The sequence below is a fragment of the Lissotriton vulgaris genome, chromosome 11 (assembly GCF_964263255.1).
Source record: "Lissotriton vulgaris chromosome 11, aLisVul1.2, whole genome shotgun sequence".
In the NCBI taxonomy this organism is placed as follows: domain Eukaryota; kingdom Metazoa; phylum Chordata; class Amphibia; order Caudata; family Salamandridae; genus Lissotriton; species Lissotriton vulgaris.
The window spans coordinates 146509408-146581496 of record NC_141699.1 but is presented as its reverse complement, the minus strand read 5'-3'; the positions used below and the strand labels follow the sequence as shown (position 1 = coordinate 146581496).

Sequence of the window (72089 nt, the reverse complement as noted above, 5' to 3'; positions counted from 1 at the left end):
GAAGACATAATGGAGTATTTGAACAACTATGAAGGGAGGCAGTTGGATGAAACAGAGAAGCAGAGGATCGATAACTTGTTAGATTTAGAGGAGGTAAAAGCAGCTATGAAGAGTTTATCATCAGGAAAGGCGGCTGGTCCAGACAAAATCCCGTTAGAGTTCTACAAGGTGTTTTGGGAGGATCTAGGAGGAGATATGCTTTATATTATGAAACAAGCACAGAAGGGATGCTCAATACCAAACACCTGGTCTGAGGCTGAAATTGTGGTCATCCTTAAGAAAGGAAAAACACCAACAGATCCTGGGTCATACAGACCAATTACTCTCATGAACACAGACACAAAGATATATTCAAAGGCACTGGCAATAAGATTCGCCAGTGTAATAACACCTCTAGTTACCACCACTCAACATGGCTTTATACCGGGACGGGAGACTACGCACCATGTAAGGAAGTTAATTACCCTTATGGACAAAACAGAGGCTAGCGGGGACCCATTTGCGGTATTATTACTGGATGCTGAAAAAGCTTTCGATCGTGTATCATGGGTATATGTGTGGAGAGTTTTGGAAAAAATGGGATTTGGTAATGGCTTTGTGACAGCGATAAAGACACTGTCTAGAGATCCAGCAGCGGCAATTAGAATCAATGCGGGTTTAACGGATAAAGTAAAAATTAATAGGGGCACAAGGCAGGGTTGTCCATGTTCCCCGCTATTGTTTGCAATATATCTAGATCCGCTAATCCGGAGATTGGAGTCAAATATGAATATTCCCCCAATTTCTACACTTAGGGGGGAGTGTAAGATATTGGCTTATGCTGATGACGTGGCGGTTATAACACCATCACCCACAGAGGCTATAAAATATGTGGAACAGGAGGCAAAAGAATTTGGGAAGGTGTCTGGGTATTCTTTGAATACCGGAAAAACACAAATTATAAAAAATAATAAAGCTATATGCCAGGATCCACGGGTGGCGCAGACGGGAACTTATCTGGGCATAACCATAACCTCAGATTTAGAAAAGATAGTAGAACTAAATATTGATCCTATTGTACGAAAAGTAGGGGGAGAATTAGACAGACTGAACAATCTCCATCTTACTTTGGTAGGAAGAGTGAATATTGTAAAAATGTTAATTATGCCGAAATTTTTGTACCTCTTTCGAACAATTCCCCTATGGTTTGATAATGTGTGGTTTAAAAGGATTGAAAATATCACTAACAAATTTATTTGGTCCAAAGGCAAAACTAGGAGAGCGGCGAGATTCATGGCACTCCCACGGGAAAGAGGAGGATGGGCATTACCAGACTTTAAGCTTTATTACTGGGCCGCTGCTCTGCAGTATATGGTAGGATTAATAGGTGGAGCAGAAGTAGAAGGAGAAGACCATCTGGGGTCATTAGCAATATATGGTATATTGATGGGTGAAGAAACAAAAAATATTTTTTTGAAAAACTTTGACACGGCGTACTTTAAAAGAACACGCTTCAAGACTATTTTGGGCGCATACAATATATGGAAGGCTTTCATGAAAAAGTTTGGTTTGGGGAAATTCAATAGATATACGAGGATATATGAGAATAGGTTATTTCCGGGAGATATATTCTCTGACTCAGTATACACAGAGTGGTATCGGAAAGGGGTAATAAAACTGGGGGATGTTATGGGGTCACAAGGGGTGAAACAATTTGCAATAATACAGAAAGAATTTAACTTGTCAACAAGTCACTTCTTCAAATATTTACAAGTAAGAAGCTTCCTACAAAATAAAAGAGGGAGAATAAGAGGATTCAAGAAAAATAACATATTAGAGATAATAGATACTGGAGTAGATTGCACAATTAAAAGGTTCTACGCCGAGCTAAATGATCAAAGACCAGATGACATGGCCAAATGGGGGGAAACCTGGTCAACGAAGTTGGGCATAGAACAAGATTGTTTTAATGTATCACTAGAACTAGGGACGAATATTCTATGCTCTGCGTCTTTACAGGCACAGCATTATAAGACCATGTATTGGCTATATTATACCCCGGCTAAATTAGCACAATGGGGGGCGACAACTGGTACACACTGCCCTAGGTGCACGAGTATAGACGCAGATGCTATCCATATGTTTGCAACATGTCCATGCTTAGTTACAATACTTAAGGAGATAGAAACGTTTTTACAAAGGGCATTAAAACTATCTACTAACTTAACACCTGTGACTATTTTGCTAGGGGTAGATGGAAGCAATGAAGGTGAGGCAGAAAACTACTTTATCTTTGTTGCAATGGCAGTGTATAGACTATGTGTCGCCTCTGCATGGTTAGATCAATTGGCACCATCATTTCAGCAATGGTTAGCTAGGCTGTTGAGTATATATAATTTTGAAAGAGCGATCTACTCAAGAAGAGGGAAAAATGCGAGGAAATTAGGATTGAAAATATGGGAGCTAATAACGAAGTGGAAGGAAGAAGGATGATCTGTATATGAAATGTATATAATCTGTATATAATGTATAATGTATTTAGTGTGTATAACTGATATCAATATGTAAGTATAAGGAGAGTGACTCCACTCTAATAAGAATGGTTGTTGTAAATAGCTTGGTATGAAAAAGAAGTTTTCTGTTTAGGGTATAACGAGCCATATGGCGCAAATTTCTTATGATTATGTATTATTGTTTTTTTTATTTTTATTATTTGTTCCATGCCCCCTCTGGGTTCCAGAGGGTGGAAAATATCTAAAAATCTGTCAATAAAAAGAGTTAAAAAAAAAAAAAAGGATACCCCTAACCGCAGGTTCCTAAACCGGCAATTCCCCCTAGACACCAGACTGTATCCAGAAACGTTTCCTGAGTGTCTCGTCCCACCCGCAGAAGTGATGCAAGGGCCCGTTATCTGCACCACTGATGTGTGCTGACATCAGTTAACTTCTTACCTTCATGTAGATGCAACACGTGCACAGATCCGGAGGTCTGATCCTGACTTTGGTGTTTATCAACTTGTTTCCCCAGGCAATGTGTTTTGGAAAAGGTTTCTGCCCTTCCCATCTGTTCCCTCCTCCTGTTTTACCCGTTTATGTTCATTTTTCTGCATGTCAAGCCTCTATTCTGCCACAGGAAGTTCAGTCTCTGTTGGCCTAAGATAACAAGGAGGGTATCAGTAGTAAAGAAAGGCAGTGAGTGTTAACTCACTCTATTTTTTTGTAACCTAAAATGATGGAAGACTCAGCTCAATTTTAGTCCTTTGTCTTCTAAACACTTTCCTTCAGAAAGACAAGTTCAATTTGTTGATCAGCCCAGGTTCTTTCCACCCTGGATACAAGAGATTGGATGGTGTCCGTGGAGTTGCAGGACACATACTTATACACTCATCTACAGTCCAACAGACACTTCATTCAGTTCGTGGTAGGGTAGGTACAATTTTAGTTCACACTTCTGTCCTCTGGCCTCACCTGAGCAACTCTAGTGTTTACGAAGGTAATAATGGTGGTTACAGCCCATTTCTGCAGGGAAAAGATACACATATTTCCATACCTCAATGAATGGCTGCTGGAGGAGGGCTTGTCACAGTTAGTCATGGCCATCTGCCAGCAATTGTCACCCTCCTGCCATCGCTGGGGTATTCCTTCACCAAGCCAAAATCTCAACTGCAGCCTACTCAGATGATACCTTTTATATGGGCCATCCTCGATAGAGTGGCATGCAAGCTTCACTACCCTTGCAATGAGGTTCTGGCATTCAGTTTATATTTCCAATGTTTTTGGTCAACTCCAGGGTTTTGGTGGAGACGGAGACCATTTTGATGCTTCTTGTTCTCTTGGCCCCAAGCATCCTGCTTGCCCTAGATTGGGAAAGAAGCATGTGGTACTCTCATCTGCTGAGCCACAGCATTAGCCCTCCAATCCTCTTTGCTCTTCAGGAGGACCTCATGTTTCAGTAACAGGTCAGGGTCATCCACCCAAATCCTCACATCCAACATCTCCATGCATCACTACCTGACGAGCAGGGTCCATCTGCCCGTATAAGTAGTGGATGACATTCTTGTGGCTAGGCTGACTGATGTTACGTTGTTTGTTTTATCTCTGGACCTGGAAGACTTTGCATTGGGCATTGTTAAAGGTTACTTGTCGACCTTTCCTCCGTTTAGTGTTTGCCTGACCAACCTTCATAATTCAAGGCACTGGTTGTGATGTACTATTGTTTTTTTAATACAAGAAAAAACATACACTATGTTGGCTTCAGTTTACTATTAGAGTTTTTAACCATACTTTCTACAAAGCTGTAACACAGTCTGATAGAACAATACAGTGGTGTACTGGTCATAAAAATGTCTTTGAGGAAAGCATTCTTTGTGACACAGATTTCTCTCTCATGATGACTGTTCCAGTCATACTCAGTGTACCTTGCCAGTTGATCACTCATAGGTTCAGTGAGTAGCAGAAGGCTCATGATGAATCAGCCACAGCATGTCACCATTTTTAAAACTATGCACACCACCTTAATACTTTTCGGGCGGTATCGCCAACTGGATAGCATCAATCCATTTTGTGTCTTTCATGATTACGCCAGCAGAGAAGACATGACCACAGAACTTGAGCGGCAAGGTGGTTCTCAAAAACTCAGAGGGTCTTATTTACAAGCCCCTTGCGCCACTTTTCCCATGTTAAAAATGACGCAAAAGTGGCACAAGGGGCTTGTAAATCTGCCCCAGAGTGTTCCTATTCGGATGAGGTGTATATAACTATGTCATTGCTCGCATTGAGCTACACTAGATGGTCCTGTAGAGTCTCTGGGATGGTGTTTTGAGAGGCATCTGCTGCCATGGAGATTGTGAATCTTAACCACTTGTATCATTGTCGCCCTATCTGGATATACACAGTCATGTTGCAGCAGACGTCTGCATGTAACTTAAACTAAGGGCTTGCAAAATTGGGTACTAGCTTGAAAATCACTTGGCTGCATCAAAGTTGGCTACAATATTGTTGATGTTGGGGTTATGTGTAGGTCCCTCTTAATAGCTCAGTGGCAGACTTCATTTATACACAGAGTTGTACTTCTCTAGGTTGGTGGCCTTCAATTTGACATCAATTTCTAAAATTCAGGGGGGGGGGGGAGAACTTTTACCCGTTTGACAACAGCCTTTTCAAATTTTGGTTCCTCCTATTACACACGCTTATGTACTTGCAATGGGAAGTACGTCAGATGTAGCACCATAGGGTCCACAAACCAACCACATTTTTAGGGTTACCATTTACCTCTTGACGCAGTCCCTTCCCTACAATAGAGAGCAAATTCTTTGGAAAAAATCATTAATATTGCGCGTGCGATGGCAGTCAACAAATTCTGATAGCTACCATTCCTCAGTGTGTTGCAGCCAAGAAGCATGCTAGTTCTTACATCTGTGATGAATACCTTTGCAGAATATTTCTGATCTCTTTGTGTCATGTTTCAGTGAAAAACCCTTTCAGAGTAAGGATCAAATGTAACTATCTTGGTCCTTGATGTACTAAAATTGGGCGGCTCCTTCGGTCTATGGAACTGTTCAGCCACTGTCACATAAAATGTTGCACCCTGGTTAACAGAATCTAATGAAACTGTTGAGATTGTTTTGCCCTTTTCCTGGGCACATCCCCTACTGTGGTTGACCTCTGCCATATTGTCCATAGGTTGATTATCCTGTGTTCTTTTTCTTTCACCACTGCATGGTGCCTCAAGTCCTTTCTCTATATCTGTTTTTTGTTTTATCATGATGATGTCATATACCACTCCAGTTTAAGAGATTGCCCTGTTTTCCTAATAATCTCAAGTCATACCTGGTTCCTGTGGGACGAGCTGCCAGAGCTTTCAAATAAATAATTAGAAACCAAAAATCAAGGAATGGGAAAAATTAAGAGTACATAGGCAAAAAAGTGAAAGAAAAACAAATTTAAATAAGGTGAAAGAAAAATAAATTTAAATAAGGACAGTGCTGAAAAGGAAGATGAAAAAGGAAACAGAAAAGGGCAAACGTAAAGAAGGGAGAAGGAATTGAAAGAAAGTAAATGGAAAGAAACTGGAAACGAAGAGACAATATAAGGAAGAGAAAAATAGAAACAAATAATAGAATAGAAATAGGAAAAGATCAAGAACTAAAGGGAGGACAATATAAGTCAGAAATAGCCACAATGTGTGGCATAAAAGAAAAAAAACAATGTCTCACAAAGAGGTGAAAGGGTTGGATTGATTCAGGTAGGAGTGGAAAGATGGGGCAAGAGATTTGGGAGATAGGACAAGATAACAAGAATACATTTCAAGAAAAGTGGTGGAAGAAAGCGAGATAGGAGAAAGGCAAGAAGTATGCAAATAAGGAGTAAGAGAAGCAGGACCGAAACAGTAATTTGAGGGTCATAAAGGTAACTGGGAGAAATAGGGTTAAGAAGCAAACGGTAAGAAAGACCATGGAGTGACCAAAGAAAATATTTAGGTCAAAGGGAAAACTAGGAGAAATGGAGCTCATGAGTTGGAAAAGAAGTATCTGACATATCTGTCAGAACAGTGAAGACCCAGCCAAGGGAGGACTGAAAGAGAAGGGACAACATCATAAAGAATTGCAGGTAGAGATTGGGTTGAGGAAGATTATTTGAGAAACATATGGGAAAATGGAGGTAAAAATAGAGGTGATAACGGAATTAAGAGAAAATGGCAAGACAAGGTCAGGGGCAGGATTGGAGTGGTGAGGGAAATTGGATGTGATGCAGATGAGAAGGAAGCTTTAGGGGATGGAGCAAAGAGGAGAACTGAAAAAAGTCAATTGAGAGTTTCAGGTGGTGGTGAATTTGAGAAAAAAATGAAGAAAAAGAATGAAAGAGATAGGAGTGAGTGAAACTGAATGAGAGGAGTGAGTAAATTAGATAGGTAGCAGTGGAAGTGACAGGCAAACTAACAGATAGAGTACAAAGAGCAATTGATAGTGGTAACGTTGAGTGGGATGCTGAGAAACAGTGGAGAGGAAAAAGAATAGCTAGACAAGGGGCTAAGGCAAAAACGGGTTGCAAAAGATTGATCGAATGAGATAGGGAGCCTTAGTGGCGTGGTGGTAAGTGTGATTAACCGAGGTGAGAAAAAGCCTACTGATGGTTGGGTTAAACTGGAAGAGGACAAAGAAGGATAGATATAGAGAGTAATGTTAGAGCTATGGGAAAGATGAATCTATGAGTGTTAGATGTGTAAGGGCAGTGGTAGAGTTGGAGGTCAGAGAAAAATTGAAAAGATGGAGTGAAAAGATAAAGAGTTTGAGATTAACTATTTAGGGCCATGCCTAATGTACTTTGGGAATGTTGAAGGACAGCTCCCTCGATCATTACCACCTCTGATATCCTTCTGACTCTATGCCTTCATCATGGGTCCCATGCATTTCAAAGGGCATTGATTCACTTACTATTGCAAGTATAGGTTTCAACCCTCACCAAAATATTCAGACTGCTTGGCCCGCAAAATGCATTAATAAGTGTGGCCAAATTGATAATTTTAAAGTGCCACATCCAAAATAGATTGGCTAGAAAACACCCATCTGTGGTTACTCGAGAGGGAACTTGTAAAATGGCCTTGTATTTCAGCCTCTGTGTGAGGCAGTATGGGGGATGATTTTTCTCTACAGCAGCACATCTTGTATATCCTGAAGCAAAAGCAAATGTCCAGCTGTCTGATAGGCACTGTTCTCACTAACTGCTTTGCAATAACTAACTGCAAAGTGAAACAAAAGGAAATACTAAAGGCTTGTTTGCAGATGAATTTACAAAATGGGTTAAGTGTACTATCCTATTCACTTAATGGGACACCGCTGTTTTTGCACCTGTTGGGATAGAAAAGTGCTCTTCATGATAATGGACACGTACCCCTGCCTTGCGTTTCCAATTGTACTGTTGTCTGGATCCCTAATGCTGTTTTTTGTTGTTATAGGCAAACACAGATCACACATGTGCGCAAGAGATAGGCCTACCTCACAGATTGTGGTCTTGTTGGGAAGGGAGGGGCATCCAAAACGCTATTAACCTAAAGTGGTGGAATGCTACCGCCTTCAACAGAAGTTGAGCAGCACATGTGCAGTGGTGGCAGGATACCATGTAGTGATCGGTAGGAGTGAAAGGGACCTTTTTAATCTGCATCACGGGAGTGAAGGTTACAGGCTCACTCACTTTTTAAAGTCTCACTGCTGAATGCTTAACTCGCTCTTTGGACTAGATCAGTTGGACGTGACGTGTTATGCTGTGCAGGAGTGGTGACTGTGTTGGATGTACGCATGGAGTGGGTACAATACAGGGATAGGGCAAGGCGGTGCTGTGCAGTGCAGGGAGGGTGAGCACATGTACTGGGTATGCGTCTACCTGCGAGGAGTACAGTACATGAAGGGTGTAGTGCTGTGCAGTTAGCGCATGGTGAGTGCTTGTACTGTGTAACTGTAAGGAGTACAGTCCATGTTGGATGTAGTGTTGTGCACATGCACATGATGAATGTGTGTGCTGGGTGCATATATGCCTGCAATTGACACAATACAGAAGGGCTATGGTGCTCTGCAGTGCATGCAAAGGTAATGTGTGTACTGAGTGTGTGTGCTGTGTACATGCACAGAGTGCAAGGATGCCTCTAATGGTACATAGCATGGAGATCTGTGGGGTCCATTTTGGGAGACCCAGGCCTGCTTGGTTAAGAAATTAGGCTGTAGAGAAATACCCTCCTCCAGACACATTTGTGTATTGGTGCATTCCTGTGACCTGAGTGGGCCACGCTGGGGAGGGGAGAGCAAGGTTCTGTCTGTACTCTTAAAAGGGTGCTCTTTGAGTCACTGAGAGAGCACAAGATACCACTGGCACCGATTCCGGAAGTAAATCACTTGGGTGGGTTGAGTCTAGCAGAGACTCTGAGCTTGCAGTTTGCACTTCAGAAAGCTGAGAAGGCCAGAGAGCTTGAGAGTGAGAAGCTAAGACAAGCTCACCAGGAACAAAAGAGAAAGAAAAGAAAAACAGACAGAGTGGAAGGAGAAACAGAAGGAAAAGGAAATAGACTTGGAAAGGGAAAGGACAGACCTTGAGAGAAGGATACGTACGATGGCAGCATTGACAACTCCATCAGGGATGAGTGACTTTACTTCCAATTCAGGCCAGGTTGTGCCCATGTTTCTAAAAGATCCCATGCCTGTGTATGGATTGCCAAGATATTTTGGATTGGCCTGTGAGCTTTGAAGTTGCTCGTAAGGCGCAGGTCTTAAAAGAGGTGTATGAGGCCTTTGCTTTATTGGGGGGCATGAAATTGGAAGTAACCACCATCATTAGGAGGATGCCTGTGGCAGAACAGATGGGCTAAGAGCGAATGAAGAAAGCTCTCAGACAGTGTGGGCTGAACCAAGCTCAATGCCCGCAGAGATTCTTTGACTGCAGGAGAGCAGATGGGTTTCCATTTAAGACTTGTATTCATGGTGTATGGCATGATTGGAACAAGTGGGTAAGAGGGATGGAGGCCAAGGCCTTTCAGTCCCTTAACCAGTTGATAATGACAGAATGATTCAAGGACGAGTGCTCTACCCCACTTAGGCAACGTCAGTCTGATCTGACAGAAAGGGTTCCAACAAAATGTGCAGTGTTGGCTGATAACTGGTTTGCTAACAGGGTACACAAAAGGGCAGAGCAGCTTAGTTCTAAGCCAAAGGCTTACAAATAAGCTGCTCCACAGACTGTTTCCAAACAGGAGGATATTGGCCAGGGTAATTCTCATGGGACTCAAGGAGGGCCCAGGAAACATGGGAATGGTAATGTTGTATGCAGGAAGGAGCATCATGAGAAGGGAGGGCAAGGACGTCCTTCCAAGTCCAAAGACGTGACTTGCTTCAAGTCCCACAAGGTGGGACACTTTGAGAGAGATTGTCAGGCAAAATAACCTGACCCAGCAACACCTGTAATAGCAAGCATGTTACACAAGGCTGAGTGGACCTGAGAGGGCCTGGGTGTACTTAACCTAGTAGATGTGGACACTTAGGAGAGGAACCCAGATGCTAAAACACAATCATTCTAAAACAATGGGATTTGTGCAGGAAGTTAGTATCTATGGGAGGAAATTGCCTCCCCTGAGGGATACTGGAGCCTTTGCCTATGGTTGAGAGGAAGTACCTAAAACCTGAGGAGAGACTCACAAGAACCAATGATACAGGACTGGCTGCAAGTGGATAGGTCAAAGACTATCTGCTTGCCAGGGCTGACATAGAGCTCAATGGCAAGGCGGCTATGACTGATGTTGGAGTAAGGGAAAAGCGAGCAGCTGGATGTCTTTTGGGCAATGATTTGATTATTCCTGGCTTGATGCCGGAAACCTTTATGGCTTGGAGGTTTGCTGTGTTAACCAGAGTACAAGCTGCACCCATGTCTCAGTGTGGGACTGGGATCATTTCGGATTTGCAGGGACCAGAACAACATAATTTGCAGGAAAAGGGCAGACTTTGGGAAATCAATGGTCTCTGAGATCATCGCTTCCACTCCAGAGTTGCAGGGTTTGGTAGCTACTGGTTGCCTACCCGGGAAGATTTTTTGCAAGGCTTAAGAGGAGCGCCCTATGCTTGTGGAACTTCAGAAGAATGCCCAGTAACAGGTCAGCAAAGGAATGGGCAGAAAAACTATGTTGGCTGGGAGGATGGTATATTTTATAATACACTGGTAAATTCTGAGCCAGGAACTAGCAAGAGGCTAGTTTTTCCATTGATGCACAGGAACTTTATACTGTCACTGGCCGATAAAGTGCCCTTAGCAAGACACTTCGGGATTAGAGAACCCATGATAGGTTTGTCTCTCTGTTGTACTGGCCAGGGATGTGCAGAAACAAAGAGAGGTTTTGTAGAAACCATCCCGCTTTCCAGATGAGTGGTATGACAAGAGGGAGAACGAAGGCACCGTTATTGCTTGTATCAGTTGCAGGTGTTCCATTTGAGCAGAAGGGAACAGATATAGTTGGTCCATTTGACAACCCCCAACACACACACACACACGCAACAAGAATATATTGGTTGTGGTGGATCATGCCACTAGGTACCCTGACGCTGTACCTCTGAGAAGCGTAACTGCAAAGGTGGTAGTGAAAGCTCTCATGGGGATCTTTTCTAGGGTTGGGAAAACTACACCATGAATATCATGGTAGAGGACAATGAGGAAGACAGTGAGTCTCTTCCTGATTTGTTCCACAGGGACATGAAGGGGTTCAGTTAGTCCCTGATTTAGCGACTGAGCAGCAGAGAGGTGTTTGGACGGGTTGCCAGCCTCCTCTCGCTGACTCCAGGCTTGATACTTGGGTGTGCATGACATAGACACGGATAACAGTCTGCCAGTAAAAGGCAGAATGTAAAGAATGTCTGACCGGGTTTAAGAATGCATTAAGGCAGAAGTTGCCAAGATGTTGGACCTGGGAGTCATTGATAGATCTTGTAGTCCTTGGGCTAGTTCTATGGCTCTAGTCCTAAGGCAAGAGTTTACTGACCCGGCTGTGTGTGAACTACTGAGCCCTCAATGAGTTAACCAAAACTGATGCCCATCCAATCCCAAGAGCAGATGAGCTTGTGGGTTAGTTACGTGCGACAAGGTACTTGAGCACCTTGGATCTGACCAGTGAATATTGACAGATCGTTTTGGCACCGAACACCAAGGAGAAGACTGCAGTTTGTAGCCAGATGGGTTGTATCCATTTAAAGTGATGCCCTTTAAGATGAAGAAAGCTTCTGACACTTCTATGGCGGGTGAACCATGTTCTTGCAGTGTTGGAAACGTTCTGTGTTGCCTGCTTGTGTTCCGCCGTCTTACCTCTCAGATGGAAATTGCTACGTCCAGCTTTGAGGGCTCTTCATATCCGGTCTTGCCGCCTGCAGTTATGACCCTTCTGAATGGTCATAGTAGACAGCATGCAAGGCCACCAGATGTTTGCAACATGTAGCAAGGCTGCTTACACAGAAATCACTGGCTCTTCCAAACTAAAAATCGACGAAATGTCTTTACACCAGTAGCAGCCTTGGCCTCATCATGCACATCCTGCAAAGAACACTTTTGTAGCCAATTTGAACACAATTGTAACCTGATTTACTGTTGCTTCTTCTTCTGCCTTTGTTTACATTTTTTTAATATAGTCATTGTATAGTTTATCCAACGTTATTTTTAATACTGAAATTATTTTACTAATTGGCAACAAAGATTTTTTGCTTACTCTATATTGTGCTGTTCAGCAATTCATGGTAGAACCACCGGAGGCATGTTGAGCAGGTGCTGGTTAGAATACAGGAGGCAAAACTGACCATCAAGGCAACCAAGTGTCAGAAGAGGCAGTCCAATCTAGTCTACATTGGGCAGGAGGTGAACAGGAAGATCCACCCATTGGCTGCCAAGATTCAGTCTATGAAATAGTGGAAAGTGCTTTCTACACAGAATTATGTTAATTTCCTTTTTAGGACTTATCGGTTATTACAGGGATTTTGTGGCAAACTATGGAAGTAGTGTTGCCCCATTGACTGCTTTGACCTCCAAGAAGCAGCCCAGGAAAGTGATATTGACTGAGAAGCATCAGACAACAGTTCACGAACTGGAGAAGGCACTATGCACTGCACCAGTTCTGAAAGCACCTGACTAGTCAGCCTTTCATTGTACAGAAGAATGCCTCAACAATGGAGTTGCACAAGTGTTAGTTCAAATGGATGACAAAAGATAGAGATTGTCGAATAGCCTCTCTTAGTGGAAGATTACTACCCAGACAGCAGAACTGAGTGGCTATTAAAAAGGAGTGCTTTGCCATAATGTGGGCCTTGCATGTGTTCTGCCCTTTTATTTGGTACTAAGTTTGTGGTGCAAATGGATCATAAGCCACTGAAATGATTGATGGCTATGATGGGAGAAAATCCCAAATTATTGAGATGGTCTATTTTTCTGCAAGGGCTAAACTTTCTAGTGGAGCACAGAGCCGGATTGAGCCACAGGAATGCGGTCGGACTTTCAAGCAGACTTTACCCATTTGACCACCCAACCAATCAAGGTTAGGAGTTGGTTCAGGGTGTTCCAAACTGGCAAAAGTGTCTGTTGAGACAGAAAAGTCCTCTTCATGGTAATGGACCCATGCCGCTGCCCAGTGTTGTCTGGATCCCGAATGCGGATTTATGTTGTTATAGGCAAATACGGATTATGCATTTGTGCCATGACACAGGCCTGTTTCATGGATTGTGGTCTTGTTTGACCAGGAGGGTCGCCCTAAGTAGTACCCTCATAAGTGGTGGAAGGCTACTGCCTTCACCAGGAGTTAAGCAGCACATGCACGGTGCTGGCAGCATACTGTGTTGTGATCAGTAGGAGTGATCAGGTCCTTCTTAATCTGTAAAACATGAGTGAGGCCAAAAGGTTCACTCACTTTTTAAAGTTCAGCCGGTGTGTGCTTAACTCACCCTTTGACCTACATTGGTTGGATGTAAAGTGCTGCACAGTGCAGGAATGGCGACTCTGCACAGAATGCATGTGTGCCCGGAGAGGGTACAATACAGGGATAGGGCAGTGCTGTGTAGTGCATGCATGGTGAGTGCATGTATTGGGTGTATGTGTACTTGGAAGGATTGCAGTCTATGAAGGATGTAGTGTTGTGCAGCACGTGCATGGTGAATATATGTTCTGGGTGTATGTGTGCCTGCAACTGAAAATAAAGAAAGGCTACAGTGATGTGCAGAGCACGTAAAGGGAATGTATGTGTAGAGTGTATGCATGCCTAAGGTATCAAAATACATGGAGGTAACCATTCTGGACAGTGCAAGTGTGCCTGTAATGGTAAATTGGATGGAGGACCCAGGGCTCCATTTTGAAATACCCGAGCCTGTATGATGAAAACATGAGGAAATAGAAGAATCCCCCGACAGATTTGTGTATTGTTGCATTCCTGTGATCAGGGTGAAACATGCTGGGAGGGGAGAGCGAGGCTCCCCTGTACACTGCAAAGGGTGCCCTTTGATTTAGTGAGAGATCACTAGGAAGGGGCCTCGGCACATGTCAGGAAGGAGATGGGACTGCTAAGAGAATCATAAGAGTAGGGCTGGGAGCAAGATATTACCCTTTGGATGCAAATATCACTGACTGACATTAAGGTGTGAATTCTAGTCACTTCCAAGGTCTGTGTTGTGGGATTATGCGCTTTGGAGTTTCTCCTGCTGTGACAGACAGCTTTCCAAAAGGAAAAGAGAGTGGAGGAGAATATACTTCAAAAGTAGCAGAACCCCAATATAAAACTTCATAGATCCAGAACCTAAATCACTTTTGGTGCCTGGAGATGGACTATACAAAAAGGAGTTGAGACCACAAAAATTATATCCGTCAAGCAGCCAGGCGGTCTTTGTGAGCAGGGGAAGCTCTGAAAGGTTTCTGCCTGTGACCAGGACTGGGGGGGTTAAGGCTGGCTAGTCTCCTTGCTGGGTGAGAAGACATCATCCAGGGGAACCAAGACCTCCTTCCATGGAGCACCAGTGACTGCCTGCTTTTCAAGACCAGTGTGCCCTGTGAGAAGAGGAGATCGTTGAAAGGAGCAAGGTCCAGTGGGGAGCCTGCAGAGTGGACTGCCAGTGTGAGTTGTGAGGAAACAGCAGCTGCACCATTCGGAACGTTACCCATGTACAGAACAGAGTTGGCGACCCTAGTATGCCAGGAGAGGCCCGTAGTGACAATAGCTGTTGAAAAGGTTGCAATGCGGTACAGGTGGATACCTGCGTTGCACTGTTGCGGCAGCCCTGAGTGCCAGAAGGGGATGTTGTGGAAAAGACTGCCTTGTAGGGAAGGGCCAAAGCTTGGACAACACTGTTGTAAGGACCTAATATGCCAGGAGGGGCATCGTGGTAAAGACTGCCGTGTGGTAAGGGCAAAAACCTTGCGTGGCAACTGTACAGCAAACCTGTATGCCAGGAGGGACTGTCGGTAACCTTGTGCCAGGTTGATCAAGCAGGAGCCCGTAAACTGTGAATTGGTGATCCGTAGGTCAGTGGGAGAAACTAGGACTGACACTGACCTGACCCCATAGAATGAGTGAGGAAGCTGTGGGAGCATCACCACCCCAGCTCAGGATCAAGGACCCTAGCAGCGCAATCACCACCCCCATTATGGAAACATGGAAACTTACCCTAATGGATTATTGCAGGAAAACCTCTGATGACTGCTGGGGAGAGCCAGCATTTGCCGAGTGCAGCTGCTGAGTCCGCGTGCTGCCGACTCACTTGATCGGGATCAGAGCTGCTGTGAGCGCCCGTGGACTGGGTGCAGTCCAAGACACGGCACACTTCTTTTCTATTGGAGCATGTAAGACTTGTTTAGGGCCTACAGGCTCCAGTAGGGGGACGGGGAGGGCTCACTGCAGTGCTAAGAAACGTCGGACTTGACTTTAAGAGTCTGAGTGGACTCTTGAGAAATGGACTGCTAGCTAAGCATTCCATGCATGTGGCCAACAGTGAATGGGGAATAACCCCTATAGCACTGCGAGGAAAGAGTGGGACAGGGAATTGCCATTGAAACTCTAGACCCCCGACCTCAAGGGAAAACGTTTGTTTATGAACGTCGCATTATTCCTTTGAATGAGCAGTATAAGACATAAAATACTTTTTTTTTTAAATAAAAGTGAGTATTTGACTGGACATTTATGGTTGCTGCATGCTCTTTGAGTTGTGAGCCAGTTTCCACTAATCTTTCTCCACACCTCAGCCCCGAGGGAGCCTTGGACTGCTCGTCCAAGCCTACCACCGAGAATCAAATGCTCAGGATCCATAGTAGGTGGGACCCCTGAACATTAGGAATAAGGTGGTTGGGCCCAGTAGCCCCTGAGTGTCTCAGGGCCCTCTGAAAGGGGTTATGACAGCACCAAAGAAAGATCAAGATCAGTACACTTGTATTGATTAGAGCAAATTCCAAGTACCAATTGTATGTCATCCTGATATCCCTCATAATATTATGGGTAAGCAGAAGCCACTAAAAAACCTGTTTTGAGTAGTTTTGTTACAAAGATAAAATGAATATGGACAAGGAAATCCTCTCCTTTTGTTTATTTAGCATCTTGTCACAACCTAAACAGATTTACTCAGTCCTTGAAAAAATATTTTTAGCCATGAAGATGACTTTTACTAAATAGAACATTTTTTAATGGGCACTAAAGACCATTTGAAGTTCGAACTGATCATCAAAATCAGGTGTCTGTGCAAAATCCTCAATACAAGAGAAGTCGAAAAGCTAGATGCATTTTTTTTCTGCACAGTATGATTTTACTATCACATAGATACCAGAGTCAAAGGCTTTTTCCCCACTGTATCATTTTGTTATCCTAAGTCATCACTCACATATCACCAGCCCGAATTTCCATCTCATGTGAAGAAGAAAAGAATTAGAAGACTTTAAGACTTATATATAGCGCATTATGTCAAACTAATCAAGTCAGCCTATTTTTATTCTGACCATGGAACGAGAGTTGGATGTAATAGGAATGTGCCACAACTCCCCTATTTCTGTTCACAGAGAAGTTGAAACTATGTTGGATTTAGTATGGTGCTTTCCAAACTCTCTAAACATTTGTGGTCATTGTGAACCTTATTCGTACCTGGCTCGGGTGCCTGCGCTGGACGCTGGGCGTCTGGACATTTTCTAAGCCTGAGGGTCCCCCTGCTACCGCTTTTTGACAACCGCGGCCGCCGAGCGGGGGACTCCATTGCCCAGGATCCTTTGCTGGGGCGCTGCCTGACGACGTCATCCCTGCGCCAGGAGGACCTACAAACTCCCTGCAGCCCCCGCGTCTCGGGTTCGAGCGCGGGTCGACGCCGGGCTAAGCCCGGGCAAAGGGCGGGCCCTCTGTGGCCCTCAGAGGACCGAGGAGGCTGGGACATCCATCTTAAATTTCCTGTAACGCCTATTACGGACTTTAATGTAAGACTTGCTGTTGGGACTCTTATTATTATTGCTGTTTACGTTGCTGTATTTCCGGAGACCTGTAGGAACTCTGTATCATAATGCCCACAAAATCTGGCTTACCTGGGAAAACATCGGGGGGAGGGCCAACTACCTCCTTCAAAGGGACCCTAGATAATTACATCACTAGGCCAGTTTCAGTTGTGGAGCGTGAAATTGCGCAGGCTGAAAGGCGTATTTCCTCTGAGTGGATAAACAACCGCTCCTCCCTTGGCCTTACCCAGAAATCATCCTCTACTTCCGAGTTTTACTCTGACCCTGTCCTATCATCTGACCCTGGTATTCCTAGTCTCTTACAAGATTTACCTGATCTCCCTTCCAGTCCGTTGCTAAATAATACTCTAATCCACATCATAACTGATTCCCCCACGGACAGCTCTTTGGAAGAGAAGCTCCAAGTAAAATCTCCCAGTATTGTAAAGGCTGCGCCTACCCGTCCAACTAAAAGAAAGCGTGGCCGAACCACACACAAAGGTCCTAAAGCTAAAAATTCGAAAACTTTATTAGCCCCTACAGCCCCTTCCTATGATTATCAAAACCCAACTGATCATAATCCACAGCACCCATTTCCGCTAGATGACCTTACGAGTAAAATAGAGCACTTAATGAGATCTTTACTGCTCCCTCTTTTTGAGCGAGTTAAACAAATAGCAGCTCAACTCGGGGATGTTCAACCTGCGTGTATTTCGAATATGAAGTTACTTAGTGAATTGACCACTAGCAGGCTTCTCCTGAAACCTACTCCCCATAGAGAAGAACCTAAATTGAGTAAGAGTCCACCTATGGCAAAGTCTATGTCTACAATAGCACCCCAAGTTAAGCCCCCCACTAGTCATTCCCGCAACCCAGCTCCTACTACTCATAAACCAAGAGACACTAAGAGAGTAAACCAAAATATCACCCCTGAACAGGAGCTGGACAAACAGCTTGGGGGGAGGTCCTCGGTGACCAAAAATTCAAGAGGGAAGGTACTGCACTTTAACCTCCCGCCTGAATCAGAACCCTATACAATAGTGCTAACCGGGGTTCCGGTGTTGAAGCTTGGCCAATTTGAAAACTACCAGACGCTGAAAAACAAGGTCGCGCATTGGCTAAGCATCAATAGGCCATTACCCGCAAGTATAGACTGTAAAATCCTAAACGTGGAGAAAGTAGACTGTAAAATCCTAAACTGTGGAGAAGTGTGGCTCAGGGGTTAGAGGCGGCAGACCCGGAAGCTGAGATCGGCCCTGGACCAGGGTTCAATTCCCCGCCTCGGCGGGTCTTGGGCTCAAAAATTCCACCGACTCGATAATTCTCGCTCCGGTGCCTTCTCGACTCACGGGTTCACACTCTGCGACTCTGGGCAATAGCTTGCTTAATCTCCACAACGGCCCCTCGCGGCGGGATGCCTGGCTTTCACCTTGTGGATACCCTGCCGGGGTTATCTCACAGGGGAATACCAGGACGGGTTCCCTAAGCAAGCGCCGGGAAACCCTTTGTGGGTGGCTGTGCGCTATATAAGCTCAAATACATTTACATTTACAACGTGAGGATGTTATCATGGCTGGGACCAAGACCCAAGGACATACAGGGGGATAGTATAATTATACATTTTAAAGATTACAGGGCGACTAGTTTTATTAGTGACTGGTATAGTGACAGTTATGAGGGAGGCATATCTACAAAATCCTTAAGTTATTTTTACCCAAGACTTCTTGTAGAAAAACATCCACCAGTGTACCTGACGAGTAACTTGGCCCCAGCCTTTAAAATTGCTACCTCCAATCGTTACGCGGCTCTATCTAGCTTAGAGGTGGTGGATTGACTTGTAAATAAGCATACTTTGAACCCGAAGCACAAAATGATTCAGAAGGTTAATTTAACCCCACATAATACAAACGCTGGACACTTAGAGGTGCCTGTCTTGGCATCTTCCCCACATAACCCTCCCCCTGTGAGGTCCGACAAAGTGCAGACAACATACCATTGCCACGTGGCGAATAGTCTTCCTAATCCCAGGCTTAACTTTCACTCCCCCGAACTTCTATTTGGAATGGAAGCCATTCAAACACCTCCCTCTACCATCGTACCATCGGGTGAAATAACACTTAATATAATTTACTGGAATATAGCAGGGTTAAGCACCAAATTCGATCAAGTTACCTGGTTTGAAATAATCCGACAATATTCAGTAATCTGCCTCCAGGAAACTTGGTTGATGTCACCCATCCACATACAGGGTTATAAAACCTTTCATTCAAGTGCTCGCCCTTCTACCTCGGGTAGACCTAAAGGAGGCCTAATTATCTATTTATCTAATGACCTTCCGTTAAAGGAAATATCCGCATTGAAGTTAGCTAGAACTATCAAATCTTTAAAATAACGGTTAATAAAGGGTCTATGTATTTTCTGGTCAACTTGTATAATAATTTGTCCTTATCTGATTTTGTTAAAGTCTTAAATGAACTGACACTTTTCTTAACGGAGCAACGGGCTAGACTTCCAGTTTCTTCTTTTAACTTGATTTGGGGTGGCGATTTTAATATTCCTTTGTGTGCATGTTATGATTCTATTAAGTGCGGAATTACAGATTAAAGCGGGAATCCTACCACTCACTTCACTCATTCTATCCCAGGGAACCGCTTGAATGAACTTCTATGTTCCCTAGATTTGGGTTTTGCAAATAACTTGGTTGATCCTCCTGTAGCTTTTTCTCCCACTTTCAACGGGAGGGGGCTCTCAAGTGTTATTGATTATATTCTAACCACCAATAACTCGCAACCGCACCTGTCAAAATTCATAACAGGTGCAGACGTCATAGTGACCATTATTCTAATAGCCTTACTGTCACAATCCAGAGCATTTCTCACCAAACCAGGACAGTTAGCCTACTGAACCAACAAGCTTTAACAATAGCTAAGACAAATGGCTATTCAGTTAAATGGTCGAGTGCAGACCCTAATGCTCTGTCAGCCAAGATAATTAAACGAGCACTACCCCTATTGGAAATTTATTTAGATTTACTATTCCCGCTGGTTCTCATTTTGACCAGTTTTGCAGAGATTACTAAAATAATAAGAGAGGAACTATTTCGTAATCAGAAGTCTAATCGCACCCAAGGGATGGGCTGGTTTAATACCAAATGTCGCAGGGCTCTTTCCTCTCTGAAGGAGGCCCTACGCAACCCTATTAGGGATGTACTTGCAGTGAGAAGCCTTAGAAAGGAGTATAACTTGGCCATTAAAAACTGTAGACGCGAAATAAAAAAGGACTTATGGGAACAACTTCATGAGAGCTGCTGCACTAAAGACAGCTCTGCATTTTGGCGCGTAATAAAATCCCCCTTTCTTTCAGAGCCAAGTTCTGCACCCAGGCTAGAAGTAGCAGTCTCAGCTGAGGACTGGGTTAAGCATTTTTCGAAAATCTTCTCTGAAGGAAAATGTTCACAGAATGATGGCGGGCAAGCAAGGGCGGTTGCTCTCCCCACTTCCCAAATGTACCCTATCCAGTTACATTTCGGTCACAACGAAATCATCGCTGCACTCTCAGCCTCAAAGTCTGGCTAAGCTCCCGGCCCGGACGGGGTGCCTTTGGACATCTTCACCCATCAACCAGGAGCTTTGGTCCCCGATTTTGACTTGTGTTTTTGAGGCTGTTACAGCGGTTGGGTTAATTGACTCTTGGTCAACGTCCACGTTATTCCCCATCTTTAAAAAGGGTGATCGTAATGACCCTGCATGCTACAGGCCCATATCCCTCCTTGATTCCCTTGGCAAAGTGGCAGGTCGATTGGTTCTCGAGCGTTTACACGACTGGGCTGAAGCCAACAAAATTCTGACCGACCTCCAGTATGGGTTTCGGGGGTTTGGGCACTGTAGAGCAGGCATTAAATCTCTCCCTTATTATTGGAAAATATGTGGGGGCCAAGAATGGTATTCTTCATCTAGTATACATAGACCTTTCCGCGGCGTTTGACTGCGTGTCACACTCAAAATTGTTGTCAATTTTAACTGAATTGGGTTTTGACCACTCTTTGGTCACATTTCTGCGTGAACTGTATTCCGACGCCTCGGCCACGGTGAGATACGGGGTCCATGGCGATCTTACTTCGCCATTTCCCATTACCAGGGGTGTCAGACAGGGCTGTGTACTGGCTCCCTTCCTTTTTAACCTCTATACTAATGGCCTAGAGTTGGCTATGTTGGAAGGGAGCCAGGACCTCCCCAAAATAGCCCATCGCCCTATTCCTGCATTATTATATGCGGACGATTCTGTGATAATGGCAAGAACCCCTATCCAACTGCAGCACCTTCTTAATAACTATTGTAAGTTCATGTCTTCCCTGGACCTGATGGTCAATATTAAAAAGAGTTTTGTTATGCATCTGGGCAAGAAGTTAAAGAAACCCAAACCAATTGTTATCGCCAACGGCAAGCTGGATTGTATTCTCATCTATCCTTATTTAGGTATTCTTTTCGATAGCAAAATGTCTTGGAAGCAGGCTATGTGCTCTAGGAAACTACTGTTTCTCTGGGCCACCACCGCCCTGATAGCTTTTTCAAGACAGCTTGGTAAGGCCCCGCCCGAAGAACTCTTAAAAATCTATTATGCCAAATCCCAAAGGGTGGCAGTATATGGCGCAGGGGTTTGGGGTTACGCTGCCGCAGAAGCACTTCAGGTTGTAGAAAATGATTTTATTAGGTATGTGCTGGCAGTCCCCAAAAGTGCTCCAATTTACGGTAGCCATATCGAGTTGGGTATGGATTATATTATGGATAACATCAAAATCCAGCCCATTCTCCTTTGGCACCGAGTGTGGACTACGGAGCAGTGTCATTTGACACGCGCACTCATTAACGACTGCCTGGGCTTGGCACACTGGGCCACAATTCCCTGGTTGGCCTATGTGAATAACTTCTTAGTGGACTTAGAACTCTCTCTGTACTTCCATGAGCCATTAACCATGTTAAACATTTCAAGGAAAACCCTGAAAATTTTATGTCTTTCACATTTAAGGGAGTTGCGTTATTCCCAAGAAATCAGCAAGCCCTCTAATATTCAGATCCTAACTGTCCAAACTACCCTAGGCATTCAACCTTATTTAAAATATCATTTGAATGCCTATGAAAAACATTTACTTACTAGGTTTCGTTTTAATACTTTCTTTCGTATGATTTCTTTCCCAAAGAAGCAGGATTGGTCTAAATCTATCATTAAATGCCTATGTGACGATTTTTTCGGATCAATCGACCCTTCACGTTGTATTATTTTGCAGGTTCTATGAATACCCCCGAAAGCGATGGATTATTCCTTTACTCTCATTCATGGGCTTGAGATCTTGTCGTCCTGCCCTTCTTGCTTTGCAACATTTGGACTCTGTATTTATTGCTAAATGTCTAGCTTGTTTTCTTAAAATGTGTACAATATATCGACGCAACTAGTATTAATTGGCTTTTTAATGCACCTGCACTTTATTCTCCCTCCCCTCTTTCACATCCCGTGTCTTTTTAACAATTTTTAACATTTGTAATTTCATTTAAATTTAACTAAGTCGCTGGGTAATATTTTTTAGCTGATTATTTTATTGAACTGTTTCTTGTAATGTTCTTTTTATGGTTCCTAAAAAATTATGGCAACCGAATAAAAGATTTATGACTGACTAGTATTATGAACTTTTTGGCGCCAACTATTCATTAATTTGTGCTCAATTTAAATATTTACATTCCAAAGTTTTTGGATAGCTACAGCCATTACCCGTGCCTCCTGAACCATGGCAAATAGTTTCTACAGACTTTATAATAAACCTTCCCCCTTCAGAAATATCTTGTAACAATGGTTACAATGGATACCTCTGCAAAGATGGCCCATTGTTCTCCTCTAAATTACCCACAGCACCAGAAATGGTCCAAGATTTTCATTCAAGTTTAATCCCCCCCCCCAGCATTAAAACTTTGATTTCTACAGCTACTGATTATTTGAATCAGTTACAGAAACAGACAACTTGATTCTGAAAACGTACACTGTTCAAGCATCACAATGAAAAACATGCTGATAGATCAGGATCACATTCCTCTTCTTTTGCAACCTGGAGTTAAAGTTGGCCTATCTTCTCATTTGCTTTTACTGTCAATACACTTCTGCATCAATTTTGACAACAAATCGTTGGTTTGTTTGCCATTTCTTATCAGAAGAATCCTATGGAGTTTTGGTTGATGTTACCTTGCTCTTGAGAGATGTATTCTTCGCAAATGAATTCATGTGTTCCCCATCCTTGGCACTGACTTCCACCCTAACCTCAACCAAGCACGGTGCAAGGACAACCAGGATAGAGGTTCAAAAAGTTTGTTAATCTCTGATATTTCAAGGTGATCTTCAGTTCCTGATGCATATTTTTGGCAAGATGTTTCTTCTATGCATACTTCCCTGTTACTTAGTTGTTTCCTTCATGTTATCTTACTAAGCTTGGAGCTGTGAGGGTGAGGACGCCTACTGTCACATTCATGCCAAGAGTATACCAGAGGTTGCATGTGTGAGAGGAAGGCATTGGGCTTACCACAGTCTAGCAGCATGTAGCAGGATGTCCTATTCTATGGGTCGATGGGTGTCATTGCGGCATGAAACCCTCTGGCAATTCCACAGACTTGATTACCCATGGGGTGTTCTCAGACTAAAGTCCTAACTCCAATTTGTTTAATACTAATTTGACTGTTCATTATTCTGTCAATATTTTCATTATTTCACAATATTTTTCATGGCACCACTCTTATAATTCGCGCTGCACGCTGCTTTTAATATGCCACTCTCTCTTTTGGTTCCTTATTTAGCTTCCTGTTTAGCATTACTCCACTCTCCATAATTCTACTTTCTCCATATTTTCAATTATTCCATTTGCTCTTTTTCTTTTATTTCCCTCTCCCTCTTTATCCTCTTTCATTTCTGCCTATTTTTTCTACAAGTCTGTTTCACAGAAAGTGACCACATCACATTCCAGTCATTTAAACGTACAATATCCTGAGTTCTTTCCAAATAGTTATCTATATGGCACCATCCTCTTACAAGAAACAGGATACCAACACCAAAACAAGCACAGAACCCTTTTTATTAGAACATAGCAATAAATATATCATACATAATTCCCATTAGGGATTTTCAAACCATAGAATAGTTCTTAATTCTAAGCGTTGCTAGATTGGGACCCCCTTGCACAGTTAATATCACAGCTCACTCTTCCATAGGAAAAAATTGTTTGCCTCAAGGGGGTCCTTAAGCCAGGAACAAACTAGTCGTGGCCCAACCTCAAGCCTGCATATGCATGCTAATTATATACTGTGTATGACCCAGGGAACCAAAGAAATTTGTCTATCCACATGTGCTCAGTCTATGGGGCTAATGTATTTATGGACTTCTTCCCTATCCTTATGGCACCCAAAATGAAACCTTTTGTTTATATGGTGAAGCACCGTGTGCCCATGGCCTTAAATGATGAGCTAGTTGAAGCTCTGACCCACCTCCAGATAACTTGAGGAGTCCATGAATGGAGAAGGCTCTTCACGTGAGGTCCTACCTACCAATCCACCTTCTGAACAAGGATCTCTCTGGCCGCAGGGGAGGATCATTTACTTGACTTAAGTAATGAACGAGCACACGGAAATCAAAGAATCCCATTTCTTGGTTACAGACTAGGAATCTAACCTCTCAATCCTAGGTACTCTCGTAACGTGGGAATCCTGCCAGCTAGCGACAGCAGAAATTTGATGTGGAGCCTCACACTACTTGAGATCGGCCAATAGCTTTAAGCATCTCAACCACATTTTGCAAGATGGGTAGTAGTAACCTGCAAACTTGCAAGCCAAACTAAAGCTTGACTGGATGACCGTTAATGGATAAAGGTGCCATTAAGAGTAGAGAAGAAAAAGTAGTCCATTGGTCCAGTCCTGCATCTCTAACAATCAGCAACAAAAGGCATTCTAGAACTTTCGCTTGTTTGAAGATTTCTCGTTGGGTTTTAAGTTCTGTTGTGACATCATTCATTGGATGGCCCCTTTTAAAGGATGATGGGGCCATTCAATGTTTTTGTGCGCTATGCAGAAGACATGTGCTTTAGGCACTTGGAAGGCGTGCCATTGTTCATCCCAAGAGTATTCCTCCTGATATTGGGAGGTTACATATGACAAGTGTTGCTGTGTTGTCCCTTGTAACTGCATCAGTCCTTCGGGGATCCCTTCACCTCTGGAGATGCTGTCCAAGAGGCGTATTCAGGTGTTCATGACACAGAGGTTAAGATTGTCAAACGCAAGAGCTCTGGCCAGAAGACTAAGAGCTCTGATTTTATTTTCATTATTTTTATAGCAATTTAAAAACTTCGAAAGCAAGATTGAAACATGCAAGGGGGCTCAACCGAGGGGTGGGCTGAGATGGAAGGCAATAAATAGACTGCACTATTATCCAGAGGTTCTCTGGAAGTCAAATCTAACACTATGGTCTTGCTGCTGCCAAACACTTTATCGCATCATAATGTTTTCCAACACGGGAATTGCAAGCGTATAGTGCAATTCTGGACCATTGTGACATTTTTCTGCGGTCAATGGTTGCTGAAAGTAGCAGTGCAAAACTATTGTTTGAAGCTGTTAGTTTTAACTGTCTTTGCATGGGTAATGTGAGAAGCAGAGCACAAGAATTTCCTCAAACAATGTTTTTTTCTGGGAAAATGTGAAAGGAAAAATGCAATGCATCCGACACCCACTTGTCACAAAGTAAGTGTCCTCATGTAGTTTTTTTTTAAGTTTTGTAAAAAAAGGCAAAGTGAAATGCAAAGTCTCGTTAATAGAAACAACTGCACAAGTGCTTCACAGGTACATCTTGTAGAATGAACATTATTTGCATAAATGCAAACAAAATGGCCACCAAACATGTTCCCTTCAAACTGAGCACATGCACACCAGACACGTATTAAACTAGGACACACTATTATTTTTGTTTGCAGGAGTAGGGGTGCTTAAGTCCTTCCTTCCTTATTCCTGATTTGTGTTCTTCCTCATTCCCATGCTACCTTACTCCTTTATATATACACCCTTCCTTTAAATCATTTTTTCTTTCTCCATAACTTTGTTGTTGCCTTCTTCCTTCTCTCTTAATTTTGCTTTCTTTCTGCCCACCCTCTCCTTTCTCTAAACTTGTACTGCCTTACACTAACCTGTTTATTATTCGTTCCCTAGCCTTCTTTGACTTGCTTCAATCCTTTTTTCTCAATTCCTTTCTCAAGCGTTCCCCTTCCCTTGTTTAACCCTCCCCTTACTTATAGATACTGTACTTCTTTCTGCATTTCTTTCAATTTCCCGTTCCCTTATTGACCTTCGCTTCTTTGCTATATTTTTCTTCCTCAGTCCTTCCATCTCCCTTACGGTTTCTCCTCCATGCTTCACCCTTTCGTGCTTCTTCCAGCTCTGCCTCAGTTCTTGTCTCTTCCATGCACTATCTTTCCCTCCATGTCTCCCCCTGTCCTTTTTCAGAGGCTTTCTTACTTATTTGAACCTCTTTACACTCCCCCCTTTTATTACTTCACTCCCGTGATTACTGTCTGCAAGATTTGCGCTTCGCGCCAGTAGTTGTTCAATCCTTACCCACCCCTCCTCCTAAAAAAAAGGGAGCAGGATGAAGATTTTGTGCCCTGGCTACGTTAGCTACGATGGACTCCTCACCCCGCACAACCTAATGCTCCGCTAAGAGTGGCTTTCATATTGGGTCCACACCGTTGTTTCAACAGATGCGAGCGGGATTGAAGTATGAGGGTTAGATTTACTAATGTTAGTTATCATTAAGAAATCCCTTGGCTTTTTACTAAGTCAACACAATACTTTGTACCACAAAAGAGCCTTTGCAAACTGGTAAATAACCCCTTTGTTTGTTGTAGGCATTAGTAGTCCAGCCAGAAGGAAGCATGGGTGCTGGATGTCAGGCTCACAGGAAGAGCAGCCTTCGGATGTCAACAACTACATTTCCACGTTCACTTACCTACCTATTAATAATGCTTACAGATCGATTCTATGCCGCGCTGGTACTGTATGTACATGCATGATTCGTAGAGCTGATGATACAAGAAGGCCACTGCAAGCTGGCTTACAGTGGTGCCACAAATTACCCCATTGCAGTGCCAGATTGCAAGAAATTACCTAAAATTAGGTTTTTGCCAAAACAAAAAGAGGGCATAAATGTCACAGCAAAGAATCGATAAAAAACCTGCACCAGATAAATAGAGACCATGCACTGCGTCAGAGATTGTGGTGTTGGAACCAAGCACACGTGTGCAAGAAAATCAGGGCTGGCCCAAACTTGGCACCCCCAGACTTTTGTCTGGGGTGGCAGGAGATAGAAGGCAGCAAAAACCTTTCAATCAAAGAAAGCATTCCACCAGAGCAGGACTGCTTTACTGCAAGGGTGATCAGTTGGTTTAAAGCTGCTGTAGAGAAGCATCAATTTGCTTTTCAATAGCATCCTTCAGCGTGCTGTCAGGGAGTAAGAAAAATGCAGTGTTTGTATATTTTGAAAAGGGAATGGTTATTTGCGCCATCACATACACTTAATATACCAAACCATTCTACTGTTTTTCAAAAATACAAGCAGCACATTTTGCTGCTTGGAGACAGTGAAAAGTGTACGTTTTTCAATGTGCTCACCAAGGTAAGTGGCATTATGTTTTAATATGTTATCACTTTGAGTTCTAGATTTAATGAGTGTTTTAAGTGTGAACTAATACATATATAATATACAAAAGATTGATAATTAATTGAATCTACTTTAGTGTGCGTGCACTTGTGAAAGAGAGAGGGGGCGTAGGAAGAGGAAAGCATGGCAGGAAGTAATTGGGCATTTTTGCATAGGCAGCATAACCTCTGTGGCTGATCCTGTAGAAAAGTATCCTGCTACACCTTGGTGCTGCCCCTAGTGCAGGTTGCTGCTGAGTACAGGCACTTCAAAGCACAATGAGCTCGCACCATCTAAAACTTGAAATCAGGTCTCCGGTTATGTTGCCCAATAAGAGGATTCAGGTCCCAGAAAATTCCTGCTATTGTCTCCCCAGTAGCGGCTGCAGTCTCTGAAGTGCATCGTCATTTCACCCCACGTAGGATTCCCTCCATCACTTCAGTACCATGAAGTAAGTGGTCCAACCGGCTAGCAGCAGCGCCCCAATGAGCATCGTGTAGCTGACCAGCACAAAGGCCAGGAGCTCCTTCAGCATCTGCAAGACCTGGACAGTCACAGAACCCTGCATGATCCTCTGAGGTGTGGCAAATTCTGCGGTCCAGCAAGGATGACCACAGATGGGATCACGGTGAGGATGGTCTCGGGTCTTCAGGATGCTCCTGCATTTGAAATAAACAGGACATTGTTGCTTAATATTTTAAATAAGTTAGGAATTCTTTTCACACACTCTAAAAGCTACATTATTACAAAAGACTTGGAGGCCAACACTAAAAACGTTATCAACGCTATTGCTCCATATAAAAGAACATGACTCTGGACAGAACACCTAGCGAAATCACAACATAAATATCATAGAAGTTTCAAATATATTTAGCATTCTTCGCAGTCCCAGAAAGACAAGACAATGTGCCCTCTTCTGTTCATTAGAATGGTTTTGCAAATCACAGAAGAGATCTGTGACCATATAGAGGAACAAGGCCTTTATACATTCACAGAATTCCGAGGTAACCTGTGTACTCCAAAAGGTATTTTATTTATCCCTATAATTCATGGCCACACCATCACTATTCTATCAAACAGCTCAAATCATTGGTCTCTTGATGCTTCATGAAAAATATACCATGGTTACAGACATTGGATAAATACGGATTCTATACTGTGAAAATGAACATCGTGGAATATAGATATTTTAGGCATTTTAATGTAAGTCACTTAAACTATGGTTGTCCTTCAGACTGTGTTGTAGCTTGCACAAAAATTGCTGCTTTCATGTAATACACTCTAGAAGTGGAAAAAAACGCCCCTATGCAATAAATATATCGTTATACGTAAAGATTATTAATTTTCAGGGGTAGAATAATTCAGAGGACTGGGAACTGAAATGCTAGCTGTCCCATTCATTTTAACCAGCAGTTGCAATTCTGATCAGTGATCCAACTTTCACACTGTCTGCTTGCTCAGCCAGGCAACAACTTAAAAGTTATAACTTATTACAGTTGTGATTTAATTTTCTTCCTGCAAATGACTAGTGACGATAACAGTGTGTCGCCCCAACTAATTTGCACAATTTTTTTGTAAATGTTATGAAATCCCTAGTAAGAGATATATTTTACCTGTATTTAAAACACTTAACTTTAGACAGTGCAGCCCGGTATCCCCATAACTAAAGTACCTCATAGGATAACTGTTGCACTTTAAATTAGTCATTTGAATGGATGGAATTGGTTTGTCTTTAATCGGCTATTTTCCTGATTGTTTATAACTTAATTGTATATATGAAGAGTCCTTTTTAATATTTTAAGCTTTTTATCAATTTTGTAGTACACTTTTATGTTACTGAAAAGTATTGAATAACGTTATCACTGACTGGTGATGTTACAACTAGACTAATAAAAAATGTACATATACATTTTCATTCAGTTCTTACAAGCTTCCATAAATAAGAGGTTCCTTTGCATCATTTTTATACAGAGAATAGTTTGGCCTCTTACCTGCTGGTGACCCACAAAACGTTTTGCAAGGGCTCACCTCACTAAATTATTTGCACCATGATCTAGTGATTTTCAAACCTTCTGTGTCTACTCAGAATAAATTTGCCATTTACTTTTTTCTGTAGTTTACCATCTTTTCACTGACAATAATTGTTCCCCACACATGAAGCACCTTCTAATGCACATCTTATACATATTGGATTGAGGGTACGCTTCAACCTACTTTCTGCACAACGTAGTACGAAGATAGGCCCTCTTGTACAAAGACTAAATAAAAGGATCTGTAAATTGCGACAAATAGCGATTCGCAATTTGTGATTCCTCAAATGGAATATACAAAAATGGGTTTATTAGAAGTGGTTGCAATTTGCACACCGACTTCTAAAGAATCCACTGATATTTGGAGAAGCGACCTATGTATTACCAGATTGATTCTCAAAATACCAATTCGTAGTGGGTGGCAATTTGACCAACCTCATTAATATACATAAGGTAGGTCATAACTTCAGACCCACTACGCTTGACTTCAATGACCGGCTTAGTGGCCTCCTGCAATAAGCAGACCACTGTGTTTGTGATTGCTTTTAAATAAAGCATTTCTTCTTTTAAATGCAGCCATTTTCCTTCAAAGGTAAATGGGATGTGTTTAAACTTTGGTGCTCGTTGCACCCCACCCCCAAACCCCCCCACGAGGTTGTCGCAGACGTGCGAGGGTTGTGACAGTCTTCCACCGGTCTTCTACGGCCTACAGTGGTGCAGATCTCCTACCCCCCCCCCCACCAGAGGCGCAACTAGAGCCAGATTTCGGGGGGGGGGGGGGGGGGGGAAGAAAAAATTTCGGGGGGGGGGGCTGAACCTTTAATCAGTAGGCAGAGTGGAGCTGCAGGGGCTCTTAGAAGGGGCGAAACAACTGCAAGGCCTGATTAAAAGACCATTTGAATGTTAAAGACCTGTGAAACGTTCGGGTGCGGCTCTGTGTGTGCCTGGGATCTGTCTCATCCCGAGCTGCCACACACGACGGGGGGGGCTGAAGCCCGGTGAGTCCAATGGGTGTTGGGCGCCTGCCCCCACCCACCACGTAGGAGCCCGGGAAGAAGGAGCTACCTCGCCCGACCTCCGAGGCTGAGGCAGGAACCGCTGCGAGCCGCGAGAGGCACCCACGAGAGGCACTTACCGGCGCTAAAACACCCAGGTGACGGGGAAGGGGTGTGGGAAAAGACATTGTTGTGCCCGGCCTTGTTGTGCCCGGCCTTGCTGCGCCCGGTTTTCGGCTGCAACTGAGGTGGGGGGGGGGGAAGCTGTGGAGTGAATGCCATAGGCCAGCCGGTGAGTTGAACCGCCCAGTGTGGCCCCCCTCCACCAAAACAAGAGCAAGAGCTGGTACAAGAGCTGGTGGCTGCCTGCCTTCCCCTGGCTGGCTGGCAGCTGTGGGCTGGAACTGCTAAATTAGGCTGCTAAATCAGGCAGCAATTACCAGTTATCATGCAGGGGCGATCCCGCAGATTGACCCAGCAGCTGATACGGTCGCTCCTCCCACCCCCCCTCTGGGGTGCCTGGGCCCCTCGCCCCCTCCCCTAGATAGGCGATCCAGGCAACCAGGAAACTAGGCAATTATCATTCATTCAACGGCCGTAGGAACCCAAAAGCACCCAGAAAATAAATAAATAAATAATACAAAACCACAATAACTAGCTCTGGATTCAGACCTTCTGGCTGCAGTAACTGTCTCCGGCCCCCACGACCCGACTCAGCCACTGATTTTCAGCACCCAGCGCCCAAAGGAACCAGCGCAACAAGTGCACTGACGCACGGGTAGCACCCCGTGAAGAAAAAGAAAAAGAATAGGAGTAGGAGCAGGGGATCATAATGAGATCCGGGAAGTCTAGGCATCCACAGGTACCCCTGAACCCTGCCAAAAGAGCCAGGAGAGCAAACAAGGGCAATAAGAAACTCCGTATCGACCCTATGAACGCTAGTGAAGACAACTTGAAGAAAGGGGTGATGGAAGATGAAAAGGAAGGAGGAGATGTACGGCTGATCCCCTGACCCCCTTTCTCCCAGGTCACCCCAGCTCAAAACCTTCACTAAACCTTAAAGGGACTAGTTACCAACCAGAAATTTACACTATATTTTCATTCATTAAGAACGCTGGTACGGTCCTCTGCTTGAACAGCTGGAAAGCCAATAACTTGCCTACTCCCATGCTACCGATGTCCTACGCACCGGAACAAGAGATCCAGACAGAGCCAATGAAAGAGCCAACGAGAGGGTTGAAGAGCAAGCCCACCGCAGAGGTGATAGATGACAAACAAGAAGTCAGCGATGATAGGGAATGCCCTAACGTCACACAGACTGAAAAATGCAGTGAGCTTCACAGCGGGGTGACTCTTATGAACATCAGAAAGCGGGACTCCAACCTGGACCTGGACCTGATCCTGGACCAGGCGCAAGAAATAAAACCACAGGCATACAAGAGAAACCCTCAAGACCCCACCCAGAGGGCCCTGAACACTGGAACCATAATAAACTGGACCCTGAAGGGCACTCCAAAACCAACTGGAGCAAACATTTTCCCAGAAGACCGGCACTACACAGCCAGAGACGTCGAGGAAAACCCAGGGATACAAAAGGCACTTAAGGTGCCCGGACACCTGACGCGCCTGATGCTCTTGAAACACCAGCATCAGTACCTAGCGCACCAAGCAACCTGAACACACGGAACATAGGCCCCAGAACAATGGCAGGGCAAGGCGCCCCTGGACTACCACAGGATCTCATGTGCGAGAAAAACATACTCTCAACACAAAATCATAGGCAGGAGCAACCAGAGCACTGCAAAGGAACGGGCAGGATCACTGACCAAAAAGACAAAACAAAGGGGCAGCCTCTGGACTCTCTTACCGGAAAGCTTACCACGGCACCGGACTCACATGCGCCCCAGGCACACGCTCATCATCCAGCACATTCCGAGCAACCCTCTATTCCTCCCAGAGGCCTTCCTTCAGTCCTTGTCAGTTCAGCCTCTATCCCACCAAAGGCCACGGACCCAGAAGCCTTGTACCTCACGCAAGAAGAGTGGGAAGAATTGGTTGCCTCTTATACAGCACCCTCTCACGTGGCTCCAAAAGAGGTAGCAACAGGTCTAAATTGCAATGCCTCACAACCCAGCCCCAGGAACACAACACCGCAAGCTAAGGTAGACATATGGGAATCTCTCCTGCACACAATGCAACTGTACGTTAACGCCATCCAATACCAATCAGACAAGATGGACCTCCAGCTGTCAGTTCTACATTTACTATCACTCTTTGTCGCCAACATCGCCAACAAGCCAGCTGAACTGAACAGTCTGGTTAAAAGGGCACAAGAAGAGACAGCATTCATACAATCGAACTGCACCGGCATAGCAATCGTGGACAAGTTGGCCACACTCCCAGCAGCAATGGATAACCTTCTCTCAGATATCAGGGAGGCTGTAAAAAACAGTTCATCAACCGGACAATTTGAGAGGAAAAACTGAGCACAGCAGACAAACAACGAGGAAATTCTGACACCAACTCAGGGGCTCTTATCCCAAGTACAAGAAGAACAGCGGGCAAGGGAAAAGGAGCATATAACATTATCAAGATCAAACGGACAGCCCAGGGAAGGAGATCTCATATCGCCAACAAATAGTGATACAGCAGCTACACGGAAACCCCCCCCAAAAGGAGGAACCACTGGAACACGGGAGCTCCCAAAAGCAGGGCAGAAAACAAAGAAGGAAGGGCCGCAAGTAAAAGCTAAACACCCTTGTAGAAGGTAAAGGCAAGAACAACCAAGCCAGAAATTTGTTCCCAGACCCAACGCTTGATAAGTTGGCTCAAATGAGCTGTGAAACAGACACGGATCTGGACTCCTGCCCGATCCCCAACCAGAATCAGTGGTATACGATCCAAAGGAAGGAGAATCAGAAAAGAAATACCTCCAACATGGCGACTCCAAAAAAAAAAAAAAAGATGGCCCCGCCCAGAGGAGCAGTGCAAAAGCCGCAAAACCCAACGCCAGCGAAAGCTTGAACAAGTCTGGGGAAAATATTATTAATTTGATCGCCACAAGAAATAAAAAACCTCCCCCCAATGTAGGTAATGGGGCAAAATCAGGTCACACCCCAGAGGCCACATCAATAGTAAGTTCCGCAAACCAGGAGCTAACGGGAGCAGATGAACTAAAGGCCCCAGACCAGAGAACGTCAGCAGAGGAATCCACCAGGGTCGAGACCACCCCAATAACCGCGCAGAGCAGTCCTAACAGGAAAAAGGTGCACTTAGGTAACCCTACAATTTTGCTAATTCCAGAATAAACATCAAGGGACGCTTTTGACATCTTAAATAGGGGTAAAATACTATGCTTGCTGGACTCTATTGACAGCTTAACAAATATATCCACTAATGATCTGGAGTCAGTGGAATTCATAGTCTCAGCGGAACAGGGGTGGAAGCCACTAAAACAGTATGGGCCACGAAGGAGTTAGCTGAGAAAGTGCTCAACAAACAAGCGAAGCTCAATAGCTGGGGCATAATTATTTGCCCATTTGTAAAACCTAGATACCCAGGTCCTTTGGCATGTGACTTCCAACAACAGAATGTACAATACCGGCCAACCAGGACCCTCAGTCACTTTCTGTACTGCGAGGGGCCCACAGCAACACCCCTGACAGTTTAGAACGAAAAGAGCAAGGCTTTAGAAAGCAATAGGTTGTGAAAGAGGCAACCAACCTAGACTGGACTTGGCTGTCCAGGACTTCAAACAACAAGTCGGAAAAACGTTAACAAAATGAGTCCGTTACTGGGAAATCTTTTTTAAAAATCTTAAAATTCTGCTCCTGGAACATCAACGGTCTAGCTCATGGACACGGAACTAAACCTTTATATGCAAAGATTCGACCTCATAGCATTGCAAGAAACTTGGTCAGACTCTCCTCCACGACTCCCAGGCTATACCCTGAATTTTATCTCTCCTACACAGAGCGCAAGATTTGGCAACAAAAAAGGAGGCCTTGCTACATACAGTTCATTAAGAAGCATGTTTACAGTAGAGCCTCTAGCATACAAACTAGACCCTCCGAACGCAATGCAAGTACTACGAATCGCCATTCGAGAACAGGGAAAAAACGAGGAGATAATTTTAATAAACCTTTATTTACACCTCTGAGGTAAAAAGCAAGGAGCCCAACAACTGAAAGAAGCGCTCATAAAACTATTAACCGCAGAGAAAACAAACAGTCTAATCATTAGTGGCAATTTTAATCAGAACATGCTCAACAACCCGGCCACAGAAATCGGCACAGATGAGGACCCATTTGCATTGGAACAATATTCTCAAGATAACTCTTCTGGAGGGAGAAGTACAAAAACAGCGCAGCAACTCCTAGCGACACTAGAAGAACTAGGTCTCCGAGCACTAAATGGAAGATTCGCAGGGGACCGCCCTCAAGCGGCAACATTCCATAGTACAACAACCAGTTCAACAATTGATTTTACCTTCCTCTCCAGTAACCGGTTTCAATCAGCAAGTGATTTCCACATCGGCTCATTAGACTTTATTGACCACTTACCCCAAGAAGTGACACTAGAGGCCTTCACAATTCTAAATCCAGCATGCGCCATTAGGCATAAACTAGTTTATACTGCAAAAGATCGGTGGATAAAATGCAGAACAGATGACCCTCAGTGCCTCCTGCTCTACGCTAAGCAAGCACTCGGCGAAGCCCAAAATGAAACAACAGACCTAATTGAGAGCTGGGAGAAATTTGCAGAAACACTACGCAACAACATGGAAAAACACAGAGGAAAAACCAGCTCGAAGGAGGGGGCAATGCTGCGAACCAAACGCGGTATTATGATTACAATTTTATAAACAATGCTCATCTAAAAAACCTAAAGACTCTCATCGGCCAAAAGCTACGAAGGGTAAGGACAGATCCTGCCGCCTTGGAAGAACTGAGGCTGCTAAAGCGTGACCGCAGGAGGCTGGTCTGGCGACTTAAGCGAGAAGCAGAAGAGTCCCTGTGGGCCAAATTTTTACAAGACGCCAAATCTAACAGCAGCGCTCAATTTTGACGAAAGATCAACAATTTGTCCATGGCGCGGAGTCAAGGCATTAACTCTCATGTCACAGAAGATGACTGGATAATCTTTCTTAGCACGCATTTCAATGGTATTGACACTAACACCCAAAAAAATGTCTAAACCCACAAAGGACACCGAGGGTCAATTAATGCTCTGTCGTGAACACCACGACCCTCAGCAGCTAGATCAGATAATTGTAATTAAGTGTGCACTGATCTGTAACGGAATCTCAAAGGAAAGGCGCGAGGGGGCCCAGGGACAAAATGGGATTCCCCCTATACTGTTCAAGCAAGATCCGGATTATTGGGCCGCTACTCTCAAACCAATGTTCGACAAAATTCTGCAGACATCAATAATCCCATCATCATGGAGGGGAGCCATCATTTCACCTATCTTCAAAAAGGAAGACCAAAACGATCCAAACAATTACCGGCTAGTGGCCCTGCTTGACAACGAGGCAAAATATTTTGCGTGACTCCTTCTAGAGGAACTGTCATCATGGGCAGCTGATGTTTCAGCAATTCCATACAATCAAACAGGTGTTTGCAAAGGTATGGGTACCACTACTAACATTCTAGCACTTTCTCTATTAATCGATGCCGCCCTATAAGCGAACCAACCACTGTACCTGTGCTATATTGACTACAGCTCAGCTTTCGATCATGTCAATAGAAACCTTCTGTGGGAAAAGTTATATAAGCTGAACATCCCCCCGTTGCTCTTAAATCAACTAATCATCCTACACAGTGAGACATGGGTGCAAGTTAGGCTGGGCACAGGCGATTACCTAACAAGGAAGATCCCAACAAATACAGGAGTAAAACAGGGCTGTGTACTTGCCCCAATACTTTTTAACCTTTTCATGGGAGAGCTATCAACGCTGTTGAATGAATGCAACTCACATGCACCAAAGCTAGGGGGCTCCCAGCTGTTGAATCTATTTTACGCAGATGACTTGTTACTCATCAGCCGGACCCCTGTAGGCCTGCAGCGGCTACTGGACATTACTTCAAGATACTCCTCTGCTAACAGGCTTAGCATCAGCCGAGAAAAATCCAAAGCTATGTGCATTAACTTCCCTAAAAAGAAAGTAACACGGAACTGGCTCTTGTCATCCAGGAAGCTGGAAACGGTCTGTGAATATCGATATCTGGGGGTCATCATAGACCGCAAGGGCAACTTCATGCCATAAAAAGGAGAGGGATAACTATTGCGGCGGCATTGAGAAACTTAAAAAACGGTTTCTGGCCCAAGCTTACTTCCTCTCATAAAGGTGATTCAGGCAAAATTAATCCCAGCCATCACTTACGGCAGCAAATCTATGAGGGGGTGGGACACTTCCTTAGTAGACAGAATGGAAGCAAAGGCGCTACGTATGATCTTCGGCCTTCCTAGGTATACATCGCCTGCCCAAATGAGACTAGAATTTGAGCTACAAAAAGAAGAGCTGGCACGCAAAGGAACCTACATAAAAAGCTGGCATAAAGTAAGCAGGGGAGACCCGAAAACCCTAAATGCTCTCCTGTGGAAGGAACTTCAAAATAAAGAAACCTGCCCTGCAAGGCTGTACTTGGAGGCCGCCACCGACGACCTTGGCTTACGGCAATTATGGGAACTCCAAGGCTCCCCAGCAGGCTTCAAAAAGGTGGTCAACAAGACAGTCCGGAAAGAATCACTGCTGCAGGACAAAGCGCTCTATCAAAGCGGGCTCACGGCTGGCTTACAGTTCAATCAGATATCATGCCCTCGCCCCAAGCTTATCTACAGACAGGCTTTACCAAAAAAATAAAAGAGAAGTTCCGGAAATTTCGCCTAGGGCTATTGCCGTCAATGGCCCACTTACCCCCATGATTACGGCCACAATTAACAACAACAAGCTGACTTTGCGGTAACGGCAAAGAAAACACAGTATATTTGATCACTATCTGCAGCAAACTCATTCAAGAACGACGCTCCTTCTTGAGACCACTTTTTAACATCCGTGAGATACGGACCTGCAGGCAAGCGGTGCTCGCTTGCTTCAAAGGCGATGATATCCGCATAAACATTGGAAGATCTTCCGGGATGAACTCTTCCCTCCATTGTTTGACATCTGCGATCAGTCCCTGGTCTCAGCACGGGTACCAGACTGCTGGAAACTTGCCGTGGTTTCGCCTTTACTTAAAAAGCCCACCTTGGACCTGGCAAATCCTGCAAATTATCGTCCCATCTCCCTGCTCCCGTTTCCATTAAAGATTCTGGAAAAGTGGGTCACAAAACATCTGTCTAAATACCTGGAGATTGGGTCCTGTTTGGACGAGGTCCAATTCGGGTTTAGACCGGCCCACGGGACGGAATCAGCGCTGGTGACTGTACTTGACGACCTCAGGACGCGAGCCGACCATGGAAAAGCAGCCTTCTTAGTGCTGCTCGATATGTCGGCCGCTTTCGACACGGTCAGTCACGCAATTCTGATTAACAGACTTGAGGAAGTAGGGGTAACTGGCCTTGCCCTACAGTGGTTGACATCTTACCTTGGAAACCGCCACCAGGTAGTGGCACTGCCACCGTTTAAATCCAACATCAGAAGAGTGGCGCAAGGTGTTCCACAAGGGTCAGCCATCAGCCCCATCCTCTTCAACCTGTACCTGCGGCCCCTAGTTGCGCTGATCAGATCTTTTGGCATAGCGGTGACGAACTACGCAGACAACACTCAACTTGTCTTCTCTCTTGAGGGCAAGGAAGCAGTGACACTTGACACCTTCCACCGCTGCATGCTCGCAACTGCGGACTGGCTGAATCAGAACTCGCTGCAGTTTAACAGCTCTAAGACAGAAGTCTTACACTGCACCACTGACCGCGTCCCTAGACCTCTTCCGCCGGATTTCTGGCCACCTTCCTTCCAAAGTACGACTGCGTCTTCCACCTCGGTCCGCAACTTGGGCGTGATGTTTGGGTCCAATCTCCAACTGGATGCAGCTGTCAATAAAACAGTGAGTACCTGCATGGGATTGCTTCGCATGTTGAGAAAGGTCCTCCCGATGCTTCCCATGGACAGTAGGCCAGAGGTGGTGAGGAGCATCATTGTAAGCCGCCTGGACTACTGCAATGCTCTATTTCTTGGAGCACCAGCCACCTTGGTAGGAAAACTGCAACGGGTGCAAAATCTTGCAGCCAAATTAGCGCTTGCTCGCCGCCGTTACGACTCTCATCCCAGGCATTAAGAGACCTTCATTGGTTACTAATCCTTCAACGGATCGATTTTAAATCTTTATGTATTGTATTCAGGGCCCTTCACGGACAAGGCCCAGTACCACTTCAGAACATGTTTCATTGGTATACTCCGTCCAGATCCCTTCGTTCGGCGTCCGCTTACCTTGCTGTGGTGCCTAAAGTTCTGAGATCATGGCTGGGCGGCCGATCTTTCAGCTTTACGGCAGCCAGATTATGGAACACTCTTCCGCTAGGATTGAGAAGTATGAATGACCTTGTCTCTTTCAAGAAAAATTTAAAGACACATCTCTTTCCTAGGACTGTTTCTTCTTAGTTCCTAATTCAGTAGGGTGCGCAGCAGGATCTTTCAGTCAAAGCGCCAGGATACCCGTTGGGTGACAGACACGCGCTATAAAAGATTACCAATACATAGATACATACATACATACATACATACATACATACATACATACATACATATCCAACTGAGCTGCCGAATGGTGAAATTCCTTGAAACAGCAGAGGCCCGCTTCAAAACGTTGAAGGAAACGAACAAACTTTAGCAGTACCGTAAAGGACGAGAGGATCAATCCAACGGTACCCCTGAAGATCAAGCTTTAGCGCGACACCTTGACTTTGTCTTACACCGAATATCACTGACTATACAACAGGGATACCCCGAACTGTTATAATAATTAACCATTCTTGCTTGTAACGTAAACAGGTTTGGGTTTTTTTCTACTGAAGGGGTACAGTCTAAAATATTCAAGTGCACTGGCACTTTACTATATTAGCCTTTGGCCGGCATCGAGGACGAACTTATTGCATAACTTTTATGATAAACAGGCCGTTCAACATGATTTTAAGCTTATTTTAACTTTGCTGCTGCTATCTCACTATGTTTTTAAGGATGGAATTATTGTCTTAACATGCATGAACTTGACTCATGTTTTATTAACCGAATTTCTTCTAATAACCTTGCTCTGCTTTGGCCACGTTTGGAGATCTGTGGACTACCCAGGGTTCTTAGGTTTTCCAATCCCATGCATGAGTAATTCCTCCAGTCAGGGGATTTTACCTTTAAATTCTGGTAGGTGTAGTCACTTATCCTTCATAAAAAAATTCAGGAGTACAAATTCAAAAATGCAAAGCAAAAACCTGGACTTACACACATAGAAAGGGATACTTTAAATTCTGTACATTTTGATGCAGTTTGTGGCTGCACAATTAGTGTGTTCTGTAAAGTAGAACACATAGGGTCAAAACATGTCTTGCTATATTTCTTGAGTGTGCAAAATTGAGGATTTGGGTAAATTGTAAGCATGGGCGAATTTTGCGAATCTCGCGTTAGCGAATTTTGCGGATTTGCGAACTCGCAATCCGCAAAATCCGCGAATTCTCGCGAATTTTTTTTTTGTGTTCGCGCGGGTTTCTGCCAGTTCGCGAGGGTTTTGTACAATTTTGCAAACGCGAACTTACCTGTCGGGTCGCAAGTTTTGCAAACTTGTTGTTTCTACGTGTCCAGCCTGTTTGGGACACTCTTCTTCATCACTGCCACTCTCTGTCACCACTGCCACTCTCTGACTACTCATGCCACCCTCTGGCCCACCCATGCCACCCTCTGTTTCATCACCGCACCCTCTGGTTGTCCAGTGTACATTATTTTCGACAAAGCAAAGCACACCTTCCCTGCCTCAAGTGACCTGAATTAATTTGGGGCTGATTAATATGTCACCGAATATTTTTTTAGCTGGCACCTGCTTCCTTAGTGCTTCCTGATTAGTGATCTTTTGCACTTGCTAAGTGCTTTCATTGTTGCAAAATTAGTTACAACACCTGCCCTGCCCCAACTGACAATAATGAATTAGGGGCTGATTAATGTGTCACTGGATTTGAACTTCCAGTCTGGCTCCTGCTTGTCTGCCTTAGCTGTAATTCAGGACCTTTGTGTAACTATTCTGAGGGTCAGAGCAGGGTCACATAATAGTTGCAAGTAGGCAACTGAACTCTGGAGGGGCCCCTCAGGAAGCACTACAGGAAATGGCTACTAATGATGAGCTTGAACTTTTGAACCTGGTAAGTAGTTTCAGTTTTGCTAAGATCGTATTTCTGCAATTTAGCGCTTATTCGCGGGGCACGAGGTTGAATTGGGAAGCCGCGAACTCACGCGAACAGTGCGAGCAAGCCATAAAATCCGCTGCTCGCGGATTTGCGGATTTTGCGGGAAATTCGCAAATCTCGCGGATTGCGAATTTACTGAAAATCCGCAAAATCCGCGAGCGAAACGGATTTTCCGCCCATGCTTAGTAAATTGTACAGAACATTCCGATTTCGAAAAGTCTTTTTGCCAGAGTCAAATCTTGAACGTGATTTTTTATTGTAGTTTGATTCTCATCAAAATAAGTTAAATAGACTTGTATTTGCGGGGAAAAAAAGCGAATTGATTTTTTTGTTGAAGATTTTTCCTGCAAAAATAGGAGAAATTCACCAGTCATGACTGAAAAAGTGCGATCTGATGATGATGTAAATTGGTGAAATTCCGCAAACTATGCCACTTGAACAATATATTTTTACACCTCTACTTTCTAGTGGCATAAGTTTGGATAAGTTACATTACCCGGAACTAGTTAAACTGGTTACACGAAAAATTGACGGATGACTAAGCGTACATGTACAACGGTGCTCTGAGATCGAAGCTGCCTCCCAATTCGTTAGCCCACTCAGATAGCCAGGACTAAGGATTACCAGCCCCTGTGTGTGCAGCAGGACAGGTCATTACAAGAGATCAGCACAGGCACTGAAAACACGTGTCCTGCATCGATTGACTGACTAACCAACAAGCCACATGTTTATTATGATGTGGTCTTATGCATTAGCATCAGCAGAGGGTCTCCTGCGGCCGCCAGGGAGCTGCTGATGAATATTTGATGCAATCATTGCCTTGATGAGCACTTACGGGACAGGGCTAGTCCCCCAGAAGCAGGTTTTTTCTAAAAGCAAAAACAAATAAAAATGCCCACATGTGGAAAAAGCTTTGGCTCCAGAGCTGCAAACTTTGGAGCATACACAAAGTGGCTGCTGGAGAGCAAGCCTTTTGTGTGACTGCCTTATATTTTACAACTGTAGGAGGACGTGTTTCAGTTTATGGTTCATTACATATTTGTTGGTGACAGTAAACAAACAAAACTTTTTTAACAACGTTTTTTCAAATATATATTATACACCCCCCCCCCCCACTGCAGAAGGTAATCGCAGATTCTGTGACTCAAGACAGTAAAAATCTGAGGTTGCATATTTACTTAAGAAGAAAAAGCAACTGTAAGAGTGTCCTGGTGGCTAAGGTGCAATGCAACATACGTGCAATGCTGGAAACTTTAATTGTAAACAATTAACAGACGGCATGGATGTGTGAACGTGCAGATATGAATGACATTCCTTGTTAAAGAGCCAGTAGTGCTGTGATGACAACTCTAAAAAGCGCTGACGTGTGGCTTTCTTGGTGAGCTATGCAGCCATACTAATGCAATGCGTTGAGTGTCACACATGATGTCATAGACATCCTCATAAATGACAACGGATTACATAACTGGTAACATCATATATCACTCCTTAATGACGTAATCCGTGACCTCACTGAACCTACTCCTTGCCTCTACATCACAGAGACAACAGGGTTCACCCATTCCCACCAGGCTGCGGGGGCAACCCCCGGTTGTGGCAGGTCCTACACCCAGCACCCCTTCCTGTTCCGCACCCTTGGCACAGTCCTCTGCGATGGCTAGAGAGCTCTGCTGCAGCAGCTGGCCATTGACTAGCTACCGAACTGCATGTACCCACATGCCCTTCAACCATGCCCAGGGGCTCCGAGTGTCGCCCCTGGACTTCGGGTTTGCCCGGTGCCCAGCTCCCCTGCACACAGGGGCACCCTGTGTCCAGGACACAGCTTTTAATTGCAGTAGTAGAGATGGAGCAGTAAGTAGTGTGAACAGGTAGATGCCCTGGTCCAGAATGAACGGAGGAAAAAGGCACCTCCCTGCCTCAAAGCCAGAAATGTCAGCACAAAGGCCACAGTCCCACTGTGGACATGTGATTTCCTTGCATGTGTTCCACTTGTATTTCCGCTTTGAGGAAGCAGATGTGGGGCATATCATTCGTTTGGGACTTGATTGATGCCATCAATGACCCCAAGTCGTTTGTTATTACATCTGTGACTTCATGCGCGAGGTCCTGGGGCACGCATTTGGAGTGTTATGTTTTTGGGATACAAATGGCGAGTTTCAGGGGTTTCGTCACACCCCACTACACTTGAGACGGAGGTCTTTAAGGGGAAATTGTAGGATTTTCCATCCCACTCATTATTTAGCACTTTCAGTGAATGTCTTCCGATTTACAGTTCCACTCTCAACTGGTCACAGGGTATGGACTGCGGCACACCCTGCCTTCAGTGCACAGCCCCAGAGCCTGCAGGGAAGGGCCAGCAGCCTTTCCCCATGGAGTGTGGGTGCAGGCAGGACCAGAGAGCGGAGCATGGCCTGCACCCAGTCCACCACCCCAGCTCCAGGGGGCCTAATGTCAGGACCTACAGCTGTGCCACGCAGCTCTGGACAAAGGATGTGGCCCCCAGCCGTGCCATACTCCCAGAATCCACAGGCCATGTTGCCAGCTGTGGGCCCTGTATACATGATGTGACCTTTGACACTCTCCTGAAACCAGTTCTCTTGCATCCGAACTCTCTAAAGATGGTCTTCAGTGCGCCTAGTGGGTACTCACCATCAGACAGGGACAGTGGGCATAGTGGGCTTTTGGCATAGGCTGTAGTCCTTAGCAGCGCCCTGAGCCTGCAGCCCATGGCTTCATCCATACAAATCTAAGAGATGTGTTTTCCCATTTTAGCCCCCAAAGGAAATTTTGCCATAACCGCTCAACGAATCTGCACCAGTCTTGGCATGAAAATAGAACTTTACTCAGAAAGCATCCTTACATTGGGCGATGAACATCTGTTTGAGAGGTTTTGAGATATAAACATTTCTAGAGGTTGCCAAGAGGGCATAAAAAGAACTCTTTGTACATCCTGGCTGTGTTAATCACAAAATATTCGCAGATCTGATCCATGGATATCCATGAATACAACATTTTACAAAAATAATTAATCTGACTTTTTTCTCTCTTTGCCCTTTTAGGATCTGCAGTTCCAAAGTTTGAACCACAGATCTGGGTGCTCGGACTGGCTGACTGCAAGAGAAAATAATTGTCTTGCTGCTGCATATACAGTACACGTGCCCAGTGCCAACATCCTTAAATTCTAAGTCCACAAAAGGGGGCAGGGTGATCACACTGAGACCTCCTAGCATTAGTTGGAGGAGGGTTTCAAAGCCGCACAACCCCCATAATTAACATTATTTAAAAAAAAAAAAAAAGTGCCACTGTGTTTGGATTGTCAGGTTCTGTGGGTTTAACGCCTATACGAAGTGGGGTTTGCTTACCCACAGCGGGCTGGGTCCAAGGCCTGCCCTGCTGCACGTGGTCAAAGGGTGGGCATAGCGGAGGTTGCAAATTAAGAGCATTATTCCAAAAAGGAAATTCCCCCCAAAAAAGGAAATATGCTTCTGGGTCAAACGTGCAAATCCACTGACATTCGCCAGTTGTGGTATGCAATGCACACAATGCTTGGCCAAACAGCTCACGGTGAAGAAAACACAAAACACCCATTTCAAGATGGCACATCTACAAAGACGTGCTTTCTGTGAACTGCAAGTTGTAACTCATGAGTTTCATTGATTTTGTACGTCTGAGCCAGAACCAGAACTCAGTTGCTGTGTTATTTCAGTGAATATATATATATATATATATATATATATATATATATATATATATATATATATATATATATATATATATATTCATACACACAAACACATACACTCTACATCTTTATGTATCACAATCGTTACAACAAAGTTATATTGTAAACATTAAAAATTATATTCGCTGGTTTTGAATATGGTGCCCCGCGGATTTATGATACTTTCAGTTATAGTTTTGCCTTGGCTCTGTTATGGCTTTTGTAGCGGCCAAGCGGAGAGATTTCAAGTGTTAACGGCGCACCTGAATGATCACATTTTATTGTGCGTTTTTCCCAGGAGTATACAGGGCTATGATGTGATGTATGCAGTTTGCTAAGTGGCTTTGTGAGTGGGATATTTGTTTGTCTTTCTGGTGTGTTTTATTTATTCTCAAATTGGACAGCAATTCTCAAATCCGCTTCTGCGAATTCAAGAATCAGCCGGCATTTGTGGTCCAGTTTGTTCTAGATAACAAGCCATGGCCTTTAACTTAAGAATAAAAGTTCCTGAATTTTTGTCTCCCTGACCCAATAAATAAACAATTTTAAACTCCCACATATATATCTTAGAAACACTGTACAGATTGTCACCAAATCACTAAAGCGTTTACAGTTGGACCAACCCGCTCACTCATGTCAAACGTGGTGCAAGGCTGTACTCGAATTTCAGTAGAAAATAATACAGAGCAAAAACAAATAGGTAGATTTCTGTTTTCAACACCTTATTGACTCTCCCATGCGATATCCTTGCCACTACATACTTGACAAATTTGCATAAAAAATGGCAAACAAACAGCAATTGCAGGGGTAGGGGTGTGGGGACAGGCGCTGTGGAATATTTTACGGGCCTTACGCAATTTTAGCTTTCTTTATTAGATTATCCAAAATCAACTTTTCCTCTTACGTTCAACTTGACCATTTGTTTTTTTTTTTTTTAATTTATTGAGTTTTATGGCAGCAGTCGGACCAACAGAGATACAGAAAAGAAAGCAGTATACAGATTACATTTCCAAAATAACTTAACGGTTTTAACATTTGATATCAGATTCCTATCCAATTAGCAATTGGGGACCATAAATTCCGTCCAAAGGTTTTCTTTCTTATTCTCTTAATCTTATATAATGCAGTTTCTAAATTAAAAAAAACCATAGACAGGAGCTTCGTTGCAACTTGACCATTTGTAATAACTATTATTTCATCAACAGTGATTTATTACAATAGAGTTGTGACATAATAGATGGAGCAGAGCCAGCCACTGGGGTGAAAGGCAGGTCATGGAACATCACTAGAGCTGCAGTTTAAACAATAGAACCGAACTGGCTTTTCATTCTCCTAATATGTTTTACTTAAATGAACCGTGATCGGCAGAAAGGACAAACTTATAATAACTTTTTCAAAAATTTGAGGAAAGGCAAGATCTCTCTGCGTGTTTCTAATGTTCCGAGTGACAGAGATTATTTAATCTGGTTTACATCAAGGATTTGGTTATCTTTTTTGCAAAATTTTACTCCTTGCTTATCGTCAGTTTGATTTCACAGAACAGATTTTACTTTTTATCTTCATGGCTGAAATCATACTATTTCTTTCAGATGAAAGAGCAAAATACAAAAGATTTAAATTGCTTGTCAGATGAGTGATGGTGTGTCCATGTATTATGAAAAATAAAACACCACATGACGTGCATAAAAAGGATATTGCAAGTCACCTCAGAGTTCTATGACCTTATAAATAAAGGAACTCTGTCTTTAGCATCCTTCGTCTATATGGAACTCCATGATTTTCAATATCCTTATAACGTAAGGCAGGGGTTACTTTATCCCATATATTATACGGCAAAGATGTTACAATTGAATTATTTTCCATAATATGCAGAATTCCCATTGGATATCACATTTCATCCATGAGGAATACTTTACAATAAAGTCCACAGTCTATTTTTTTCACCAGGTAATTAATTGGTAAGCAAGATAATGCCTTTAAAATTGATAATATCAAAACTCACCCTGCCCAGCTGGATCCTCGCCCTTTATTTATCATTCTCCCCAATAAAGGTAAATAAATACCAGAATACTCTACCAACAAGCAGCGCAGAGGCCCACTGTTAAGTGCACAGTACAGCAACAAAACCATTCAGGTGTACAGGCCAAATATGCTGCTTTGCCATGTTTGTTTTCAGTCAAACTGACTTTCTGTCTAACACCAATTACACGATTTTTAAGCATAAATTGCATTCTTCAATATTTCACTTATTGTTTTCAATACACATTTTCCTGTTAGAAAACAATTTTTTAATGATAACTGAACCAAATTAAAAGTGGAATGGAAGAGATGCATAATTGGTAATAAGTCACACAGTCGGCGACTTTACAAATATGATAATCCTTTGTCTGTTGGTGGATTTTTAGTTCATGATCTATTGGCTGTAAGCAAAATTGTACTTTTGTGCTAACTAACACCAGTGCTTAATTTGTGCTGGTGGTTGCGGGTGTTGGGCATGACAATCATGTTTGTGGACCGCAGCTTTGTTTTTATTATCACTCAGGGACATAGCTACCCTGGTGCAGCAGGCGCAGTGGCACCGAGAGGTCCACTTAATAATTGCTGTATTTTACTACCTCAACAGCAGTCAGAGGAGACATTTTCCTTGCTGGCGTCAGGGCCCCTGGCCTCCTTGCTAGGCTGCTTTCATCACTTTGATTCAGAGCAAAAGAGAGAGAGAGAAAGGCAGGAACTTGAGAAGGAGAGAAAGATAGAGACACAGTAGTGACTAAGGAAGCAAGCATGGAAAAGAACCTGCAGCAGTGAGCTTGAGAGACATGGAGAGAGAAGCAGTGGAAGAAAGACGCATGAGGTGGAATCAAGAGCGGTTAGCAGTGGTATTCGGCGAACCCTACAATTTGCGGCGCCAGAGTGGATGACTTAGAACATGTTTGGACTCTTTCACTCGCTTTAAAAAAAATTGAAATACAATTAACCAATAATTACAACATGGAAGAGAGTTAACCGCTCTCACTGTAGTACTTTTGTTCTCATTAATAGGATATTTACAAAGACACCAGTGGGATATTTTAAGTGCACACTTTTTTTACTCCGCTTTTTACCCTCCCCTCAATAGCACAAATCTAATCAAGCGCGACAATAGTTAGGGAATCGCATGTTTTATTTAAAAGAGCTTATGTATTTATTAAAAATAATTTCTTATAATGCGGGCTTTCCACTGCTAATGAAAAATCATGCTTTTATTAAAGCGTGTGTTTCTTGCTATGAAATTATAATAACATGAGGCAAATTACAATTAAAAGCAGTGCAATAACTGGGGCCTGCAAAGAGCTTTCTAATTAGAGGCAAGTCCATGCATGTCCATAAACGGATGGAAGGTTCAGGGACAAGCAGGCGCTGTTTTCGCAAACAGATGCAATCAGTGTGTTTCTAACCCAGGCACCAAGCCTTGGCTTCACTTTAGTCTTCAAATGTTCCTGGTATAAGAACAAATACACAGTCCGGTAAAATAAATTCTAGCTATTCAACTGCTAATCGTGCAAAATCACGTTTAGACATCTTCTAAGCCCGACTTTCACCCTTGTCTACAAGAATGACATTCCACGACCCGCTGTGGGTGCCCGACTATTCTGAGGTGAGGTGCATCACTTCCTCAGTGCTAGCTTTCATTTCACAAACCAGTGTATTGTGGGAGTTGTAGTCATGATTTCTTTCAATTGAACAATGCACACTTGAAAACAAATATTGGCAGGGGACAATGTTAACAAATGGGAAAACATTGTCCTGCCAACATGCAGGGAGCTGGCAACCCGTTTATTTCCCAGGCCAGTTTCCTTAAGTTTGTGACTTGTCATTGCAAAGGACCATGAGCTGGTCGGTATTTTACCGACCTGGACAGTATTTTCATATCAAGACCGGTAAAAAAAAAATGCTTTAAAAACACACACACACCACTATTACACATGAGTTTTTCCACGTTGAATGCAAACTAAAGCAACCTTAATATTAAAAATATTTCAGAAGTATTCTAATGCGGTGTAGATTACTCTTAGACTGTTGTAAAGCAAATATAGGCAGAATTGCTGTGTAAAGTATTACACTGGATTTCACTGAAACTATTATTTAAATATCAAATCCTGGCCTTTCCAGAACCCAAAATCCCCCATCAATGGCTAGTGCTTTTTGTTGGTCTGATAAAGGATGAACTATCTAACAATACCCTGTGGTTAGATTTGTGCTATAAACCTTCTGCAAACAAACACGTTAAAACTTCTAGAAACAAGGAAAATACAATAAATACTAGTCTATGTTAAAATAATAAATAGTAAGTACTGGTGGATTGTGCACCTTCTTACCCAGGTGAGGAGGAGGAGGCCTTCTCTTTGAAAGTGCCCAGCCCCAGGCTGCTTGATGCTCAGGCTGCTTTTGGAAAGCTTCTGGGAAGAGCTTGATCTGCTCCTCGCCGCTAATCCGGAGATCCGCGAATAACGAGGCTGCCTTTCCTGGCTGCGCAATCACTAATGCACTGGGTGTGGTCAGGGAGCAATTACCGGCGAGGCCAGCAGGGCCCAGGGACCGCTCCCTGCAGCTCCAAGCAGTGCCACGCCTCCCCAGCAGGGGGCAGAGCCCTCCACGTGGATGGAACCGCGCCCACTGCTTCACAGCCTGTGCCCGGGGCGCGTGACTGGCACACGTACCAAAACAGAGCTTTATAATATGGTGGGTGCGTGTCTCAAACCCTCAAAGAGTCTGAGACAACTTCTGAGAACTCCAGTCAGGTAGATAAGGAGACAACAGGGCGATTTCTGACTGTCTGACAGTAGGTAGGGTTACCACCTTTCTCAAGGAAAATGCCACCCATGTGTTTACGTTTTGCTATTCTGAAAGGGTCTAGTAGATAAAAAATAATTTCTATAAAATTGTCCGTATTACTTTGTAACATGGCAATTGACCCCATGTTTGTTTTAATAATCATTTAATGATTATTTAAACAGCCATTGTACACTTTTTATGTGATTTCTTAATGTGTTTGCTGAATTAAGTTTGACTTTGAAAAGTAAAAAATATCAGACTTTGCTCCTTTTTCCAATTTTTATTTACTGGCGAAGGCTTAATTTTACAGGCCAGACTAGTACAAAAACCTTCCAGGTGACAACTCTATTTGACATGCATCTGACAATGTGTTTTTTTGTTGTCAGAAAGGTAGCAGAATGTCCTGTCATTTTGAAGGAACAGTAAGCAAACCAGGAAGGCGCCAACAAAAATAGATGAGTTGGTGTAGTGATAACCAGACACAATGCTCCAAGCACCTGAGGAGGAGCAACTGGGACATGGCTCCCAGTGGGTTACTTCTAGGTTGGATTATCTTTTTGACTTTTCATAAAAAAGTATATATCTGAAAATTCCAACAGACAAAAATTCTGCGTAAGAAAATGTGGAGCAAACGTGGATTTGCACATGTAAATTTCTTTTGTTTCTCCACAGGGGAAATATCAGGGAAAATGTGTTCCTGTTGTATAAACCTCTTTCATTACTCGTATTTTAAATATTAAGGTGATCCCTGCCCAGTCCTATCAATGACAGGAGAAAATATGCATGCATTTCCAAGGTGGGAAATTAACTGCAATGGGGTATGTCCCCACAAACCTACGAAATTGTGTCTGTTTACCTACATTTGCAGCTATGTCCAACTGAAAACATTCATATTATGGAAATGTCACTCTATTGTAGAATGTTTGCATGAGTCTAAAGCAGTGATACTCCAAGTACAGCCCAGGGGCGGCTTGCGGTCCTCCTGACCTTCACATGCCTGCTGAAGGACAGCACTGGGCTGATGTAATCACTTGACGTAAAAGAAAAGAAGCAAACGTGTCCTGCACCACTGACTTTAGCAACACATATACTTTTAACATATCTAGCATCAAGCGTATACAGATATGATAAAAGCCTATTCAAAATTCATCATTGATTAAAATTCAAAAAGTGTATTTCATTAACATGCTGATTTTACCTTAGTACATCAGATTATATCAGTTCAAGTTCAAAACTTTGTATAGCGCACTACTCACCCAGAGGGTCTCAAGGCGCTTGAGGGAGGGGGGGTACTTTACTTATCGAATATCCAAGTTTTTAGTTGCTTTCTGAAGGAGAGGTGGTTCTGTGTAAGGCGGAGGTGGGTGGGCAGAAAGTTCCAGGTTTTGGCCGCTAAGTAGGAGAAGGATCTTCCCCCCCATGGTGGATCTATGGAAGCACGGAATTGCGTCGAGGGCTTGATTGGACGTTCGTAGTTGGCGGGTGGGGGTGTAAAAGGACAGGCGCGTGTTGAGGCATTCGGGTCCTAGATCGTAGAGGGCTTTGTGCGCGTGGGTGAGGAGACGGAACGTTATTCTCTTGTTGACAGGGAGCCAGTGGAGGTCTTTCAGGTGATCGGAAATGTGAGCTTGGCGGGGGATGTCTAGTATGAGTCTGGCTGAGGCGTTTTGGATGCGTTGGAGTTTTTTCTGTAGTTTGGCTGTGGTTCCGGCGTACAGGGTGTTTCCGTAATCCAGTCGGCTTGTGACCAGTGCATGGGTGACCGTCTTTCTTGTTTCGGTGGGGATCCAACTCAAGATTTTTTTGAGCATGCGTAGGATGTTGAAGCATGATGATGAGACGGCGTTGACTTGTCTGGTCATCTAGAGGGAGGAGTCCAGGATGAAGCCCAGGTTACGTGCGTGGTCCGTAGTTATGGGTGCGGTTCCCAGGGCCGGTGGCCACCATGAGTCGTCCCAGGCAGAGGGGGGATGATCCTAAGATGAGGACTTCTGTTTTGTCCGAGTTCAGTTTTAAACGGCTGTTCTTCATCCACTCGGCTACTTCTTTCATCCCTTCGTGTAAGTTGGTTTTGGCGGTGTTTGGGTCTTTGGTGAGGGAGAGGATCAGCTGGGTGTTGTCTGCGTAGGAGATGATGTTGAGGTTGTGTTGGCGAGCGATGGATGCGAATGGACTCATGTATATGTTGAAGAGGGTGGGACTGAGTGATGATCCTTGTGGTACGCCGCAGATGACTTCGGTGGCCTCTGACCTAAAAGGGGGGAGGCGGACTCTCTGGGTTCTTCCGGCGAGGAACAAGATGATCCAGTCCAATGCTTTTCCTTGTATTCCGACGTTGCTGAGGCGTTGTATGAGGGTGCTATGACAGACTGTGTCGAAGGCTGCGGAGAGGTCAAGTAGGATGAGGGCAACTGTTTCTCCGTTGTCCAGTAGTGTTCGAATGTCGTTTGTTGCTGCGATGAGGGCGGTTTCGGTGCTGTGTTTAGCTCGGAAGCCGGACTGTGAGGGGGTCGAGGGATTTGTTGGATTCGAGGAAGGCGGCGAGCTGACTGTTGACGGCTTTCTCAATAACTTTGGCAGGGAATGGGAGGAGCGAGATGGGGCGGTAGTTCTTAAGTTCAGTGGGGTCTGCTGTGGGTTTTGTCAGAAGGGCGCTGAGTTCGGCATGTTTCCAGCTTTCCGGGAAGGTCGCGGAGTTGAGGGAGCAGTTGATGACGTCTCGGAGATGGGGGGCGATAATGGAGTCTGCTTTGTTGAAAATGTGGTGGGGACATGGGTCGGTTGGCGATCCTGAGTGGATGGAGTTCATCAGGTGGATGGTGTCTTCGGTGGTGATTGGGTTCCAGGCGCAAAGGTTGTTGGAGGGGGGTTTTGGTTCGGAGGTGGGTGGAGTGGATTGGTCTCCGGACTGGTTTTCGAAGCTGTTATGTATGTCGGCGATTTTGTTGTGGAAGAATGAGGCTAGGGAGTCGCAGAGGTCTTGAGAGGGAGTGATGTTGTTGGTGCCGGCGGTGGGATTGGTAAATTCTTTGACGATGTTGAAAAGTTCCTTGCTGTTGTGGGCGTTGTTGTCAAGTCGATCCTTGAATGCTGATTTCTTGGTGGATCGGATCAGTTGGTGGTGTTTGCGGGTGGCGTTCTTGAAGGTGGCCAGGTTGTCAGTGTTTGGGTTTTTTCTCCAGGCTTTCTCGAGGGTGGGACAGACCTTCTTGGATTTCTTAAGGTCATCGTTGAACCAGGGGGCTTTTTTGCTACCTTGCTTGATTTGATGGTTTTTCAAGGGTGCTAGTTCGTAGGCACAGTGGGTGATCCATTGTATGAGGTTGGTGGCAGCTTGGTTTGGGTCCGATGATTTGGCAGAAGGGTTTTGGTGAAGCGATGTGAAGAGCTGGTCGGTGGTAATTTTGTTCCAGTTTCTTCGGGGAATTGGTTGTGGGAGGTTGTGGGTCGTGGTCTTTTTGTAATTGAAGTGAACGCAGCTGTGGACCGTCCAATGGAGAGCTGTAGTGTGGTTGAAGGAGATGTGCTTGCTGGAGGTGAAGATTGGGTCGAGCGTGTGCCCGGCATAGTGGGTGGGGGTATCAACAAGTTGTTAGAGTCCGAGGTTGTCCAGGTTGTCCAGAAGGGTGGTGGTGTTGCTGTCGTTTTTCTTTTCCAGGTGGAAGTTGAAGTCTCCCAGTAGAATGAAGTCCTTGGAGGGGAGGGCGTGTGGGCTTATGAAGTCAGTGATGTCTTCGCTGAATTATGTGCGGGGTCCTGGTGGCCTGTAGATGAGGGTGCCTCTGAGTGTGGTCTTGGGGTCGGTGTGGATCTGGAAGTGAAGGTGTTCGGCGGATGTGAGGTTGTCATCGGAACTGGTCGTGATGCGGATAGTGTTCTTGTGGACGATGGCGATGCCTCCTCCAGTTTGGTTGATGCGGTCCTTTCGGATGATCTTGTAGCCTTCCAGGATGGCTATGGCGATGTCGGGCATTGATGAGGCGTTCATCCATGTTTCAGTAAGAAAGGCGACGTCCGGCGATGTGGTGTCGAGTAGGTTCCAAAGTTCAATGGGGTGTCTGTGGACCGAGCGGGTGTTGAGCAGGATGCACTTCAGGTGGTTAGTGTTGGAGTTCTCTGTGGAGTCTGTGGATTTGGTGTGGATCCTGATGCAGTCGAACTTGCAGGAGTGGCAGGTGAAGGGTCCATGGGTTTGTCCTGGGGCGGCTTGGTTGCAGTTTGGGAGTCGGCCTGGATTAAGTGCTGAGAGGGTTGCGGCGTCGTACGTTATGTGGGTGGAGTGGGTTTTGTGGGGGCCAGGGGGTCTGGCGCTGGGCGCGGTCCAGGCGCGGACGGGCGCAGACGGGTTTACATTTGGCGCACCTTCGGCGCGCATCGGGCGCGTCCGCTGCGCGTGAATGCTGCGCGCAAAAGCATCTGTCATAAGTGGATAGTGGAGGGGGGTGGGGCGAGGGAGGAGCAGCTGGGAGGCGGGAGCGGGTGAAGGGACGGGCTGGGAGGCAAACAAACAACAAAATGGCAGCAGAAACAAAAGCGAAACCAGGCGAATGAATCACTCAGGCAATGCGATATAGCGCTACGATATAGCGCTACGATGTGGCACAATTTAAATGCAGCCAATGAAGCAGACCAGCGCAGTGCTACGATATCAATCTGGCACAATTTGAATGCAGGCAATGTAAACAATTCAGCGCAGCGCTACGATATAAATTTGGCACAATATGAATGCAATCAATGTAATAGTCCAGCGCAGCGCTACGATACCAATCTGCCTCGATATTAAAGCAGGCAATGTAGAAGACCAGCGCTGTGATAACAGGGAGCGTGGGGAGCGACCTCCTCTGCAGGAGTCAGGAAGTTCCATTCAGTGCATTAAGAAGCATTTTTTTTAAAGTGTTAAATGTCGTGTAGACCCCTGTGGGTGGCTTGGGTTGTTATAATACACAGACAACATTACACATGGAAAGGATTTGCACTGCACCCATCCAGAACTCATGTATTTCAAGGTGCTCTTATATTGGGAGAATTGATGAAGAAAAAAGTGGCAAAGTGAAATAAAACAATTTCCTGGGATCACACAATTTGGTTAAGAAGGGAAGGCACGATTGATCCGAGGTTTTCTTGTTTCCCATTGTGTAATTATCTGTCATTCCAATTCAGTAATCAAGTTGTTTCACTTTCAGACTCTCCTGTGGCTTCCTTCCCCACAAATACCATCTTCCACCTTGCTGGCATCAATGTGGACCTCGGGCCCACCCCATACCACATTTTGTGGCCCATGGGAAGATGTTTGCGAGTACCCAAGGGCTAAAGAAAGGTTTTGCATCACTCGCAAAAGAATTTCCCTGTGCAGAAAAAAGTTTAAAGTAATATTACAATAATACCTGTGTAAAAGTCCACTGCATACAAATGCAGGCATGAGTAAAGTTGAGATTGGAGATCATAATATTCAACTTTATTATGTCTGCCTGGTGGAAAAAGGGTTTGAAATGGATGTTAGGTGACAGATAAAGTTGAACAAAACATCTAAATGTATAGATATATGCTGCAGCGGAGCAATGTCCCAGTTCCAAATACTTCTTGTAACTGTTGATTCCTACTTCTCAGTGTAACTTGTTTTGCCTCTAATCCTACTCAATATAGTGCCCTTCTGGCTCTCTTGTAGATCATTTACTTTTTTATATACACTATTTCTCTTTTTTCTACTTTGTTTTTTTTGCGTTCAATGCCCACTTTTATGCTGATGATTCACAATGTCCTTTTTTGGTTTTTTCCCTTTTATATTTACTTCCATGCTATTCGAGGTTTGTATGTATACATGGGATTTATTTTGCAGCAACCTATTCACAGAGAGACTGAACACCTTCACTTAAGTTACATATGTGGGTTACTTTGCAAATAGTATTATCTGTATTCTCAGTCGAACAAAATAAATCAGATTACACATCTCTCATTCGATTAGTAATTCATTTATGACTTAACATGGAGTCTGAAAATAATACCATAGGTCTACTTGTCTTCAAAGTCATCTGAGGACAAATGAATCCTCCTAGCAGTCATTATTAGTCCGAAATGACACCAACACTAGAACATGGCTGCAACTGACGGCATGATTAAACCAGGAGAAAAAACTACATTGAAGAGGCTTTGAACATGCGCAAGAGTGTAAGACAAAAGCACAAACTACCTGTTGGCGAGAGGCGAACACAGTGGACGCGCTTTGAAACATTAGTGTCACCAAGCTGTCGTGAAATCTCAATTTTTCACAGACCCCTCCCACTAATGATCACATCTTACTACTATTAATCTAATTTACCACAATGAAACTGGAGTAAATGTATGGAATGGTTTCCTTGATAGTACATGACTATCACAGCACCAATGATAACCAATGCAAACCAATAACCACTGGATTAACCACTAATCGTAGGTTCCTATGTAGCATTTTTTCTGCTATTAAGCACTTCTTGCCTCACCAGAGGTAGTAAGTGCTACATACATTCAGTTACAATACAATAATAACTTATTTTATTTATAGAATTTGGTATCACAGTTTAGCTACTTCCTAGTGCAGTGAATAACGGATATTAGTATTACCCATCTTAAGAGGCTGTTATTGTCCTTAGATGGATGGAAGCTTTGTTGGCTCTCTGGAATGCAGACCTAAGCCTTATCTGTAACAGGGATACTGGAATAATATTATTTCATCTAATTTGTTCAAATTTCAATGAACGAATTTAATTGGAAAACAATTAAAAAACAAAAAAAGAGAAAAATACAACCCATTGAATTATTTTAAGGTAAGGGAACGGATCAATATTAATGCTGGAGACAGGGTTAGGGTCAAGTTGTGGGTCAGGGTCAAATGTAAACTGGCAGGCGAGCGGCATGCCGGGATGCTTTGTGCAACAGCATGCCTTGCACAGTCCAGTGGGGTGCATTTCCCACGGCAATGTGCACATGCCCTGAACATGAGCTCTGCACACATGCTTGTGAGGGGCTAGTGTTTGTTTGCAAGGTGACTTAGATAAGTGCTGCAGCGCATCAGGTGTTCAGTGGCAGCTTTAGAAACACAATTTTACTTTTAGAGATGCTAATTAGGAGTAACATGCACACTATAAGCAGCGAGGATGCAGCAGAGACAGACCCCCAAAAGCTTTTAATACTAGCATTAGCCCAATTGAGTTATGGATCTTTCTTCCCCTTAGCCTTAAAGAGCTATGGTAAAGGCTATACTGAGGGTTTTGGTTAGGAAATTAGTAAGATTTGTAAGACACATTATTAGGGTTCAGCGAAGATCAGGATCAATGTTAATTTAAGGTCATGGTAAAAGTTGTGGTTATGTTGGAGCAGCCATCTCCGAAGAGTTACTTTTGAGCTACAGGTAGCTCTCTTAGCTACCTGTAAGTAGCTCTCCAATGTGCAACTAAGTCCACTAGAAGCTTTTGCATTGTTGAATGAATATATGTATTCCAAAATTCAAAAGCTTGCATCCGAGGGGAAAATGTGCGTATCTTCAGAACTCATAAGCGAACATTGTCTAAAATGGTTGCATTTCCAGTTGAATTTCCAATTCAACCATTGCAACCCTTCATTTGAGTAACAATAAACATATATAATTTCAACGCTGTTGGACCTGGCCCTCTCTGTAGGGTGACCCCAAACATTTTGCCTTCCTCTTTAGAATAGGACTCTGTGCACTGTACCACTGCTAACCAGTGCTAAAGTGCTTGTGCTCTCCCCTTAAAACATGGTAGAATTGGCTTATCCCAATTCGGCATATTGAATTTGCGTATAAGTCCCTCGCAAAGTGGTACTACATGTACCCAGGGCGTGTAAATTAAATGCTACTAGTGGACCTGCAGCTAATTGTGCCACACACTTAACCCTCAGGCATGGCATTGCTAGGCTTGTGTGCACAATTTTAAACTGCCATTTCGACCTGGTTTGCCAGGCCCTAACCTTCTTTTTAATACATGTAAGTCACCACTATAGTAGATCCTGAACAGCCAGAGGGCAGGGTGGAATGCATTTACAATGTTGGATATGTCCTGGTAGTGAAAATCTCTTAAATAAATTTTCACTACTACAGGCCTGCCTTTCTTATAGGATGACATTGGAGTTGCCTTATTACATTTTATAAGTGTAATTTCTAAATAGAAAGAGAGATTAGTTAACGTTTGGTGTCTCTGGAATCCTAATTCAAAATCCTAATTTATGGTGAAATCTGACATTAAAATATAATTCTGAAAATTCTACTTTATGGAAGTTGGCATTTTATTGTCTTTTTGATTGAAGTGAAACCTGAAGCACACCCTTTTTGTTCATGTTCTATTTGTAAATTCATCCATTTATCAAGTTTGGCGTGCATACACACTTTGAATGCTCCGCTCCGAATGGGCAAAATGAATTCATCGCAAGGTGGTAACACAAACTTCTTGTGTCACGAAAGGGTAGCACAACCTGATTCATGTTTGTGATCAAATATCCACGTACTCAATACTGTTTGTCACAATTCATCCAGTTTATTTAACGATTTTGCATAATCCGCGTTATAAACATGTGAAAAATAAAAATAACCACAAATCCATGGTGCCCAAGCTCACCCCACCAAACAATCACGTGCACCCTCCTGGTTTCAAATACCATAAACCTCGTGGTTAACAAAAACAAAATTTCACTGGCTAGTGCCCTTTCTAATAAAAGCCTCCAAAAGCACTAACATTTGCCCCATTCCCTAACCTGCCCCCATGAACTCATACAAAAACACTTTGTATGATTTCACCTGTTGGTGATTAGCGATGATATAACCAGTCTTCTCGCCCCGGAACTCTAAATGCCATGCTGAACACGATCTCCCTGCGGCTTAGTTTTTGAATTAAACACCTCCTTCCCCACCTGTGTTCAATAATACCGTATGGGAGCCATGGTTGGTTTTATTTTTCACATGTTTATAACGAACATTATGCATTTTGTTTATGGGTTCATAATGGACACGTATAATGTACTTGACATTAAGAATGATTAATGAATGTTAATCTCATGGGACTGATATATATTTTTTAATCATTGTAGATACCCCTGAAGAAGGTCATTTAAAGACCGAAATGCATTGGGTGAATTTTTTGTGGTGGAGCAACGGAGTGTGTTTACGTGCCAATGAATAAGCACCGAATGGGCAATTCTTGTGCAATTGAAGATGCGAGAAAAGAGGTGACTGTTTCTTTGGCGTGATTTATCAAGATGGAGAAAATCGTTAAATAAACGGAATGAATTGTGACAAACAGTATTGAGTACGTGGATATTTGATCACAAACGTGAATCAGGCTGTGCTACCCTTTCGTGACACGAGAAGTTTGTGTCACCACCTTGCGATGATTTTATTGTCTTTGCCATTTAGTGCCTGCAGACTGTCTCTGGACACATGACTGGGTGTTGTTGGCAGTTAGGCTTTGTGTATTCCTCCTAGACAGCCACACACAACAGGAGCTCAGGTGTGATTGGATAGGCCATCGCTGGGCCCAGCCACACACCTGAATAGACTGCGTCCTGTCTCCACTAAAATGGCCAACTGACCCTGCATTGTCACTTCAGCCTGCTTGGAGCCAGGGCAGGGGAGGCAGGGAATACCTTTCTATTCAAAGCCACTGTCTACAAGGTTCTCACACCTTCCAAAATCAGGGCACCAGGGTATTAAAGAGGGACCTCAGACATCAACTCTTCAGTATACTTCTGTACCTGTGGCTACTCTGCCATGAAGAAGGACTGCTGCGCTGCTACACTGACTATCACTCTCCTGGACTGCTGCTCTACAGGAACTGCTGCCCTGCTGCCTCTTGCCTGGGGAAGGAGAACTGGACTTGCAACACCATCTTGAAACCAGGACCCCAGAGTGACATAAAGGGCTAGTCTGCTGGCCTCCTGATCTGAGCCTCAGGGACACAACAGGCTCCCCCACAGCTCCTGGACCCATCTTCAGTGACTTTCTGACCCCCAAGAGGTGCCCTTCAGGTCCTGGACCCTTGGTGTGGTTCTTGAGCTCTTCAATTCAAGCTTTTGGGCTCTTCGTGACCGCGACCTGGACTGTTTGCACCAGAACTACGTTGCTCTTAAAGAATATAAGGAGAAGCCACTGCAAGCCCATTTCTTCGCAGAGCGGCTTCAGTCGGTGAGGTATTGCCTCCGGAAAGCTCCTGTCCGTCAGGCCCAAGTTGCTCTTCACACCACGCTCTCCTTGCTCCCGGCAAACGTCTTCTACACAAATGGGACTCATGGCACAAAACTTGAGAAGGTAAACCTTCAGCTGGACTAATCTGGAACTGTATCGGACCTGTGATCCATTGCGGTCAGTCCAAGTCAAAAGAGGTTTCCCTGGATCAGCTATTGAGAATTAACTTATCTCAACTCATTCACACTTCGCAGTAACTTAATTATATTCTTTAGAAATTTGGCCACAAACTAAAATGTAACGTTTACACTCTTTCTTTATTAAAAATTCTCTTACTTCACATAATATTTTCCTTCACGTAAGGAAAAAAGGCCCAAAGTTAAAATTCCAGATAAAAGAGTTTTTTCCTTGAAAAGCAGTGAATATAAAACATCTCATAGTTTACAATGACAATTAATAAAACATTCATTAATATAATAAAAATTATACAGTATGCATGAAAAACATTACTCACAACCTAATCACACAGGACTTATGTAAATAACAGCCAAAGTAACCCCCTATTTTCAATGAATCAACTGATGTCTTTACAGGTTAATCAGATCCATTAGCCTTTGTATCACTTTTGTGAGGCTTCCAATGTCCAAAATTGAGGTATTTATGGAGACCCCCAGGCTTTATTTGGATTCTATACAGCGTGGTGCGTCGACGCTTTTCGGTGTTTTAGACGTAGATATGGTTACACCTTCTTCAGGACAAATTTGATTGGGGTCATCAGTATCTTGATGGTAATATCCTTCTAGACGTTAGAAAGATATCAGTCAGTACATGTTTGTATCTCATTAACAAGTGCAACACATGTTATTCAAAAACAATGGCTACCGCTATTTTATCTCTGGCTTTATAAAACATGAAGCGGCTTACATTGAAGAGGGTTGTACTTAATGTACTTGTTTACCCAGACCAGGGATATAGACTCTTGATATGCTTCTGTCCTCTTGTTTATACATATTTCACATGTGATTTTTTATGACTTGTTGCATATTACATCACCCCTGATAGGGTATTATAGACCTTCCGTTACATTTTAGTAGTCAGCCTTATTTCATGCAGTTTTCATACCACAGAGAGTTTCATCCACTACTAACCTTTATTGTAGGTCTTGAACTTTCAACACATTTAGTAGGAAAGTATACGGTCTCTCTCTTTTAGAGCTAGGAAAAGTAGGAAGCATAGTGTCTGTGGTTTACGCTCTGTTCTGACTAAGAGTAAAAGTAATCCTTACCTTTTGCCCGTTCTATATAACCGTTTCCTTTCAGTTCTTTAGTATTCTACTGGTTTCTTCAAAACTTTGGTAGTTGCAGATTTCATTAATTTTAATGCAGGGTTCTATTTGAAAAAATAAGGGGACTTTTTGTTGTATCTCATTACCCTTCTATTCTTATTACAGTCACTCGTATTTTCTAAATGCACCCTTACCTGTTGTCATTCAATTTATTTAATTCACCGCGGTAACACCTGGGGTATCGGCTTTCAATCATTCACATTCAGCGAGATTGGCAGAACTGGATATGTTCTAAGTTGGGAGAATAACATACACTAGTTAAGTCTTGCAGTAGAATGTACTGCGGCGTCTTATTACCGTCGTGTTTAATTATCCTTTCCAAAAGAAATTCGATACTAATCGATACTTCCCAATATTAAGTCATATAACATGGCGGTGCCGGGAACCAAACTTATTTCCATCTTATTTTTCTCTCTTCGGTTCACTCACTATTTATCCTCCCGTGTTTCCAACTATACATATATTGAAACTCATTCCGAACGTCACTTCAGTAAGCTAATCACTCAATACCACTAGATATTCAGTTAATTCCTGCCATTTACCAAAAATTCAACTATCACTGTCTACTCTAATAGAGTGACTGTCCATTGTCAATAGCGGCTCGATATCCTGCCCCCTTTGATAGCGGTTTCCTCTACCTAATGTCATACCGTCCCGGGGGCTTACCTTAGCACTCTCCACCTCCTGCTTGACGGCGGATCTGTCTCGTCCTTTCTGAGTTTGAAATCGGGCGTCCCTTATATATCCTAACTGATTGCCGATTAGTCTCAGCTGTTGCTAAAGACGCTAGTCCCACGCTCATGTGTTGGTCCATTGCGCACGCGCAATTGTTCGGCTCTATGAGTGTAGCGGTCACCCTGAAGTTTCGACCTTGATCTGGTCTAGTGTGACCAGTTTATTCTTTAAAAAAATCATGTCTGTGGTTCTACTGATTGGAGTTTTATGATTTTAGTCTTGTTTTATTTATAAAATGTTGCTCGATTTTTCTAAACTGATATGGAATCTTTTTGTGTGGTGGTTTCCATGTTTTAATGTTTGAAGTGTTGCACAAATACTTCACAGTTTTCTTCTAATTTAAGCCTGTGCCAAGCTACCAGGTGGCGGAGCACAGATTTGATTGGGGTTTGCTTGTGCCTTACCTGGACTACAATTGTTGTTGGTGCTTGAACTGGGCTCACATCCCAGTCAACCAGTGACCCAATTTCTAACTGCCAAGATAACCTTCAGGGTGACTGTTCACTTTACAAATACAAATGCTATATTTAAAGCTGATATTTGAGTGATAAATTATGAGGGATGTCGGAGACATTATCTTGGTACACTGCAGCTAAGGCTGTTATGTATTACCCATCTAGAGGCATTCCAAATTGATACAGCCTTTTCCAGATCATTGCAGGAAACTCTTCCTGATGCCAGGATATGATCACTGCTGATATACTTGCATGTACTTTATTTGAGCCCTTGCCTGTCGAGGGCACTTGGCCCACCCAAACAAGTGAGGTACCATTTTTACTGGGAGACCTGGGGGAATGCTGAGTGGTAGGAAATCTGTGTCAGCCCGGTGATCCCACAACTTTCCCACACAAAAATTTGAGAAAAATTGGATTTGTTCAGCTAAATTTGAGGTATGCAGGGGATTCCGGGTAGGAAAACGTTCGGGCGGGGGCACGCAAGCGATGCCTCCCTGGATTCTCCCGGGAATCTAGTTTTCAGAAATGTGTGGGTTTGTAGTTTTCCAAAGATGGTTGTCGAACCCGGGGCCAAAAACCCAGGTGACCCCCTTGCAAAACCAGGTAATTTTGTGATAGGTAATTTTGATATCTCCACAATACTTTTTGAGTCCTTCCCTGCAGCGGGCACTTGGTCCACCCACACAGGTGCCATTTTTATCAGGAGCCTTTGGAAAATGCGGAGTGGGTGGAAATTTGTGGATCGACGCAGATTCCAGAACTTTCCATCACGGAAATGTGAGGAAAATGTGTTATTTGTTTACAAAGTTTAAGATGTGCAAGGGATTCTGGGTGACAGGACCTGGTGAGAGCCACACAAGTCACCCTATCCTGGATTCCCCTAGGTGTCTAGTTTTCAGAAATGTATAGGTTTGCTAGGTTTCACTAGGTGCTACCAGAGCTGGGGTTCAAAATCCTCAGCTAGGCACTTTGCAAAAAAAGGCACTTTTTACTTCACTGTAAAAATGTGGTGTGTCCAGGTTGCGTTTTGGCCCATTTCCGGTCATGGGCACTAGGCCTAACCACACAAGTGAGGTACCATTTTTATCGGTAGACTTTGGGAAATGCGGACTAGGTGGAAGTTAGTGAATCCACATAGATTCCAGAACTTTCCATCACAGAAATGTGAGGAAAATGTGTTTTCTTTTTTACAAGTTTGAGGTTTGCAAGGGATTTTGGGTAACAGAACCTGGTGAGAGCCACACAAGTCACCACATCCTTGATTACCCTGGGTGTCTAGTTTCAAAACATTTATAGATTTGCTAGGTTTCCTTAGGTGCCGGATGAGCTAGGATTCAAAATCCACAGCTAGGCAATTTGCAAAAAAAAAAAGGTCAGTTTTCACTGGAAAATCTGATGTGTCCATGTTGCGTTGTGGGCTGTTTCCTGTCGCGGACACTAGGCCTACCTACACAAGGGAGGTACCATTTTTATCGGTAGACTTTAGGAAATGGATGGTGGATTGAATTCTGTGGATCCACGCAGGTTCCAGAAATTTCCATCACAGAAATATGAAGAAAAATTGTTCTGTTTTAGAAAGTTTGAGGTTTGTAAGGGATTCTGGGTATTAGAACCTGGGGAGAGCCACACAATTCACCACATCCTAGAGTCCTCTGTGTGTCTAGTTTAAAAAAATGTGTAGGTTTGCTAGGTTTCCCTAGGTCCCGGCAGAGCTAGGATTCAAAATCCACAGCTAGGAACTTTCCAAAAAAAGGCACATTTTACTTCACTGTAAAAATGTGGTGCGTCCACGATGCGTTTCCTATCAAGGGCACTAGGCCTACCCACACAAGTGATTTAGCATTTTTATCGGGAGACTTGGAGAAATGCGGAGTAGGTGGAAGTTTGTGGATCCATGCAGATTCCAGAACTTTCCATTACAGATGTGTGATGAAAATGTGTTCAGTTTTAGAAAGTTTGAGGTTTCCATGGGATTCTGAGTAACAGATGCTGGTGAAAGCCACACAGGTCACCCCATCCTAGATTCCCTGGGGTGTCTAGTTTGAAAAGATCTATAGGTTTGCTAAGGTTCCCTAGGTGCCGGCAGAGCTAAAGTTCTAAATCCACAGCTAGGCAATTTGCAAAACAAAAAAAGTTGAAGTCTTCACTGGAAAATCTGATGTGTCCATGTTGCGTTGTGGGCCGTTTCCTGTCGCGGACACTAGGCCTAACTACACAAGTGAGGTACCATTTTTATCAGTAGACTTTAGGAAATGCGAGGTGGATTGAATTCTGTGGATACATGCAGATTCCAGAACTTTCCATCACAGAAATATGAGGAAAATGTGTTCTGCTTAAAAAAAATTGAGGTTTGCAAGGGATTCTGGATATTAGAACCCAGGGAGAGCCACACAATTCACCACATCTTGGAGTCCTCTGGGTGTCTAGTTTAAAAAAATGTATAGGTTCGCTAGGTTTTCCTAGGTCCCGGCAGAGCTAGGATTCAAACTCCACAGCTAGGCTCTTTGCAAAAAAAGGCACTTTTCACTTCACTGTAAAAATGGGGTGTGTCCACGTTGCATTTCCTATCACAGGCACTAGGCCTACCCACACAAGTGAGGTAGCATTTTTATTGGGAGACCTAGGGAAATGCGGGGTAGGTGGACGTTTTTGGATCCATGCAGATTCCAGAACCTTCAATTACAGTAGTGTGAGGAAAATGTGTTCAGTGTTAGAAAGTTTGAAGTTTCCATGGGATTCTGATTAACAGATCCTGGTGAAAGCCACACAGGACACCTGTCCTGGATTCCCTGAGGTGTCTAGTTTTAAAAGATGTATAGGTTTGCTAAGGTTCCCTAGGTGCCAGCAGAGCTAAAGTTCAAAATCCACAGATAGGAACTTTGCAAAAAAAAAAAAAAAAAAGTCAGTTTTTACTGTAAAAATGTGGTGTCTCCATGTTGCATTTTGGCCCATTTCCTGTCGTGCACACTACACCTACTCACACAAGGGAGGTACTGTTTTTATCAGGAGACTTTGGGAATTGCATGATAGGTGGAAGTTTGTGGACCATGCAGATTCTAGAACTTTCCATCAAAGAAATGTGAGGAAAATGTGTTTTTTTGACAAAGTTTGAGGTTTGCAAGGGATTCTGGGTACCAGAACCTGGTGAGAGCAACACAAGTCACCCCATCCTAGATTCCCCTGGGTGCCTATTTTTCACAAATGTATAGGTTTGCTAGGTTTCCCTAGGTGCTGATGACTAAGCTAGGGTTCAAAATCCACAGCTAGGCACTTTGCAAAAAAAGGGTCAGTTTTCACTGTAAAAATGTAGTGTGTCCACGTTGGGTTTTGGCTTGTTTTCTGTTATGGGGACTAGGCCTACCCACACAAGTGAGGTACCGTTTTTATCGGGAGACTTTGGGGAATGCGGGGTGTGTGGAAGTTTGTCGATTCACACAGATTCCAGAAATATGAAGAAAATGTGTTTTTTTAGACAAAGTTTGAGGTTTGCAAGGGATTCTGGGTAACATACCCTAGTGAGAGCCACACAAGTCACCCCATCCTGGATTCCCCTGGGTGACTAGATTAAACAAATGTATAGGTTTGCTTCGTTTCCCTAGGTGCTGGCTGAGCTAGGGTACAAAATCCACAGCTAAGCACATTGCAAAAAGGGAAGAATTTGATGTGTCTATATTGCGTTTTGGGCCGTTTCCTGTCACGGACACTAAAAGTTTCCACACAAGTGAGGTAGCGTTTTTATCAGGAGACTCAGGGGAATACAGAATAGTAGAACAAGTGTTTTACCAATTGACCTTCTTTGCATTTCTGCCTTCCAAATGTAAGACAATTTGTAAAAGAAAAGAAGTCATTTTGAATAAGGACCTCTAATTCACATGCTTGTATGGGTACCAACAATTTTAAAAATGTGCAAAAAACCACTGCTTATAACCTCTATATTTTGTTCCAATTTCGGAAGTATATTAGTTTCCTTGGTGCCTATTTTCCACTCTTTATATTTTACCAAATGAATTGCTATATACAAGGTACTCAATGAAAAAACATTGCAAAACACAGCTCAGTTATTTGCTCTGGGTTCCTCGGGTTCTTGATGAACCTACAAGTCCTATATATCCCCACAACCTGAAGGGTCCAGCGGATGTAACGATATATTGCTTTAAAAATCTGTCATACTCTGAAGAAGTTACAGGTAAAATTGTTGGCACAAATGGCTGTTTTTTTCAACTCAATTTCAATATTTGCTATTTTCAACTTTTAGTTTCTATTAAAAAAAACTTGAAGGATCTACACAAATGATCCTTTGCTGAATTCTGTAATGTGTCTAGTTTTCAGAAATGTATAGCTTTCTGGGAGCCATTATTGGTTTTACACCCATTTCTACCACTAACCGGAAGGAGGTTGAAAGCACAAAAATATGAAAAATATGCTATGTACCAGTAACATGCCAAAACTGTATAGAAAATGTTGGTTTTCTGGCAAAGTTTGCCTGTCCCTGAAAGCTGATAAGATGGTGATTTTAGCACCACTACCCCTTTGTTGGTGCCATTTGTGGGGAAGAAAAAACAGATACTTTCTTCTGCAGCAATGTTTTCCAATTTTTTCAACAACAACAAAACATTAGCTGCATTATGGCTAATTTCTGGGCCCCTCCCAGGGGAATCCACAGACCCTGGATAGCTTCAGAATCCTCAGAGTATTGGGAAAAAAGGGCGCACATTTAACTTGGATACCTTATGTGGACAAAATGTTCCAGGGGCCTAGGAACTAACTCAAATAGACAAAAAAGGCTTAGCACAAGGGGTGGGGGGGGGGGGAGGGAGGGGAGCAGTGAAGGGGTTAAAAAACATTGTATAAAAATAAAATCATGTTGTTGTGAAATGGGAGAGGTTCCTTTAGTCTACATTTCTTTTTTCAGTGAGGAAAATGCTCACTCTAATTTAGTGTATGTTCAATAAGTGACATGTGCCTGACGGTTACTACCATGGATCCTAGAAGATTCTGTGTTCTTCCTTGGGATGATACCACTCTGGCTTCTGCACCAGATTGCATTGTTTGATCCTGAGCAAATCCCCTAATCTTCTAGTGACTGTTCAGATTTAGTGTGCATAAGGAATGGGTTCACAAATGAAAAGATAATTACATAAACATATAAATAGGTGTATGTCTACTATTTGCTTATAGTTACTTGTTTTGCAGTTCACAAAATTGACAGGTGCACTCCAGCAGAAACTATCTAGTTTCCCTGGAGTATGCATTAAAGTCTTAACTGGACAAACTCACAGGAGGTTAAGATGAATGCCCAGATCCTCATTTTGTTCCTCAAGGAACCGATTCCTCTTTACCCCCTGAGTAGTAAATATGATAGTTTGGAGTGCAGTCTCGCATTTTGTGGGCTACTTTTGCCAATATTCTAGTTTTGAATGGCTATCTACGAGTGTAGGCTAAGGCATTGCAAACGTCTATGAATATTTATAAAGTTACAACTTAGTGTCCGTTCACCATGTTGGGACAGACGAGGCCCATGGGAATACATACCTTATCCCCCGTTAGAGCCCTATGTGACCAGAGCAATATGTAGATACAAATTCTGTAAATCGGGATCTGTGATACTCATGTGCACGCAGGTGTGACTTCCTTGCACAAATTATTCAGAGACCTCTACCCTCTACTAGGAGACCAACCTCCAGGGTTAAGCACTGTGTAAAAGGTGGACGTCTCAGCAGGTTAAGACATTTGGGGGTCTAAGGATGCCTGGAAGTATTATGAAGAACACTACTAAATGTACATTGTCTTTTTTTAATTTCTTTTTTTACAAACATATGTTATTAGAAAGAAAATAATGCTATTCGTGTGGCAGCAGGCCCATAGGGCATCCATTGCTGAAAACTAGTAGTTTTCAATAGAATCATTTTATAGTCCAAAAATTCAGATTTTTTTTATCCAATTAATTGGTTATCAAATAATGCATACATTGTTTCCGAATACGCAGTAATGGTCCTGTTTAGGGCTATGTAGGAGATGGTGTAGTTTAGTTGCTAATTTGTTGATTATAGAAGACTGCTTGAAATTCGTGTTCCAATCCCCAATATCCCATATTACCAAATGTTGTGATCTTTAGCCAAATCACTCTGAATCAGGCTCCCATTTTGTTTATTTTTTATTTTTAAAGATTTTTATTTAGGCACAAAGCAGGGTTAACATATACAACACAATATTCATCCTTGTCTGCAATCGCATAGAGGTCAGGGGATAGCAAATTAATGTAACATATCCAAATATCTCTAATTCAGACCCGCACCCACAACCAAGCCCTCCCAGCCATCCGTAATATAAGGGGTTCATCACAAGGCGAAAGTATCTGCATCAAGTTCTGGTGGTTTGCAAATGTCTCCTCTGAACTTATTCCAGACCCCCAGACCTTTTCCCACTTTTGCAGGCATCCACGGTGTATAAAGACCGCCCTTTCTGCCACCATTGCCTCGTCCATATCTTTATACCACTTGCGAAGCGTACGTAACGTTCCCGACCCCCACAACATAGCAATATTCCGTTTCGCCATCATCATACCAAGCTTAGCCCAATCCTGTTCCTGATGGTTAAGATAATTTTCTTCCCATACATGCAATAGGCAGCGCCTTGGTTCCAGGAGGTCCGAAATTTCTAGTGCTTGAGATACAGTGCGCATTATTTTGACCCAGTAAGCCGCAATGCGGGGGCAATCCCAAATAGTGTTGTAAAATGTACCCTCTCCTCCACAGCTGCGCAGACTGTATTAATGTTCCGCTGCCCCCATTACGTGAAGAATTGTCCTGGTGTAGTATGTGCGGTGTAGCACTTTGAGTTGGACCAATCGGAGCCTGGACGGGATCACCATCTCACAGGGCGAGGACAGGGCTTCCTGCCATTCTGAATCATCAAAGTACCCACCTCCCGGGACCAGGTCCGTCTCAGCTTGGATGTGGGGTCTGGCAAATTATTGACCAGTTTACGGTACTTTAGGGAGGTCGCCTTTTCTGTCATGTGCTCCGTCAGGAGCCTATCCTCCAGTGGATTGGATTCCTGTAGTGAAGTGCCCGGTGGTATGGCAAGCTCCCATTTTTAAGCACAGCATACAAATTGTAATTTAAAGACGGGTTCTCTGACTCGTCATCCGGCCATAACAATGCTCTACAAAGGCTGACTTGGCTAACACTGTTTGCTTAATGGTGCAGCAACACTCTTGTTCACAGCTCATTGACTAAAAAGTAAAACAACTATGATTCTGTGAGGCGTATGGCCTCTATACAAGCTTATTATCAAAAAGCATTACCAATGTGTTTTAGCTATGATGTACACTAGCGTGGCTGCTGTTCAACATGGCTAAATGTTAGTGACGTAGAGGAGAGTGACATGGAGTGGAATGGCGATGAGTGGAGTAGAGTGTATTGGAGTGAATGTCGTAGAGTGGAGTGGCATAGAGTGTTGTGTATTGGATTGGCATAGAATGGAGTCTCGTAGCATGGCATACAGTGTAGTAGAGTGGACTGGTGTAGAGTTGAGTAGAGTAAAATGCAGTAGTGTAGTTCATCAGCATAGAATTCAGCGGTGTACAATGCAGCATCGTAGAGTGCAGTGGCATAGATAAGTGTTGCATAATAGAGTGCAGTTGCGTAGAGTGCAGTGTCATAGATTAGAGTGTTGCATAGTGGAGTGCAGTGGCATAGAGTGCAGTGGTGCAGAGCAGAATAGTGGCATAAAGTACAGTGGTATCGAGTGCAGTTGTGCAGAGTAGAGTGGGCCAGAGTGCAGTGGCGTACAGTGGAGTGATGCAGAGTAGAGTGGCATAGAGTGCAGTGGTGTGGAGTAGAGTGTTCTACAGTACAGTGATGTGGAGTGCAGTGTAGAATGGTTTTGAGCAGAATGGCGTGGAGTGCAGTGGCGCAGAGTACAGTGGTGCAGAGTAGAGTGCAGGTGTGTACAGTAGAGTGCAGTAGCATGGTGGGGCGTAGAGTGGACTGGTGTATAGTGTTGCAGAGTATAGTGGTGACGTGGAGTGCAGCAGCATGGAATTAAGAGCGTACAATGCAGCGTCTTGGAAGGCAGAGGTGTAGATTAGAGAGGTGTAAATTAGAGTGGTGCATCCTAGAGTGCAGTGTTACAGAGTAGAGAGGCATAGAGTACAGTGGAATAGAGTAGCGTAGCAGAGAATGCACTGGCATATAGAGGAGTTGCGTGGAGTAACGCAGAGTGCAGTGCATTGAGTGGTGCAGACTAGAGTGCAGTGGCGTAGAATGCAGTTGTATAAAGTGCATTGGTGTAGAGTGCAGTGGTCTAGAGTAGAGGGGCGTAGAGTGCAGTGGCGTGGAGTACAGTGTTGCAAAGTATAGTGCTGTAGAGTTTAGTGGCGTAGAGTGGAGTACTGCAGAATGAAGTGGCGTAGAGTGGAGTGATGCAGAGTAGAGTGGCGTAGAGTGCAGAGGCAAAGAATGCAGTAGTGCAGAGTTGAATGGTGTAGAGTTCAGTGGCGTAGAGTACAGTGGCGTAGAGTAGAGTGTTGTAGAGTGTCGTACAGTGTCGTAGAGTGCAGTGGTGTAGAGTGGCGCAGAGTAGAGTGCAGTGACATAGTGGGTAAGAGTGGAGTGGCATAGAGTGGACTGTGGTAGAGTGCGTTGGCATAGAGTGTTGCAGAGTATAGTGGTGTAGGGGGCAGCGGCATAGCATTCAGTGGCATACAATGCAGAGTTGTAGAATGCAGTGGCATAGATTAGATTTGTGAATAGTAGAATTCAGCAGTGTAGAGTAGAGTGGCATAGAGTACAGTGACAAACTACTGTGGCGTAGAGTGAAGTGGTGCAGAACAGAGTGGCAAACAGTGCAGTGGCGTACTGTAGTGTAGAGTAGTGTGGCATAGAGTATAGAGGTGTAGAGTAGCGCAGAGTAGAGTATAGTGGTATAGAGTGGAGTGGTGTATATTGGAGCGCTGCAGAGTGCAGTGGTATAGAGTGCAGTAGTGCAGAGTGGAGTGGCATAGAGTTCAGTCGCATAGAGTGCAGTGGCTTAGAGTAGATTGTTTTACAGTAGAGTGATGTGGAGTGGTGCAGAGTAGCGTGAGGTGGCATAGAATGGTGTAGTGCAGAGTAGGTTAGAGTGGCGTACAGTGGATTGGCATAGAGTGTATGAGAGTAGAGTGGAGTGGTACAGAGTAGAGTGCATTGGCGTAGAGTTCATTGGCATAGATTGCAGTGCCCTAGAGTGAAGTGTTGCAGAGTGGGATAGAGTGGCGTGGATTAAAGTTGTGCATAGTTGAGTGGAGTGGCCTCGACTGGAGTGGTATAGAGTTCAGTGGCGAAGAGTAGTGATGCAGAATAGGAGATGTAGAGTGGAGTTATGCAGAGTGGAGTAGAGTGCAGTGGGATGGTGTAAAGTGGAGTGGTGCAAAGTAGAGTGCAGTGGGATGGTGTAAAGTGGAGTGGTGCAGAGTAGAGTGCAGTGGTGTGGAGATGTGCAGAGTGGAGGGGAATATGCATGGTGTGTTAGCACATTTCTATTACAGACAACACATCTTCAATTCAAACCACCATTATATTTGGAGACATGCATTTGCACTGATGTAAGTATACAGAGCACAAACGATAATGTGTGGAAATGTCTTCACCTAGTGTATTGATTTGTTCTGCTAATTTTCAAAAATTTGTTTTCACCACACTTCAGAATAACCCAAAAAGTTGCTTCATTTTGGCTTTTCTAATTCTGAAATTTCTACACAATTCATTTACAGATATTTAAATTTTGTTGTGTGCTAGAAATAAATATCATATA

At 43.8% G+C, this 72089-nt stretch overlaps 1 protein-coding gene across 1 annotated transcript; it reads right to left on the bottom strand.

The window, feature by feature from the left end:
- Positions 1-24024: 24024 nt before the first annotated feature.
- Positions 24025-28291, bottom strand: LOC147679411 (uncharacterized). The gene has a single exon (XM_086942967.1). It carries the CDS (start codon positions 28210-28212, stop codon positions 28078-28080), a length of 135 nt encoding a protein of 44 aa, XP_086799093.1. The 5' UTR covers positions 28213-28291; the 3' UTR covers positions 24025-28077.
- Positions 28292-72089: the final 43798 nt, after the last annotated feature.

Bases quoted from the DNA above. Each gene is read 5' to 3' on its own strand.
- LOC147679411 (XM_086942967.1), bottom strand. From the start codon at position 28,212: ATGCAGGGTTCTGTGACTGTCCAGGTCTTGCAGATGCTGAAGGAGCTC.